Here is a 72,089-nt window from a genome sequence, read left to right as displayed (position 1 = left end):
CCACTCCTGGACCTTGAAATGCTTCTTACAGAGCCACTCCTTAGTTGCCCGGGCTGTATTTTTGGGGTCATTGTCATGCTGGAAGACTCGGCCACGTTCCATCTTCAATGCTCATACCGAGGAAAGGAGGTTTTTGGCCAAAATCTCAAGATACATGGCCCCATTCATCCTCTCTTTAATACGGATCAGTCGTCCTGTCCCCTTTGCAGAAAAGCAGCCCCGAAGCATGATGTTTCCACCCCCATGCTTCACAGTGGGTATGGTGTTCTTGGAATGCCATTAATCATTCTTCTCCTTCCAAACACGGCGAGTGGAGTTTATACCAAAAAGTTAAATTACATTCTCCCAATCCTCCTCTGGATCATCCAGATGGTCACTGGCAAACTTTAGGCAGGCCTGGACATGTGCTGGCTTAAGCAGGGGGACCTTTTGGGTGCTGCAGGATTTCAATCCATGACGACATAGTGTGTTACTAATGGTAACCTTTGTGACTGTGGTCCCAGCTCTCTTGAGGTCATTGGCCAGGTCCCCCTGTGTAGTTCTGGGCGGATTCTTCACCGTTCTCAAGATCATAGATACCCCACGAGGTGAGATCTTCCATGGAGCCTTAGGTTGAGGGAGATTGTCAGTGATCTTGTACTTCTTCCATTTTTTAATAATTGCGCCAACAGTTGATCTCTTCTCACCAAGCTGCATGCCTATTGTCGAGTAGCTCATCCCAGCCTTGTGCAGCTCTACAATATTGTCCCTGGTGTCCTTAGGCAGCTCTCTGTGCTTGGCCATGGTAGAGAGGTAGCAGTCTGACTCTTTGAGGGTGTGAACAGGTGTCTTTTATACAGATAACCAGTTCAAACAGGTGCCATTAATACAGGTAACGAGTGGAGGATAGAAGAGCTTCTGTTACTTCTTCTTTAAGGTCTGTGAGAGCCAGAAATCTTGCTGCTTTGGTAGGTGTCCAAATATTTATTTTCCACAAGAATATACAAGTAAATTGTTTAAAAATCAAACCATGTGAGTTCCAGTTTTTTGTTTTTTTCCCCCAGATTCTATCTCTCACAGTCGAAGTCAGTGACATGCGGTGAGGTCACTGGCTGGGGAGGCACTGGCAGCTAACACTGTGGCCTCACTGACAGGGGCGTGCTTTCATAGGTTGAAAGCACGTCCCTGTATGAAAGCGGCACCTCTAATGGTGCCGCTTTCCCATGTTATTTCAATGGGCTTTTCCTGCCCATTGCTAGGCCCGCCCCCTGCTCCCAAATATTTTCCCATTGACAACGGGAGGCACCACGATCGGTGCCTCCCAACCCCACTTTCAGAGGATTAGGGATTACAATAATATAAAGAGGATTCATATGACACAGAATGTGTGTCATATGCATCTTCTTTGTATTATTTTAATCATTAATGCACGTCCCTGGTTGAAGTGTACCTATTATGGAAATTACAGACCTCTCTCCTCTTTTTAAGTGGGTCAACTTGCACAATCGGTGGTTGTCCAAAATACTTTTATTGCCCCACTATGTATATGTATATGTGTGTGTGTGTGTGTGTGTGTGTGTGTGTGTGTGTGTGTGTATATATGGGGTCTCTTCAAGATCTGCCTCCACCTGCCGCCATATGCAGTTCAGCCAATAAAATTGAACCAACATTGGTTGTACACTGTTTATCGTATATTTATACGAATTGTATTGCCTGAAAATCCAGAAAGAACTGTTTTTATGTGAAGGGTAAAAATCCCCTGTTTTTATGTATTAAACATTTGAATTCCTGAATTATTGTTTATATTTGTACGGTTGTGGATGACAGTTACGGTATGTTCTAGTGCACCCAGAATCCCCCTTTTTTCTTTATATATATATATATATATACCCGACAATGTAGGCGGCACTCGGAGACTTGCACAAAGTTAGTGAAAAACCAGCAAGGTGAATTTATTCAAGTCAACGTTTCGGGGGACGTACCCCCTTCCTCAGGACACAACACACTAAGTGCAACACAGTGATACAAACTTAAATAGCTACTTACCAGGACCCCAGCCGCCCCACAGTGTCAGCGTGATCCCGGCGCACGCGACCCGCACTTCCGGTCGCGGCTCTCACCCAGCGCAGGAAGTGACGTCATCACGCCGCCGAGAGCCGCCTCCACGTGGTTGCGTACACAGAGGGACTGGTAACCATGGGAGCAGAGTGCACAACTCGTATTCGGTGCGCTCACTGCTGCCAGGTGTAAAAATGACATCTTGACATATAAACAACATGTAAACAACCATCTGTGAATAGCCTGCACAAAGAAAAAGGTGACATTATGAACCATGGACTGTATGCTGCGGGTCTGATTTCAATGCCAGACAGACTTCCGCTTTAGTCAAGGCACCACCATCTGTGTTTACAGCTGTTCTCAGGACCACAGCCTATTGCTCACACACGGTGGGGAATTTTTGCATTTTTTTGCACTCTTTTGCACTATTTTGCACAGCAATTGTGCACCAGCACCACTGCACTTTATTGGTCGTTTTTTGCACATCAACAGGGTCGTGCACTCTGCATATACACCGCACCTGACTTAGAACAAGATGTCGACAGTTGAAACGGATCCCGGTGACACATTGTCATATATTCTACAATGTGACACTTATGACACATTAAGTTTTTCTGATGTGGAAGCGGAACAAATCCTTTTGAAAGAACCGGGGTTTGATGAAAGCACGGGCTCCTCTAACGATGACTTATACCGAGAGTTATTTAAACTGCGGAAAAGGGAGATTGACTTCATGTATCATGGCCGGACCCTCTCGGATTACTACCGCAACAAGCAGATCCCTAGGGGGTTCCGAGTCCAGAATACTCCTACGATTGGACGGCACAACATCAATTTTTGTAAGAGGTGGATATCGGTCTTAAATAAATGTGCCATGGACCTCATGCTGTTGGTCATTGAGGAGTCAACTCGGGAGGTCAATGACACCAGGGAGAAACTCAGGACATTTGAGGAAAGTCACCTGAGTGCCCTCACTGCCGACAAATCTGTTAACTGGCTGGACAAACTCAAGACCCAACTCGAATCATATAGAACGGAGCTGGTTAAATACAAAAAAGACAAGCTACGTAAAGTTCAAGCTGATTACGAGCAACATCGGGTATATACCTGGTTGGCCAACAGCACGGGTCCCCCTGCACAGAGAAACTATTCAGGACCTCGCAGACGCAGGACACAGAGGGCACAATACAGCACCTCTGCCAGTGAGACCGATGAGGCATTTGCATCAGACCACACCCCTTCCACCCAGGGAGCCCCTTTAGGGGCACAGACCCGGGCAATCACGTCCGGCAGACGAAAACACCCACCAGACGGGGGGGCCAGTCGAGGCGGAAAACGGGGAGGAAGACCGCCCAGGTCGAAACGGACCTAATTTTCAACTTGTCTTCTGTAAATTTAACCCCTGCTGAAAACGCCGTACTGGCTAAAGGTCTGTCATATGTCCCCACCAAAGTCCCGGATAAATTTAAATGGAAAATTGAGACGTTCAAGTTCAATAGGACATTAAAATTAAAAGAACACTTTGAAAAGAAATTGGACCATACTGCAGTCAAGGATCTTCCATCACAGATACGCAAACTAGGAACTGCATCTAAATTTGATCCGGTGTCTCAAAATGCATCCATCAGAACCTTCACCCGTATGATGGACAATTTACAGAACGCCCCTTCTCCGCAGGTTTACAATAACCTCAACACTGATGAACAGTCCGCCCTCAGGTCCCTGTCAAACAGACAGGACATAATCATCAGGGGAGCGGACAAAGGGGGTGGGATTGTCATCCTAGATACATCAGATTACATTGCTGAATGTAACCGTTTGCTCGCAGACAGCGACACTTATAGTTTACTAGAGAATGACCCCACTGTTGTTTACAAATCTTTATTAGATAACATCTTAGCAGAGGCTCTACTTGAAGGCTTGATCACACAAGAGATTCACAACAAATTAGTGTGTACGCACCCGGTCACCCCAATATTTTACGCCATTCCAAAGATACACAAGGATGCCCAGCACCCCCCCGGTAGACCGATTATTTCGGCCAGGGGGTCGCTGTGCGAATCCATTGCCATCTTTTTGGATGCATACTTGCAACCTTGTGTGCAAGCTACATTCACCCACCTTAAAGATACCAACATGCTATTGAGGAAACTATTGGCCGTGGGGCGAGTACATGAGGGCACCATCTTAGCCACGCTGGATGTAGCCAGCCTGTATACCTGCATTCCGCAACAGGCAGGTATATCAGCAGTTAGGCGGCTGATCACACATAACCCAGCATATACAGGGCCAGATGTTGACCTGTTCATCACACTGTTGGAATTCACTTTAACCCATAATTATTTTCTTTTTAATGGCCAGTTTTTCAAACAAAACACAGGCTGCGCCATGGGGTCGGCAGTGGCCCCGTCTTTAGCCAATGCCTATATGTGGGAGGTCGAGCGGGCGCTGTTTTTTGAAGACCCCTTTGTTTCAGAGCACATAGCACTTTATTATCGCTATATAGACGACCTGTTGTTGTTCTGGACCCATGATGAACCAACTTTGGTCAGATTGATTGAAGACCACAATAGGTCACCTAGCCCCGTTAAGCTAGCTTTAACCGTTCATCCCACGGAAATATGTTTTTTGGACATCAAAATTAAAATCCAACATGGACATATACAGACATCATTATATAGTAAACCCACTGATCGCAACACTCTGTTGCGATACGACAGTTTCCACCCCAGATCGCTGGTAAGAGGTCTACCATACTCACAGTTTCTCCGGGTTCGCAGGATTACCAGCGAACCCGAAGACCTGGAGATCCAGCTAGATGCCATGTCCAATAAATTTGCACAACGAGGCTATCCACCCAGCATTTTGACCCAAGCTCGCACTAAGGTGATGTCCACCAGTAGATTGGAGTTACTCCAACAGGATGGCATAACATCTACAGATGATAGGGTCACCGAATTTAATACTGCCAGCGGGGTCAGAAGTAAACAGATGAAACAAATGTGGCCCATCATAGCCACGGACCCCAGTCTAACTTCTCTTAAACGCAGCAAAATTATGCCATGTTACACCAGAAGTGCGAATATTAAGGACTTAGTAGTCAAAAATGATGTAACGGGTTTTAACAAACCCTTACCCACTGCACATTTTCTTAGTCGCAAAAATGGGTGTTTCAAATGCCTAGGCTGCACTACATGCAGCTACATGCTCACGGGTGATTTCATCACTCACCCGCATACAGGTAAAAAGATATCCATCCGATGGCCCCTTACCTGCAGCTCCATGTATGTAATTTATGTGTTAATCTGCCCTTGCAGCCTATATTATGTCGGCAAAACGCAGTGCCACTTTAAAGAAAGGATGGCCCAACACAGGTCATCCATCAGAGCAGCCCTGCAATCAGGGAAAAGTGACCAACCTGTGGCACGACATTTCGCACAGATGCGACATTCGTTGGCATCAGTGCGTTATAAAATCGTGGACCACATCCCAGCCACAATAAGAGGTGGCGATCGGGCCACCAAATTATTAAAACTCGAGGCAAGATGGATTTATAAACTCGACACCATTCATCCTCGAGGCTTGAACGAATATCTAAGCCTACAGTGCTTCTTATGATATTTTTGGTGATATAATATAATGCATGGCGTTGTATATACATTTTCCACACATCTTGTTCCATGTTTTTTGTCTACCATTTAGAAGAACCTCTATTTAACATATTATCTAATTATTTAATAATTAACTGATACAGACATATCGATAGGTCGATCAAAAACGTTAGGAGACACTTCTTCTAGTCAATTACATAGCGCTTTTAGACACAGTCAGTCATGCTGGTGTACATTATGCACAGACATCTAGGGACTGTTGTACACACCACAAAGGCAGTAAGACTGTCTAGATGTTTAACAATGTATTTTTTTTTATATACCTGTGTTCATAGATCTTTTTATAGCTTTCAAAAAATTTTTTGATGTGTAATTTTTGATGTGTATTTATTCATGAGGCACTTTATACATTATGCACCTTTGATCATCTATCACACACGGAGAGATCCGGAGTGTGTCGTAATTAATCACTGTGTAAGTTTTTATTTTTATTTTTTCATTGTTCATAATGTCACCTTTTGCTTTGTGCAGGCTATTCACAGATGGTTGTTTACATGTTGTTTATATGTCAAGATGTCATTTTTACACCTGGCAGCAGTGAGCGCACCGAATACGAGTTGTGCACTCTGCTCCCATGGTTACCAGTCCCTCTGTGTACGCAACCACGTGGAGGCGGCTCTCGGCGGCGCGATGACGTCACTTCCTGCGCTGGGTGAGAGCCGCGACCGGAAGTGCGGGTCGCGTGCGCCGGGATCACGCTGACACTGTGGGGCGGCTGGGGTCCTGGTAAGTAGCTATTTAAGTTTGTATCACTGTGTTGCACTTAGTGTGTTGTGTCCTGAGGAAGGGGGTACGTCCCCCGAAACGTTGACTTGAATAAATTCACCTTGCTGGTTTTTCACTAACTTTGTGCAAGTCTCCGAGTGCCGCCTACATTGTCGGGTATATATTGGGGCGCACCCCCCTGGGAGGGCACCGGAGCACATACCCCCATGGGGAAGCTGAGTGCCGGACTCATCCATGGACTATATATATATATATATATACACAGGTTGAGTATCCCATATCCAAATATTCCTAAATACGGAATATTCTGAAATACAGACTTTTTTGAGTGAGATAGTGAAACCTTTGTTTTTTGATGGCTCAATGTACACAAACTTTGTTTAATACACAAAGTTATTAAAAATATTGTATTAAATGACCTTCAGGCTGTGTGTATAAGGTGTATATGAAACATATATGAATTGTGTGAATGTAGACACACTTTGTTTAATGCACAAAGTTATAAAAAATATTGGCTAAAATTACCTTCAGGCTACGTGTATAAGGTGTATATGTAATATAAATGCATTCTGTGCTTAGATTTAGGTCCCATCGCCATGATATCTCATTATGGTATGCAATTATTCCAAAATACGGAAAAATCCCATATCCAAAATACCTCTGGTCCCAAGCATTTTGGATAAGGGAGACTCAACCTGTGTATGTGTATATATATATATATATATATATATATATATATATATATATATATATATATATATATATGTAAAGAGCTGTATAGCAAACAGCGGCACTCAGAGACTGACAAAGCCAAATGAAGATAAAGTGCTGGTGCTTTTTATTCCATAATACAGGCTGGGTGTTCCAACGTTTCGGGGCGCGCAAGCCCCTTTGTCTAGGTGAGCCAAAATACTCTGTATTTTGGCTCACCTAGACAAAGGGGCTTGCGCGCCCCGAAACGTTGGAACACCCAGCCTGTATTATGGAATAAAAAGCACCAGCACTTTATCTTCATTTGGCTTTGTCAGTCTCTGAGTGCCGCTGTTTGCTATACAGCTCTTTACCTGCATCAATCTCTCCAGAAGGCACCTGAGCAGTTTGTTCCACATTGTGGAGAGTGCCGATCCGACACTAGCTGCTATATATATATATATATATATATATATATATATATATATATATATATATATATATATATATATATATATATATATATATATATATATACATACACATATATATATATATATATATATATATATATATATATATATACACATATATACACAGAGGTTCTCAAACTCGGTCCTCGGGGGCACACACAGTGCATGTTTTGCAGGTCTCCTCACAGAATCGCAAGTGAAATAATTAGCTCCATCTGCTGACCTTTTAAAATGTGTCAGTGAGTAATTAATACACCTGTGCACCTGCTGGGTTACCTGCAAAACATGCACTGTGTGGGGTCCTGAGGACCGAGTTTGAGAACCTCTGTGTATATATATGTATATATATATATATATATATATGTGTGTGTGTATATATATATATATATATATATATATATACACAGAATAAACAATTTTGTTATTTTTACTGTGTTTTTCAGTCACCTCGTACCGCTTAAATTCTCTGTTCTGTGTCCTGTATTCACTGTCACATTACATAGGGGGTTATTTGCAGGTATTGTGTTTGTCTGGCTATATTGTACTGTTACGCCCTAAGGCTACATTCCTTATAATGTATGCCACACGGGGTGGAAAATCCGTGGATGCTTCTGCAACCTGAAGTACTGGCACCACGGATTTACCTGAGGGAGAAGTTTTAGCTGCTGGTTCAGGCGCTGAGTGCCATACACAGTCAACCTGCAGCACCTGTGGCCAATCAGGACCCACCTTAGGCAGTGTTCTCAAGTATGCTGACTACACTTGTGACACGTCTTGCGTCCCTTCTGGGACCTCCTGTACCATTGCAGCCACATATTGTCCCTGTAGTTAATCCTCCCTGGGTGGATACTCTGTCTACCCAATTACAACAATTAAATCAATCTTTGGTTAGACAAGTCTACCCCACGCCCCTCTGGGGCCAAGGGGTCATCTAAACGGCAATTTCTACCTCACAATCCAATAATATTTTTGATAATTCTTCCGATGAGGATGGGGAATATACTGATCCATCAGACAATGATACAGTTGCTTCTGATGAGGAATTTCCAACCCAGGTTGATGTTCCTGACCGAGTGGAGGCTATTAAGCTAATTCTTCACATAGATGATGACATTGAGCCTACTACTGCGTCTAAGAAACCTGACAAGTTCAAACGTCAGAAGGTTGCTAAAGTAGTCCTACCACATTCTGACCATTTCATTGACATAAACCAGGAACCCTGGTCATCTCCAGGAAATACATTTTCCCTGTCTAAAAAGACGGTAGCTCGTTATCCTATCACTGCGGAGTTGAGGAACAAGTGGGAAACTCGACCGCCGGTGGACTCATGTCGCCCGTCTTGTGGTGTCATCTACTCTGCCTGTCACCGCTGTCACCTCACTGAAGGAACCGACGAATAAACGTGTGGAGGGATGCCTGAAGTCTATTTACTCTCTTACTGGTGCGGTACATAGCCCCACTATGGCAGTCTCCTGGGCTGCGAAAGGAATTGAAGCTTGGGTTCAGGCAATTGAGGATGAGCTGCCTCAGGATTTTTCTGACACTGCCAGACAATATCTGTCTTATATTACCACAGCCTCCCACTATATTCAGGAGGCGGCCTCTGATGCAGGTGTAATGGTGGCCAAGGCATCTACTACATCTATCCTGGCTTGTCGAATTATGTGGTTGAGGTCCTGGAAGGTGGATCTGGACTCCAAAAAGACCTTGGAAGTTCTCCCTTTTAAAGGGAGACATCCTATTTGGGGAGTATCTGAACAAGATTGTAACTGACTTGGCTACAGCCAAGACTGCGTGTCTCCTAAATACTAATCCTTCTGCTATGAAGGCTGAGTACCACCTTTCGTTCCTTTCGACCTTCAGGGAAAGCAAAGGGTCAGGCGTATCCGCGCCAGGCTTGTGCTTCCAAAACCACTAAGCCTAAATCTAAACAATCCTGGGCCCCCGTCAGCCTGCTTCCAAACAAGACAAGACTGCTGCATGACGGAGCGGGCTTCCCCCTGGGGGACCCCAGGGTGGGAGGCCGACTTCTACAGTTCGCCCAGGCCTGGTTAAAGACCACTTCGGACACCTGGGTGCGGGAAGTGGTCTCTTACGGGTATGCAATCTCTTTCAAGAGACGTCCCCCTCGACAGTTTTGCACAATGGTTATCCCTGCGGATCCATTAAAAGCGCATGCTCTACACTTGGTTGTACAATTCCTCCTAGATACAGGAGTGGTAGTGCCGGTACCTCTGTCTCAGTGAGGCAGGGGATACTATTCGACCCGGTTTCTAGTTCCGTAGCCAAATGGGTACTTCCGGCCTATACTCAACCTCAAATCATTGAACAAGTGAGAGTATCGAAATTCCATATAGAAACTGTGCTCTATAGTGCTGGCCATGGAACCAGAAGACTATATGGTTTCCCTGGACATACAGGATGCTTACCTGCACATACCTATTGCCATGTCGCATCAGCAATATCTGCGGTTTGCTATTGGCAACCTACATTATCAATTCCAGGCACTGCCTTTTAGATTGGCCACGGCCCCTCGGATCTTCAACACGGTCATTGCTGTGATGACGGCCCTTATTTGCCGTAAGGGAATCGGGATCCTGCCGTATCTGGACGACTTGCTGATCCTGGCGAACTCCCAAGAGGTTCTCCTCAGTCATCTGGAACTGACGATCCAATTCCTACTAGCCCACGGGTGGCTTATCAACTGGAAAAAGTCCTCGCTGGGCCCTGCTAATATGTTGCACCTGGGGGCACTACTGGACACACACAGCCAACGATTGTTTCTGTCTCCCAGAAAGTACTGAAACTTCAGGACAGGATCAAGAGTGTCGATACACTCGGCGATGCAAGTACTAGGCCTCATGGTGTCGGCTTTCGACATGGTAGAGTACGCTCAATTTCACTCCCCTCTACAGAGGTTAATCCTTTCCAATGGGACAGCCTCATCGAATAGGGTCTCAAATGATCCCCTTGACTCTGGAGGTTCGTCTGTCACTAAATTGGTGGCTACAGGACCAACAGTTGAGCAGGGGTCGTCCCTTCTGGATCTCCAACTGGGTCCTCCTGACAATGGATGCCAGTCTGCAGGGTTGGGGCGCGGTATTGGAGCAACACTCTCTCCAGGGTCGGTGGACCAGGGAGGAATCTCTCCTCCCGATAAACATTCTGGAATTGCGGGCAGTGTTCAATGCGTTGACACTGGTCCTGCCTCTAGTACAGAACAGGCCTGTTCAAGTACAATCACACAACGCCACCACGGTGGCATACATAAATCATCAAGACGGCACTCGAAACCGCATGGCAATGCTGGAAGTATCAAAAATCCTTCGTTGGGCGGAACGCCATCTGCCAGCAATATCGGCAGTATTCATCCCCGGAGTCCTCAACTGGGAAGAGGATTTCCTCAGTCGGCAGGACGTTCATGCCAGAGAGTGGCGTCTTCATCCGGAAGTCTTTCAACTCCTAGTGGACAAGTGGGGCCTACCAGATGTAGACCTGATGGCGTCTCGAGTCACAAGGTTCCGGTCTTCGGATCAAGGAGAAGGGATCCTCAAGCAGCGTTCGTGGACGCACTGGCAATTCCATGGAACTTTCGGCTGCCATACATGTTCCCTCCAGTGTCACTCCTGCCCAGAGTTCTACGGAAGTTTAAGCAAGAAAGGGGACTACTACCTCTAGTCGCTCCAGCGTGGCCCAGACGGCATTGGTTCTCAGACCTGCAGGGTCTGTCAATAAAGTGTCCTCTTCTACTTCCTCAACACCCAGACCTCCTCGTTCAGAGCCCTTGTGTCTATCTGGACCAGGCCAGACTGGCTTCGACGGCGTGGCTCTTGAAGCTTCACTCCTGAGGGCCAAGGGATTCTCCGAGGAGGTTATTCAAACTATGTTGAAGGCCTGCAAACCGTCTTCTACACAGATTTACTACAGGGTCTGGAACTCTTACTTCACATGGTGTGCTGCTAAGAATTATGATGCCTATTCGTTCAGTACTTCTAGGCTTTTGACCTTTCTGCAACAATGCCTAGATTTAGGCCTTCGTCTGGTCTCCCTCAAGGTTCATATATCTGCCTTGTCGGTGTGGTTTCAGAGGAAAATTATATCTATTCTTGACATTCATACTTTTCACTCAGGGAGGCTGAATTCGTAAAACGCCCTATGTCCCTCCTTTGGCTCCATGGGGTCTGTCTGTTGTCTTAAATGCCCTACAAGAGTCTCCATTGGAACATCTTGAGTCTGTGGATCTTAAATGTCTTACACTTAAGGTCGTGTTTTTACTGGCTATTGCCTCTGCTAGGAGGGTGGCGGACTTGGGTGCCTTGTCCTGTCGTCCACCCTTTCTGATTTTTCACCGTGACCGGGCAGTTCTTTGAACTCGCCCTGGTTATATACCTAAGGTGGTATCATCATCATCATGGTAAGTTTGTTTAACTTACAGGAAAAAGCTGTACCTTATTACACTGAAGTTCGGTCCGCTGCGGTCACTGGATGCAATCCGTAACCTCGGTACTGTTTACACACTTTGCGTACACAGGCTCGTACTGTGTACGCACTTTGCGTACTCACGCCGACACGCTATGAGCACAATGCAGCTACATGTGTGGCTGAAATACACTTTAAACCTTTAACAGAAATGGAATGCGACACCAGTAGTTATGTTATGTTGTGGTCTAACGCAGCAACAATTATTTACTTAAAAGGGGTAAACACAGAATATACAACACTATTACAGAGAAGAAGCTACAACCAATGGATACATACGTTTGTTCATCTGCACCACCCAGATCCGGTCCTCAGTCAATCTGGAAAGATGACCTTCAGAGAATACACCGAGGCCGGCCAGGAGGCTTGGTTTTTATACAATAGTCCAAAGCATGAAACAAAGGGAACTGTAAGCTCTTCATCCATAGGTCAAGGGGCCGGTCATTTACAGTATGTGAGGGGTCATAGGTTGGTTTGAACAGGTGGGCGATGCTTGGTCCAGATGTACTTGCTGGTGTATGCCACTGGGTTCCCGCCGAATATCAGGAATGCTGTACATACAGTGAGATATGAATATTGTATTCCTGCGCATAACTATGCGCAGGAGCATGCGATTATCTGCAAACTGTGATCGGAATATTGCCCTTGAATTTCTGTACATTTGGATACCAAACATTATGTTCTGACCTATTTCTGTCCCCTCACATCCTGTAAAGTTGAATCTCTCTATTGTTCCATTTCCAGAGTAAATGTAACTTGCTGGTGTGGTGTGTGTGGGCTATGTTTAAATTATGCACTATGTGGATGAAATATCAGTTATGTCTTTGTGGCTTTTTTCATGCGAATGCGTATGCTACCGTAATTACTCATACCACGTGCTAATATGCAGGGCTTCGCGAGCCAATGTACACAGCGTGCGGGCATGTACACGCACGGAGTCCACTCTGTGTGGTGTTTGTACATGTTGGCTGTAAGTATAATATTTTCGACTTCGACAGGTCTTTTCATCTTAACCAAGAGATTGTGGTTCCGCCCTTTATCTCTTCTGGTTTGTCCTCCAATAGAGCGGTCTTTGGATCTGGTACGGGCTCTCCGTATTTACGTTGAGAGGACTGCCTTCCTCAGGATGTCAGATACCCTTTTTGTACTTTTTTGGTTTTCTGAAACGTGGCTGGCCTGCGAATAAGCAAACCTTGGACAGATGGAGTAGAATGGTGATTGCACAAGCCTATGAACAGGCTGGTCTTCCAGCTCGTGCTGCTATCAAAGCCCATTTTACACGGTCTGTTGGACCTTCTTGGGCAGCCCACTGAGGTGCGTCTGCTGAACAATTGTGCAAGGCGGCTACGTGGTCCTCTGTGAACGCCTTTGATACTTCCACCTCCCAGGATGCTTCCTTTGGACTCCGGGTTCTTGTACCCGCTACAGTGCATCCCCTCCCATGAGGAACTGCTTTAGCACATCCCCAATGTTATTCCCTGTGGAATACCAGTGTACCCCGCTGCAGAAAAGGAGACTTATGGTAGACTTACCATATTTAAATCTTTCTGCGAGGTACACTGGATTCCACAGGGTGCCCACCCTGGCGCACTTAGCTTCTTTGGGTTTGTATGGCAGTAGCAGCTAGTCCCTTCTTCTGTTGTGAGAATGTGGTTCTATGTGACTAACATCTACCGTCTCTTTTACCTGCTACTGCATTGAACTGGTTAACGAAACTGAGCTCCAGTGCCTGGAGGTGGGGTTATAGAGGAGGCAGTGCAATGCATCCTGGGAACAGTCAAAGCTTTAGCCTGTTGGTGCCTCGGATCAAGATCCAACTCTACACCCCGATGTTATTCCCTGTGGAATAAAGTGTACATCGCAGAGAGAGATTTAACTATGGTAAGTCTACCATAAATCTCCTTGTTGACACCTTCAAAATGTCAATGCTGAATGTTGACATCTGAAATGACAACATTGTCATAATGTTCATATTTCTATTAGGGGTAGTGTTACTGTTTGGGATAGAATTAGACTGAAAGTACACCGTCGCCATTCAGTAATATACCACATCTGGTCTCCGAGATTCCCGTAAACGTTATACCACTTTAAGACATGTGACCTGGGAATTTGCCAGGTCTAGCAAGCCGACATATTCCTGGGCCTCAGCTCTGTCACACTGACTGGAGCAGGGCACGGCTATTTATTCTCCCTCCAGGGGTGCCGTGGACCCCACAAGAGGGAGAATAGTTGTAGGTATGCCGGCTGTCGGAATGCCTTCCGTGTGAAAGGGGTATTAGGTATTTATTCTGCAGGATGTATTTTCAGTATCTTTTTGTGACTCTTTTAGGCCTGCAATCAAGGTGTATATTATTTAACAATTTTGTCGAATCTGTTTCTCTCCCACTCAAATCAAATAGGTTTATGGGTATAGTAAAGTCATCTGTAATGCAAGTGAAGTGTTTGTAAACCTAGCCTCTAATCCAGGGGTAGCCAACCCTGGTCCTCAAGAGCTACCAACAGTGCACGTTTTCCAGGTCTCCTCACAGAGTCCACCTGTGGATCTTTTAAAATGTGACATTTTGTAATAACTGCACATGTGCACCTGCCAGGTGAGCTGGAAAATGTGCACTGTTGGTAGCGCTTGAGGACCAGGGTTGGCTACCACTGCTCTAATCCTTTTATTGGCATCACACAGTGCAGGCAGTTGACCATTTAATGTGTTTTTACAGAAATAATACATTGAACTAACAAAATGTAATTTTATGGAGAGCTGCATTTTTCAAATCAATTTGGGCTGAATCCAAATTATTTATGTTGAATAAACTACATTTCCATTCCAGAATAACATTATAAATGCTTGCCATAGTATGAGAGAGCATGGAATAATTTTCACTGATTTCAAAGACGGACATGATTTCTGATAAACCTAAGAAAAAATGTTTTGGGTAGGACAGATGAATTAAAAGGCATGTAAATTCAGTAGAGGCTATTTATTTACATCTGATTTAGGTCCTAATTCAGCATGGATCGCTAATCTGAGAAATTTCAGTTGTCTGCGAGTAGAAAGGTGCTGCCCTGATAGAAAAAAATGCCCCCTGCAAATTTGCGAATGCATCGCAGTTCGCAATTAACTCGTTCATGCATACGCAAATTCTGGAACATCGAAAACTTTTCTGTCTGAACAAATGTGAGTAGGACTGAGGCTGCCCAGAAACACCGGCTTTCTGTCAGTCAAACAGCGGCTGCATTCCGTTTACGATCTGGACGCGTTTTCTGTCACTATTACCCCACGCGCATGTGCAGTTGTTTGATAACCGCTCGATTTGCGAGAGATCCATGCTGAATTAGGCTCTTCATTTGAAATACCCACAATCACTGCAAATTTAATGTCATCCACTTATATTCTGGGACAGTCAATGTCGATTTCCACCCACATTTTCAATGAAAATTACTTATGCTTTTACATTTCAAAGTGTGTTGATGGAAATGTAACAAGTAGATTTCATATTTCATTTGTGGATATTTTTGGGGGGATATTTTGAAAAAGAGCAAACTAAAATAAAAAATAAAAGATGGGAAAATTAAGAAGGAAAGTACAGGGCATTTTCTCAGATTCTCCAATAAAATGTCTGCGTTGTTAATAAATCTAATATTAAGCTATCCTCAGGTAAAAACAAAGGCTCAATGTTATTATAGTTATCTAATTGTTTAGTTCTAGTTCTTCGGCATGCGAATCATAATTCCTGATAAGCAGCACTTAGAGCCAAGATCACACTTGGGTCAGGGACCTTATCCCGGTTCCCGTGTTATCGCCCGAAAACTGCAATTTTTGGGCACAAAACAAAGGGTTTTCGTAAGAGAGCCTGATGCTCACTATTGGGCTAAACTTGTGATGTTAGCCTGTTTTTTTGTTTTGGATTCTCTCCCCCTGGCTGAAATATTAATGGGGCTAATAGGATATGGCCCTGTGTCTGTTCTGCCTTATTTTTGACATATTTAGCCCTACAAATGTCACATATATACATGGTCACTAGGCCATACCTTTATCTGTTGAAAAATTATAACAGTTTCACTCAAGAAGACTGACAGGAGCACTGAAGAAAAAATTGGTTCATAGGAAAAAGTAGCCCAAAAAACTGGTACTGAATGGTTTCTAACAACTAGCAACGCCATAGAAACAAGGCAATGTGCTGTAACATGATCAAGTGGGATTTTGGACCTGTCCTCAAGTTTTCTACATAGGGGTGTAAGTTATAATAAGGGGTGGTTCTTACGAAGGTTGATAACCCCCAAAAATACAAGCATAGTATGCCAAAACAAGTTGCGACCATACTAAAAATATGAAAAAAGGAATTAGTTTAAAAAAAATATACATTAAGGCCCACATTTATCAAGCCTTGGAGAGTGATAAATTGCATGGTGATACAGTACCAACCAATCAGCTCCCAACTATCATTTTTCAAACATGGGTCTATTTACTAAGCCTTGGATGGAGAAAAAGTAGCAGTCTATCGGCTCCTGTCATTTTTCAAACACAGACTGTGACATGGCAGTTAGGAACCGATTGGCTGGTACTTTATCTCCATCCAAGGCTTAGTAAATAGACCCCACAGTCTGTAACATGGCAGTTAGGAGCTGATTGGTTAGTACTTTATCGCCGTGCAATTTATCACGCTCCAAGGCTTGTTAAATCTGGGCCTCAATATTCTTTAAAAATAAAAAAGCAGCCCTGCATCTTCGTTTTCACACAGTCACCAAGCTCCTCAGTGACTTCTAGTATACTTTTTCCTTAGTGGATGAATTAATTTAATATATATTACAGTATATTCTATAACAAGAACTCAATTACAGAAATTTACAGTCCTATTCGGGATTCAGTGGAAACAACCTTTGGAAAATAATATCAATAAACTGTTTTAGCGTATTTTATTAGTGCCCATAGTTGTCATTAACCCAGCAGCGTGATCAGAGGAAGTCATCATCATCACCATCCTCGTCATCATCCCTTGCCAGAGCTTCAATATTGTGGGTAATGTCGGTGATCATGCGGTTGAAACAGTGGGACTGTGATCCCGGCGAGCAGCTATCATAGTTGCGCACAGCAGATGCAGATGTGTTACTCATACTGCGCTTGATCCTTCCAAAACTGTCTGTCAAAATTCCCCCATCCCGAATACCTATGCTCTCCAGAAAACCTTCAAAGAAGCCGATGTCCAGGTCAGGGATGAAAGGCCTCAGTCCTGCCCAACAAATAAAAAAGTTACTTTATTTAAAATGCAAGTGTTTCCTTATACAGTATCGGCAGCCATTTTGTGGCCTGAGCCAATATTCATTTGCAAGCAGCTTATCAGTTCATTAGGGACATCATAGAGAATTATTAGTCGCATTCTAATGAATATTAGTTCAGGCCACAAAGTATCTGCCTCCACTTAGACCAATTTAAAAGCTTCAAATTAATTAGAGAGCAATTGTTGTCCACTGCAATCATGTATTTAGTATAAATCACTTGGTGCTAATATTCTAATGTATCCAGTTAATAAAATGTATTCTGATTTAAATAAAAAAAGCTAAATTCAAGCAACATCTGAAACGGGATAAAAAAAAAAAAGTTGTATAAGAGTAACTGGTAGGTTTAAATTGAAATAGTTATAATTGTAAATACATAAAAATATCATGTATACAGTGTTGGTCTGGAACATGAAGGGCGTGGTAGGGGAATACAGTCCCATGCTTAGGGGTTGTGTCTAGGGGACCAACTCCCTATCTACACCACAGAGTTACTGTCTTGACACCAACTACTGGATGAATTCCCACCTATATCGTCCAAGCAGTTGCACCAGCATGGGGTGGGCTCTTGGTAGTGCTAGCAGTAGTGATCACCTCCACTTGCACTGGGCTGTCAAAATCACCTGCCTGTCCGTCCTCGTTGCTTAGTGGTTTGTTTCATGGCCTGCTGAATTGTGTCACTGGCTGACCTCTCCCCCCAGGACAAGCCCAATGAGCTGTGTTCACTCCCAGATCAACCCCCTCCTCTCTACAGACTACTGCAGTGCTTCCCTTCCGCTGCACAGCTGCCTGCTCTGTCAGTGAAAGAGTGTGTGAGTGGCCCTGGCAGGTGCTGTATATTGTGCTATCTCACTCCTCGCAGTAAATGTTCCCAGTCATCTTCCCTGAGCATGGCTGCAGGTAACACAGGGGAATTAAGAAACGATGTATATGTACACTATATACAGTATAGATATGTATACTATGTTTATATACACTATGTACATGTACACTGTGTATTATTACTGAACTAATAAAAGGGGCACCAATTATTGCTACTGTAATAAAAGGGTCAGTGATCATTGATAATCTAAAAGAACATCAATTATTGAGATAATAATAAAGGGGGCAACAATATTTTAATAAAAGGGCACATCTTAGTGTTATTATAACAGTGGAGGGTGGCCAGGCCCCTCCAATTGATAGCCACACCCACCCAAGGCTGGGCATGCCTCTTCAGCAGGCCCCTGCAATTGCATTCCCCTGTAGGCCCTTTATGTTCAAGTCCGACATGGGAGGTAATTCACATCTGATTGTAGATCTGCTAAATTTAGCTAATCTATGCTAAATTTCTCAGACATGCGCGGGGACGCCCAGTATAGGGCTAGTCCGCCCCACATGTCAGGCCCTCCCCTCCCTCCCGCAAGGGTGCAAAAGCATCGCACACAATGATGCTTTTGCACCCGCTGTGTAGCTCCCTGCCAGCGCAGCCCCTGCACACTGGCAGGCCATTACCGCGTCCTGGGTCGCAGCGGCTGTGTGTGACGTCACGCAGCTGCCGTGGCTGCCACCGCAACGGTCCAGACGCGCCTCTATTGTCCAGACCGTGCCCCAACGGCATTCTAATGCCGTTGGCATGCCCCCTCCCGCCCCCTGACTGACTCTGCCTGTCAATCAGGCAGAGGCAATCGCAGCCCTGCTTTTAGCATCTCACTGGTGTCCGGGGTGTACACGCGCACTCCGCATAGGGATTCAGACTGCGAACGCTGCCGCGATCCAGTCTGAATTAGGCCCATTGTCCTGCTGCACCATGTAACTGACCCTCTCATAGTATCAATGCATACTTTGAACGCACGGTCTGGTACCTGATCCCTAGAAGAAGGGGTGGGGCCTAAATGGAATGTGGATCAATCAAACCCTGCATGTATATGCTCCTCAGTTCAACACACCACTTTACCTACAAAAGTTCCATTTAAAAAATGATCTTCCTTGTATAGGGGTAAAATGAAACAAAGTAAAATAGGTTTGTTGAAATGTATCCAGTAATAATTAAGTAACAATTCATCAGTCACTGTCATAAAATAAATATTCAAGCCTGCAGCCACAAATCTACTGCAGGAGTAAGAATTTGACAACACAGCTATTTTGAACGAGTCTGGTGTTAAATTCTTCTCATAAGAATAAATGTAACATTGTAGCTAATGGGATGTAGTTGGAATCCCGACGGTCAAAATACCGACGCGGGAATCCCAAACGCCAGAATGCCGGTAGCACCGCCACAGCTATTCCCACTCCTGAGAGTGGGAATAGAAACTGTGGCGAGCACGCAAGGGGCTTCGTTTCATTCGCCCCTGCCAGCATTCTGACAGTCAGGATTCCGGCGTCAGTATTTTGACTGCCGGGATTCCAATTGCCAGGATTGTGTACCCAATCCGTAGCTACCATAACTGAATTGCTGGCATTCCCATATTTCAGGATGGTGTAATAAGGATAAATTATCTCTTTTAGCTGTGGGAGTGTCAGCCCTATACTTTGACAACAATAATTAGCATATTGACCAGGGTCCCGACAGCTGCATCCCAACGTTCCCTGTGGATTTTGAACGTTAGGCTGTGGGAGGGGTGGGTTATTCCTAACCCACCCCTCCCACAGCCTAACCTTAAACCCCGCTGCAGCATAACCCTAACTCTGCCCCTAGTGCCTAACCCTTACCCTAGTACTTACCGTCTGGAATCAGGCAGTCGGGATCTTGAGTGTCGGGTTATTAACTACATCCCCAGGATACCACTTTGAGAACCAGTATCTCCTATGCTCTCATTGAACAGAACTCTCTGGCAGCAGGGACTTCATTCATAGTATGATGCAGGGTGATGGCCTGAATATGACTGGACAATTGTCTTTCAATCTCCACCATTCCCAATACCTGGGGCAGTTCTCCCAGGTATTGGGAATGGTGGAGTAAGAGCCTGGGGATTAACATGAATGCCAATAGGGAATTTGGGTAATGTGGAGGAACCCAATCAAACTGATATTTGTGTGTGTGTGTGGGGGGGGGGGGGGGGGGGGAGTGGGAACACATTACTTTTAACCCCATGTCAAGTAAATTACATGTGGTTGTTATATTCCCATTCCCAATCTATTGTATAATTTCAGTTCTGTTTATCATATAACATAACAGTTAAATATGACCTTATACCTAGTAGAAGGAATTTCCTGTTTTCCCCATACAGCTGAAGCAGCTCTCTGCAGTATTCCTTTACATCCATCCCAAGGCGATATTCACGTAGAAGACAAGCAAAGCGGTAAATCTCCACCGGAGCCAGCTTGTTCCTCAACTAGGAAGATAAACTACATCAATGTCATTAAATAATAAAACTCATTTAGTTTTGACTTTATATGCCTGGTGCAGTGATTCCAAAACTGGATGTCGTGGCACCCTGGGGTGATGTGGGGTACGTGTGGGGTGCCACTGGTTGGTTGTTCAGGACTAAATCAAATTATTTATAGTCCATATGATAGACAAATCAGAGCTGGTGGCTGCTAATCATAGAATATTTGGACAAACAGAATCCCAACCTTGTCCACCACCACATAACTGACCCTATGGGTGACAAATAAGCACAATATATTTAATAATTCATACCCTGATACTCTAGGGCGCTGTGATTTGAAAAAAAAAAAAATAGGGAACCCCAGTCCTGGTGCATAGGTCAGAGCACGCCCACATGTCACCTTTTGGAACTACTCCCACTTTTTAAAGTCTGCAGGACCAGATGGAAATGTGCATGAAGATGCCTCAGGATGGGAGGCACTCGATATCCCGGCGCTCGGGATCCTGGCGCCCAGCATACCGACAACTATTCTTCCTCTTGGAGTGTCCACGACACCCCTGGAGGGAGAATAAATAGCGTGCCCGCAAGGGGCTCTTTTGTGCTCGCCCCGTTGCCGGCATTCCGGCGGTCGGGATCCTGGCGCCGGTATGCTGGGTGCCGGGATCTCGTAACATACCCCTCAGGATTGCTTCTGGTGGGATGCATTATGTCGCCACTGACATTGTCGAAAATGTTACTGTCAGCACCACAATGATGACAAGGTTAATGGCTTCTGTCATCCATTTCCACTTTGCCTTTTTCCCCAACTTACTGCTTGTTCCAGCATCATTTCTGTCCTAAGCTATTACGAGTTAGGGGACATTGGGGTCATGTCACTATCATATATTTATATAACTGCGCCTATAAATGCTCAATCCCACATAAACAGCCTGGAAGATGCAGAAGCTATATACTATAATTCAGCGTGTGGTATGTGTGAAAAATAAAACCCTGCTTTGGTACAACGGTCCAGATACAAGGGGCTATTCAGGTCACATCGAAATGTGATGCGACCGAAATATCCCCATGTCTGTTGTCAGTGTGGTACTGTCCTGCGCGTGCACACCTGGCAAATGCAATTGGATTGCATTGGCTGCAAACGCCTCTGCCTGACTGACAGACAGAGGCGCTCGTGGGGAGGGCGGGGGGCGTCGACACTGACCGTTGCGGGGGGGGGGGAGCGTTTTAGGGGTGGCTGTGTGATGACCTACGGAGCCGTTCTGATGGTGGAGATAATGGCGACATGTATATATATATGTATAAAATAAACTGTGCACTAACGGGGCTGCTTTACTAATTAGGACAACAGATGTAGCCATGTTCATCTTATAGCGATGCGGCATGTTGAATAGCGTGCCAGGTTGCGAATTTTTGCAGCTGTCGATCTCTCCATTAATTCCTAATAGTCACAGCCCGGCATGTCATGCAGCATGGTGCGATGTAGCATGCCGCATCTCAGCAAAGATGAACATGGCTACATCTGTACACCGAGAACCGTGGTGCTAATTGTTACCTGTGCTCTGTTTTAGTTTTTCTGTTACTGTAATGTTAAGCTCTGTGTACCCTGTATTGTTCTAATGTCTGCCGTTTGTACGGCGCTGCAGAACACTTGTGGCGCCCTATAAATAAAATATAATAATAATGTGTCTCTCTTACTACTGCTGAACTACAAGACTAAGCATATCTTGACAGCCATGACAGGATTTGTAGTTCTACTACATTTGGAGAGCTATAGGTTGATTATTGCTGAGCTACAATGAACCCGAGCATGTATGATACTAAATAATTCATCACAAAGCGTGATTCAGATTCCGCATCAGACTAGACAAACATGTATGAAGCGGTCACACCCTCACCGTTATCATGTAATCCTGCAGCTGTTCTAGAGGTACTCCACTCTGATCCACGTCGCTGGCTCCTGATGCCAAACTCTGCTCTGACACTGCAAAAGAGGGCGACGATTCTCCACTGTAATGCACTTCAAATGTATCGTGAGAGCCATTGCTGAGACAAAGCAGAGGGTAGCTTGATGAGAGAGGTTAGACTTAATCAAGTTCTAGATTTAGTATGTTCAGGCCAGCATACAGACAAATAGTTTAGCACAGACAGTTCTCTGCATATTTACATTTTTGTTCACATTTAGTGGGGTTGGCAATAGTACTAGCTTGCTGAAAGTGAACCAAAATATAGCCCAGAGACACCAACAAAATACCACTATTGGCCAAATAGTTGTCATTTACAAAAAAATAACTAGCACAAAACAGGCCTCTAATATGGAAGAACCCTTGTACCCACCACAATCTGCTTCTCAAAAAAAGTAATTTTTTAATTCAAAAGGTATAAACTTAGTGAGATGCAATGATTGCGGCTCCCCAGTTGCTTTGGAAATACAAAGTCCCAGCATGCCCTGCCAGAATCGTAGTACCAGAATAGCAGGCAAGAAACCTGTTCTATCATAGTATGATGTGTCTGCATGACACTCTGATGCACAGAAGTATAGTTTAGCCACAGAACTACACTTAAGCCACAGAACTACACTTACTTCTTTTACTTCTGTCTCTGCCTATTCACCCACTGTCAGCCTGACCACTGCACTCACCAGGGGTTAAAGTGAGCCGGAACAGCGTTCAGTCAGTTCCACTTGGAGACGGAACGCAGTGCCGCCTCCGGCTCACCTAACCCACTGTGTGCCGCCGCTGCTGGAAGACGCCGGGCACCCGCAGAGATTGTGTTACCAGCGGCCGCCCGTCTCTCCGCAGCGGCAGCCGGAGGCAGGAGCTCAGTACTGAGCTCCGGCTTCTGGCTCTGTCACTGTGCGCTATGGGAGAGACGTCATGACGTCTCTCTCATAGTGCTGAGGAGCGGGTGCCGGAAGGAAGGACTGCAGCGGTCTGGAAGCGGAAGCGGGGATCGGTGAGTATGGTAATTTATATTTTTTATTTTTCTCTATGTGTAGCGGCGCTTATATTGGGGATTTTACTACTGGGGCAAACTACTGGGGGGGCATTACTACTGTGTGCAAACTACTGGGGGCATTACTACTGTGGGCAAAATACTGGTGGGCATTACTACTGTGGGCATTACTACTGGGGGGGGCATTACTATTGTGGGCAAACTACTGGGGGCATTACTATTGGGGGGCATTACTATTGTGAGCAAACTACAAGGCGGCATTACTAACTAGGGCTAACTGCTGGTGGCAAACTACAGGAGGGCATTACTACTGGGGGTATAACTACAGCGGCTTTACTACTTGGGGCAAACTACAGTGGGGCATTACTACTGGGGGATAAACTACATGGGGGCTATCTATTGAAGGCATTACTAACGGGGGCTTACTACTGGGTGCATTACTGCTGGGGGCATTACTAACGGGGGAAAACTACAGGAGGGCATTACTACTGGGGGCAAACCACAGAAGGGCATTACTACTGGGGGCAAACCACAGAAGGGCATTACTACTGGGGGCAAACCACAGAAGGGCATTACTACTGGGGGCAAACCACAGAAGGGCATTCCTACTTGGGACATTACTACAGGGTGGCTAAACTACTGGGGGCATAACTACAGGGGTTAAACTACTGGGGGCATTACTACTTGGGGGCAAACTACTGGGGGTATAACTACTTGGGGCATTACTACTGGGGACTAAACCAAAAGGGGGCATAACTTCAGGGGCTGAACTACAAGGAGGCAAACTACAGGGGGCATTACTACTGGGTGCTAAACTACAAGTGGGCAAACTACTGGGGGCATTACTAACGGGCAAACTACATGGGGGCTAAACTACTTGGGTCATAACTGCAGGGGCGTAACTACTGGGGCTAAATGACTGGGGGCATTACTACAGGCAACATTACTACTGGGGGCATTACCATTAAGTGCATTACTACTGGGGGCACTAAGTACTAACGAGGGCATTGTAAAGGGGGCACTTCATAAGGGGCATCACTCCTGGGGACATAAGGGGCACTACTATTGCGGGCATTGCATAAGGGGCACCACTACTGTGGGCACTACCAGTACAGTGGACATTGCATAAGGAGCACTACTACTGTGGGCATTGTATAAGGGGGGCTACTGCTGTGGGCATTATGTATATTATGGGGTGCTACTACTGTGGGCATTATTACTATTGTGTGACCACGCCCCTTTTTGTAGGCGCACGCAATAACTTTATTGATTTTTCTCTTTGGGGAGGGGGGTGAGTTCAACCACCTCTCTAGGACCACTTTAAGCACTGGCCATCACAATAGGCAGGGCTGCAGAGAGTGGAGCCGGGACACTATAAGAGCGTTGCCTAAATAGAGGTGGTGTGGTTACACCTCCAACAAAATGCATGGTGGGAGGGGGGGGGGGGGGGAGACTTGCTCCAGGAAGCAAGTCCCTCTTCCTCGACCGGTGCCATCTTCCTAGTGATATTCGGGAAGATGACGTATGTGCACTAGAGCCGTTTCAGGATGAAATATTTCCAAACATGATATTACATGCATATGGGGATCAGTATGTGATCCCGGCAGTCATTATACCAATGCCGGGATCCCGGTCATTAGAATGCTGGCAAAGGGGGAGAGCGCAACTAAGCCCCTTGCGGGCTCGGTGGTGAGCTTTGCTCACCAAAGGTTCTATTCTCCCTCTATGGGTGTTGTGGACACCCACAGAGGGGGAATCACCTACCTCGCCAGTATTCCGGCAGCGGTGTGGTGCCCCTGGCGGGATCCCGGCGTTGGTATTGTGACAGTCAAGATTCCGTCCACGGTATACTGACCGCATACCGTATATGGTAACAGTAATATTTACTGTGTCATCAGATAAACACCCACTTTTAAATCTTTAGCATCAGAAGAGGGAGTAGCAGTAAAACATAAAGACAGTCCTAACAAGAAGTAAAGCTTGCTAGAGAAACCAAAACAAAGAAGTGTTTGAGAAGTAGACTCTTTTTTGGGAGCACTCTAATTCAGAGGATGACGTTATAATATATATGGTACAGGTTGAGTATCCCATATCCAAATATTCCGAAATACGGACTTTTTTGAGTGAGAGTGAGATAGTGAAACCTTTGTTTTTTGATGGCTCAATGTACACAAACTTTGTTTAATACACAAAGTTATTAAAAATATTGTATTAAATGACCTTTAGGCTGTGTGTATAAGGTGTATATGAAACATAAATGAATTGTGTGAATGTAGACACACTTTGTTTAATGCACAAAGTTATAAAAAATATTGTCTATAATTACCTTCAGGCTGTGTGTATAAGGTGTATATGTAATATAAATGCATTCTGTGCTTAGATTTAGGTCCCATCATCATGCTATCTCACTATGGTATGCAATTATTCCAAAATACGGAAAAATCCGATATCCAAAATACCTCTGGTCCCAAGCATTTTGGATAAGGGATACTCAACCTGTACTGATAAAAACATTTTTAATAGATATTAAAAAATGAATTTTTAGGAGTATCTACTGTATGTGTGGGCAAAATGTTTCGCGAAAATATAAAGATCAATAATAAATAATGAGTGATGTCAATATCACAGTCTCAAAGATGCCGGAAATCAATAACTGTAGTACTTTGATTATATCATCATTGCACATTGTCTCTCATGTACTATATGACCATCATTTATTCTGCAAATACCCATTCTGGGTTATTGTGAATGCAGAGAATTAAATCATTGGTCGTGTGGGACCGATTGCCAAATGGTATAAATGTGAGTGACGTTATATTTGGGAGTCAATTTTTTTGCAGTACCAGGGTGTTCAGAGGTGGTCTCCCATCCTATTACTAACCCGGCCTTCCACTGCTTAGCTTCCAAGGTCAGAAGAGATTGGGCATCTCCAGTGAGGTATGACCGCAATTATTGAACTCTCCTTTTTTAGTCACTTCAAAGGTATATAATGTGGTCTTTATATACCTGCAATGCTGCAATTGATAGACACGTATGGTACAATTGCTAGAAACATGAGATTATATGCAATTACCTGACCAAGTCACCACGTGACACGTCAGCCACAAAAAAAAGTGCACAGGTAAATACAGGCCTATTATGTGGGAAATTTTTTAAAACCACAGAGTATTCATAAATGAACTGGCCTGATATTTATAAATATGTCCTAGGAGCACCAGTACGGCCGTGTCAAATTTATACTATATGTAAATATTATTACTCTGCACAGACTGCAGGTAAACCATGAAATACACAATAGTATATAGAGAAAATGGCACCTCTATACTTCTTTAAAGCAGTGTTATATCAATGCACTTGCACCTTCCATCCGTAACTACTCATAACTATGTTATGAAAAAATGAGCTTTTGCTTGCTATTTATCAGCAAATCACGGCTAGAAAAATATATATAAACTTGAACACTTGTTCTTAGAAGCACACCTGTTGAAATAGGAACCTTCAGTACAATAACTAAAACCAATCAGTTTCAAACTGAGATGTGTAACCAATGGTTTTAGTTATTGTACTGAAGGTTCCTATTTCAACAGGTGTGCTTCTAAGAACAAGTGTTCAAGTTTATATATATTTTTCTAGCCGCGATTTGCTGATAAATAGCAAGCAAAAGCTCATTTTTTCATAACATAGTTATGAGTAGTTACGGATGGAAGGTGCAAGTGCATTGATATAACACTGCTTTAAAGAAGTATAGAGGTGCCATTTTCTCTATATACTATTGTGTATTTCATGGTTTACCTGCAGTCTGTGCAGAATAATAATATTTACATATACAGGTTGAGTATCCCTTATCCAAAATGCTCGGGACCAGAGGTATTTTGGATAACGGATTTTTCCGTATTTTGGAATAATTAGATACCATAATGAGATATCATGGTGATGGGACCTAAATCTAAGCACAGAATGCATTTATGTTACATATACACCTTATACACACAGCCTGAAGGTAATTTTTGCCAATATTTTTTATAACTTTGTGCATTAAACAAAGTGTGTGTACATACACACAATTCATTTATGTTTCATATACACCTTGTATACACAGCCTGAAGGTCATTTAATACAATATTATTAATAACTTTGTGTATTAAACAAAGTTTGTGTAAACTGAGCCATCAAAAAACAAAGATTTCACTATCTCACTCTCACTCAAAAAAGTCCGTATTTCGGAATATTCCGTATTTCGGAATATATGGATATGGGATACTCAACCTGTAGTATAAATTTGACACGGCCGTACTGGTGCTCCTAGGACATATTTATAAATATCAGGCCAGTTCATTTATGAATACTCTGTGGTTTTAAAAAATTTCCCACATACAGTAATAGGCCTGTATTTACCTGTGCACTTTGTTTTGTGGCTGACGTGTCACATGGTGACTTGGTCAGGTAATTGCATATAATCTCATGTTTCTAGCAATTGTACCATACGTGTCTATCAATTGCAGCATTGCAGGTATATAAAGACCACATTATATACCTTTGAAGTGACTAAAAAAGGAGAGTTCAATAATTGCGGTCATACCTCACTGGAGATGCCCAATCTCTTCTGACCTTGGAAGCTAAGCAGTGGAAGGCCGGGTTAATAATAGGATGGGAGACCACCTCTGAACACCCTGGTACTGCAATAAATTGACTCCAAAATATAACGTCACTCACATTTATACCATTTGGCAATCGGTCCCACATGACCAATGATTTAATTCTCTGCATTCACAATAACCCAGAATGGGTATTTGCAGAATAAATGATGGTCATATAGTACATGAGAGACAATGTGCAATGATGATATAATCGAAGTACTACAGTTATTAATTTCCGGCATCTTTGAGACTGTGATATTGACATCACTCATTATTTATTATTGATCTTTATATTTTCGCGAAACCTTTTGCCCACACATAGATATAAAAAAATGAATTTTTAGGAGTATCTATTAAAAATGTTTTTATCAGTACCATATAACACGTCATCCTCTGAATTAGAGTGCTCCCAAAAAAGAGTCTACTTCTCAAACACTTCTTTGTTTTGGTTTCTCTAGCTAGATTATTTTCTGACTCTAGGGAGCACCACTGAAAGTAACAATTATATGTACTAGGATAGATTATCCATATACATACGGTTGCTATATTTAGAAGCAATTCAATAATAATTCAGTTTTTCAGAGGCTAAAATCTAGAATCTATTTTGGATTTGGACTTGTGCAGTTCCCATCACCCCTTTTTTTCAAGAAGTAAAGCTTCCCTACCTTCTCATTTACAGAGTACAGTGTCTGCATTGTAAGATTGTTGAAGAAACTAAACTTACAAAGAGCTGCAACAGCTGAAGTCGGCATCATAGGAAAATGTCCCATTGGTGTGCGAGCTGTCACCTGAAATAAAATGGCAAGGGAATAACTAACCTTAAAGTACACCTGGCGTTTACTTTACATGCAGTAATATTGTGGGTTGAATCAATAGTCATAAGAATGTAGCTTATCTATTCCCAAGGAACTAGTGACATCACTTCAAGGGCAATGAGAAGACTAAGCAAATATTAAACAGGGAACAATGCAGAGCCCACAACCCCTATGCCAAGCCCACATCTTACAGTGGGACAGCCATGGTCTCTCAGGAGGTGATGTGTAATGATAACCGGCCCTGTCCACACATTCAATGCTCTGATCTCCATAGATGATCTGGAAAACCTGACAGATGAGAGCACATGATTCCTCTGCGGCGTCCTGAGAGGATACAGAATATGGGTTCAAATTGAAATTTTGAAATACAGCTTATAGAAGTCTATGATACCACTAGACAAGGCACAATGATATTCTAGCCATGCCCTGACATACTGAGTGTGGCTATTGTGGAAATGGGTGTGGATTAAAAGTTTTACATATAGTCAATAGGTCAACACAAGATGGTTCACAGGGTCAAACGGTCAACAGTTAAATGGTCTACAGGGTCAAAAGGTCGACAATGTCAAAAGCTTAACACAGGAAACATTGACACATTGGTTTTGTTACTTTAAATCTAACTCTTCTTCTAGTGCCCAACCCATACCCTCCCCATGGTCACTAACCCTAACTCTCCCACCAGGTGCCTAACCCTAACCGCCCCCTTCCGCAAGCCTAACCCCCCACCAAGTGCCTAACCGTCTATATGGCAGCCTAACCCTTACCCTCCGCCAAGTGCCTAACCCATATCCTTCCTGTGATCCCTAACCATGACTACCCCACCTGGTGCCTAACCCTCCTCTTCCTCAGCCTAACCCTCTGCTAAGTGCCTCCTCTGGTAGTCTAACCCTTACCCTCCCCTGGCCCCTAACCTTAACTCTCCCACCTGGAGCCTAACCATCCCCTTCCGCAGCCTAACCCTCCGCCAAGTGCCTAATCCTAACTGTCCCCTTTCACAGCCTAACCCTCCGCCAAGTGCCTAATCCTAACCGTCCCCTTCCGCAGATTAACCCTCCGCCAAGTGCCTAATCCTAACCGTCCCCTTTCACAGCCTAACCCTCCGCCAAGTGCCTAATCCTAACTGTCCCCTTTCACAGCCTAACCCGCCGCCAAGTGCCTAATCCTAACCGTCCCCTTCCGCAGCCTAACCCTCCACCAAGTGCCTAATCCTAACCGTCCCCTTTCACAGCCTAACCCTCCGCCAAGTGCCTAATCCTAACTGTCCCCTTTCACAGCCTAACCCTCCGCCAAGTGCCTAATCCTAACTGTCCCCTTTCACAGCCTAACCCTCCGCCAAGTGCCTAATCCTAACCGTCCCCTTCCGCAGCCTAACCCTCCACCAAGTGCCTAATCCTAACCGTCCCCTTTCACAGCCTAACCCTCCGCCAAGTGCCTAATCCTAACCGTCCCCTTTCACAGCCTAACCCTCCGCCAAGTGCCTAATCCTAACTGTCCCCTTTCACAGCCTAACCCTCCGCCAAGTGCCTAATCCTAACTGTCCCCTTTCACAGCCTAACCCTCCGCCAAGTGCCTAATCCTAACTGTCCCCTTTCACAGCCTAACCCTCCGCCAAGTGCCTAATCCTAACTGTCCCCTTTCACAGCCTAACCCTCCGCCAAGTGCCTAATCCTAACTGTCCCCTTTCACAGCCTAACCCTCCGCCAAGTGCCTAATCCTAACTGTCCCCTTTCACAGCCTAACCCTCCGCCAAGTGCCTAATCCTAACTGTTCCTTTTCACAGCCTAACCCTCCGCCAAGTGCCTAATCCTAACTGTCCCCTTTCACAGCCTAACCCTCCGCCAAGTGCCTAATCCTAACTGTTCCCTTTCACAGCCTAACCCTCCGCCAAGTGCCTAATCCTAACTGTCCCCTTTCACAGCCTAACCCTCCGCCAAGTGCCTAATCCTAACTGTCCCCTTTCACAGCCTAACCCTCCGCCAAGTGCCTAATCCTAACTGTCCCCTTTCACAGCCTAACCCTCCGCCAAGTGCCTAATCCTAACTGTCCCCTTTCACAGCCTAACCCTCCGCCAAGTGCCTAATCCTAACTGTCCCCTTTCACAGCCTAACCCTCCGCCAAGTGCCTAATCCTAACTGTCCCCTTTCACAGCCTAACCCTCCGCCAAGTGCCTAATCCTAACTGTCCCCTTTCACAGCCTAACCCTCCGCCAAGTGCCTAATCCTAACTGTCCCCTTTCACAGCCTAACCCTCCACCAAGTGCCTAATCCTAACTGTCCCCTTTCACAGCCTAACCCTCCGCCAAGTGCTTAATCCTAACTGTCCCCTTTCACAGCCTAACCCTCCGCCAATTGCCTAATCATGTTTCCTTTCACAGCCTAACCCTCCACCAAGTGCCTAATCCTAACTGTCCCCTTTCACAGCCTAACCCTCCGCCAAGTGCCTAATCCTAACCGTCCCCTTCCGCAGCCTAACCCTCCGCCAAGTGCCTAATCCTAACCGTCCCCTTCCGCAGCCTAACCCTCCGCCAAGTGCCTAATCCTAACCGTCTCCTTTCACAGCCTAACCCTCCGCCAAGTGCCTAATCCTAACTGTCCCCTTTCACAGCCTAACCCTCCGCCAAGTGCCTAATCCTAACTGTCCCCTTTCACAGCCTAACCCTCCGCCAAGTGCCTAATCCTAACTGTCCCCTTTCACAGCCTAACCCTCCGCCAAGTGCCTAATCCTAACTGTTCCTTTTCACAGCCTAACCCTCCGCCAAGTGCCTAATCCTAACTGTCCCCTTTCACAGCCTAACCCTCCGCCAAGTGCCTAATCCTAACTGTTCCCTTTCACAGCCTAACCCTCCGCCAAGTGCCTAATCCTAACTGTCCCCTTTCACAGCCTAACCCTCCGCCAAGTGCCTAATCCTAACTGTCCCCTTTCACAGCCTAACCCTCCGCCAAGTGCCTAATCCTAACTGTCCCCTTTCACAGCCTAACCCTCCGCCAAGTGCCTAATCCTAACTGTCCCCTTTCACAGCCTAACCCTCCGCCAAGTGCCTAATCCTAACTGTCCCCTTTCACAGCCTAACCCTCCGCCAAGTGCCTAATCCTAACTGTCCCCTTTCACAGCCTAACCCTCCGCCAAGTGCCTAATCCTAACTGTCCCCTTTCACAGCCTAACCCTCCGCCAAGTGCCTAATCCTAACTGTCCCCTTTCACAGCCTAACCCTCCGCCAAGTGCCTAATCCTAACTGTCCCCTTTCACAGCCTAACCCTCCGCCAAGTGCCTAATCCTAACTGTCCCCTTTCACATCCTAACCCTCCGCCAAGTGCCTAATCCTAACTGTCCCCTTTCACAGCCTAACCCTCCGCCAAGTGCCTAATCCTAACTGTCCCCTTTCACAGCCTAACCCTCCACCAAGTGCCTAATCCTAACTGTCCCCTTTCACAGCCTAACCCTCCGCCAAGTGCCTAATCCTAACTGTCCCCTTTCACAGCCTAACCCTCCGCCAAGTGCCTAATCCTAACTGTCCCCTTTCACAGCCTAACCCTCCGCCAAGTGCCTAATCCTAACTGTCCCCTTTCACAGCCTAACCCTCCGCCAAGTGCCTAATCCTAACTGTCCCCTTTCACAGCCTAACCCTCCGCCAAGTGCCTAATCCTAACTGTCCCCTTTCACAGCCTAACCCTCCGCCAAGTGCCTAATCCTAACTGTCCCCTTTCACAGCCTCCGCCAAGTGCCTAATCCTAACTGTCCCCTTTCACATCCTAACCCTCCGCCAAGTGCCTAATCCTAACTGTCCCCTTTCACAGCCTAACCCTCCGCCAAGTGCCTAATCCTAACTGTCCCCTTTCACAGCCTAACCCTCCACCAAGTGGCTAATCCTATCAGTCCCCTATGGCAGCCGAACCCTTACCAACCTCCAAGTGCCTAATCCTAACAATCACGAAAAATCACGTGTCAACCTTTTCTGTGCCAACCATTTGCAGGTTAACCTTTTCAAAGTATTGACCTTTGCATTGACCATGTTGACAGTTTAACAGGTGTTCCTTTTGATCCTGTTGACATACTGACTGTCTATGTACTGTCTATATTCCATGCGGATACCTGTGGAACTATGTTCTGATCTGAGTAGGGAAGGATGGTCTTACAAATGTGAATTATGTGCCTGATGATATATAGCCACATCACCTACTTGTATAGCAGAGTAACTTGGACCTACATAAGAAGGACTTGTACAACTCCCCCCCCCCAAATAAATAAATAAATAATCTATGTTTTTCAGACATAACTGCTGCTGTCAGGCAGAGCTGTTCATTTGCAGGGGTTGGGTATGCGTGACCGGCGGTCAGGAGATCGCCAGCCACCATAACAACGCTGGTATCCCGGCAGGGGGTGGGTGTGGGGGCGGGAGCAACAAGCCCCTTGCTGGCTCGCTGCGCTCGCCACAGGTTCTATTCCCACTCTATGGTGGCTGTTGCGGACTCCCACAAGTGGGAATAGTCTCTGCTGATCGGCATGCCGACCATTAGGATTGTGAGCGGGCGGGATTCAGGGGCAGGTATTGTGACCGCCTGTCACATAACTGCAACCCCATTTGCACATCCCTGGGATACCATACAAAGCAGTAAAGTATACATGTATATGGCAAATGTACTGATGGGTATGGGCAAGCAAATAGATTATAGTCATCTGAACATGGGACAGCTCCTTAATAAATTGTAGACAACTAACTCACTCTATTCTCTACAGCCAAGATTATCAAGTTGCAGTAAGCATCTGGACTGGGCTCCTTTGGATCTAATGGGTTCTGCCCTGCAGGTCTCCTCTCCCAGCTGCCCCCACAGGGCTGGCGTCTCTCCCAGCTGCCCCCACAGGGCTGTCGTTTCTCCAAGCTGCCCCCACAGGGTTGGCGTCTTTCCCAGCTGCCACTAAACGTCATTCTCCTTTCCCAGTTATTGCAGGCCTGTCGCCCACATCTCTTTTCCCAGCTGCCACTGTCTTGTTTTGCACCGCTCCTCTCCAAGCTACCTCCACCTTTGGGTCGTCCATCTGAAGACTTGTGTGCCATCTTCCAGTCCAAGCTACATATAGTATGACGCCTCTCCATACCACCCCCTACTGGTTTGGTGCCTGCTCTCTCTCCGCCTTGGCTCCTATCTGCTTTTCCAACTGGTGGTTTTCTCTCCAAGCTGCCTGTGGCTGGCACTGGGTCCAATCCAAGCCCTAAAGAAAAGATCACATAAGTAACACTACTGTTGTAAGCAATAAATCAATGTGTTTAAGGTCAACTCCTCCTAAAGTGTAACTTTCAGCCCAGCTCCACCATATAACAGAACGAAGAAAAGTCATGCAAGTAACCATTCTATATCAACTTGCAAAAAAGAAAAGGTACAATCTCACTTTGCGCTCAATGTCCCAGAAATCCGGCTTTGTCCCAATGGACAGGTGTAATCCAATCAATATGAAAAGAAAAATGAAAAACACAACATAGTGTAATACTGCAATGAAGATGAGTCTTTCACCGCTGTGTGATACGGAGAATGGAGGTGTTGGTATAGTCCCAGATAGAAAGTTCATACATCCACCTCCTTTCCAAAAGCACCCAACGTAACCATTGATCAGAATAATTAACTATGCATCTGCGCCACAATGCTGTGGAAAGGGGGTGCAACAAGGACCAAGTCAGATTGTAACAGAGGTGCTGTATGTGCACAGCTAATGCATTATCCACTAAGTGTTCATATTAGAATTTGATACAGTGCAATTTGAGTGGAAATTGTTCCTGGTCATCTGAGCCAGGATTAAAACTGTTTGTAGTGTTGACAGGGCTGGGTTCTCTATAGTGGATCCGTTCAGGATAGGGGTTTTCTTCATCCCGACAGTAGGAAGATTTACACTGCTTGGAATGCTGAGTCCAGCATCCCAACATGGATCTAAATACCAGCGCCTGGGATCCCGAACGCCGAAATCCTTATTGACCTCCACCGGAAGTCCACATTGGTAAGCCGTGGTGGGGAGGTTAGGTTTAGGCTGCGGGGGGAAGGAAGGGTTAGGGTTCTGCTGTGGGAAAAGAGGGTTAGGTTTAGGCAACCCCAGGGAGGGGGAGGGTTAGGCTGCGGGAAAGGGACAGTAAGGTTTAGGCTGCGGGAAGGGAGGGTTAAGTTTAGGCACCACCGGAGAGGGTTACGGTTAGACTGCGGGGGGGTGAGCATACTTACCCGACCTTTGTAGGGACTCTCTGCTTTGGGATGCCGGAGTCGGTCATATGACCGTTGGCATTCCATCCGCCGGGAAATCGCTTTCCCTCTGTAGAGCAGGGTCCCTATCTCCTTACATAGCAGCTAAGTTCAAAATCTATTATTAGGTGGAGTTAGTCTTTAAAAGCTTGATGTAGGGCCTAATTCAGACCTGATCACTGGGTTTTTCCAGCCCTGCGATCAGATAGTCACCGCCTGCTGGGGGAGTGTATTTTAGCTGTGCAAGTGCGCATGTGCAGCAGAGCTGCACAAACTGATTTTGTGCAGTCTCTGCGCAGCCCAGGACTTACTTAGCCGCTGCGATAACTTCAGCCTGTCCGGGACTGGAACGGACATCAGACACCCTCCCTTCCAACGCTTAGACACGCCTGCGTTTTTCCAGACACTCCCAGAAAACGGTCAGTTGCCACCCACAAACGCCCTCTTCCTGTCAGTCACCTTGCGATCGCCTATGCGATCGCTTTTTTTGCACAATCCCATTGCTGCGGTCCATTGCACCTGCGCATTGCGGTGCATACGCATGCGCATTTTGGACCTGATTGCAGGCTGTGAGAAAACGCAGCTTAGCGATCAGGTCTGAATTACCCCCATAGTCACTTGTGCCTCCAAATGTGAATTGTCAATTTGCTGTTAAGTGCAATACTGCACAGTAAATTGTAATTTTTTTTTTTTTTTTTTTTTAAATAATAATTATTTAATTCTTTAATTTCAAAACTGCTCAGTTTTCATATTTGGAGAAAGTGTAGCAGTCTTAAGCCAAATATTACATACAATCTTTCCATTTTAAAGTAAAGTTAACATAAAATGGGAAAATCCTCAACAAAGCAATAATTATTAATGAACATTATTGTCTAATATCACAAAATACTAGATTTACAAACAAACTATTTTAGTTCACACGGTGGCCAACAATATTAAACAAGCAACATTGATCATTTGGATGGTCACATTTTTTATCTTTGTTCTTTTGTTTGAAGAGCTTTCTACTGTCAATTTGAGCATGATTATTGGAAAATAAACACCTGATCAAGATCTAACATGATAGTTAATTGTAACAAGCGTCTTGGTTTAATAAACATTACTAAGTACAGTATTCTGTGCCTTGTAGCATATATGTATCCTAGTGCAGGATAAAGTGTACAATCTATGTAGGAAACAGACAATTTGCTTCTCACACCTGTTTTGAGGACTAGCAGGTGAAGAGAATCGTCCCTAACATATGAGGCGGCAGCAATCTCATGAGTGGGGATCCGCAGAATCAGCTCCTCGTTGTCTCTCCAGGTAAGTAAGAGACTACGAGCCGACATACTAAGGATACTGTCCTGCTCGGGGGTGCAGTGAAGTGGGAGTTCTTTTAGCTGCTGCAGAACACAGAGAGAAAAGAGAGCGGGAGAGAGAGAGAGATAATATGTAAGCATATTTGTCCAATGGGAAGTTTTACAGTCATTGAGTAATGACTGTAAATGACCTTACTTGAGAAAGTGAGGTACTCAATAATACTAATACTTACAGTGTATTTACAAGACTTATTATTGGAAGTCATTTAATATACTGTAAATGGTCCTAAACATATAGTCTTCACTAATACCAATTATGCTCCCCAGGGACTGGGTTACACTAAGTACAAGTGTTGGTTGCACTTCACACACTACAATGGACATTATTTAGACAGGAATAATGACGCCGGGATCCCGACTTCAACCACAATGCCGGAGCCGGATTACCGACTGTCGGTATCCCAATCGTAAGTATGCCAGGTTGGTTTAGGGTTAGGCTGTGGGGGGTGGATAAGGGGGAGGTTAGGTTTAGGCACTTGAGGGAGGGTTAGTGTTAAGCTGCAGGGGGGATTGGGAAGGTTATGGTGCCCATACACTTGTGCGATGCCCCGCGACTCCTCATCGCGGGGCATCGCACCGGCAGTTCAAGTGCGATGAAATCGCACCTGTACTGCCAAAGTGATTACCATGCGATCATGTGATAAATCGTATGGTAATCATGTGATGTGCATGTCACAGCCGAGTGGGAGCGGCATCTGGCCGCTCCCGGCGGGTGCCCATCGCAGTGCGATATATTGCACGTGTTTTTAAAAACACATGCGATCGCACTGCGGTGTGATAAATGTTAAATGCAGCACATACTATCTTGAGATGCGAAATTCGACCAGCGTGCCTGCGCATCACGTCGCAAGGTACCTAAAATGTGCATAAAATCCTTCGATTTCTCTCACAGATGCGGTCGAAATCGAAGGATTGTACCTGATATCTCACAAGTGTATGGGCACCATTAGAGTTAGGTTGCGGGGAGGGAGGGTAAGATTTAGGCACTAAGGATTGAGGGTTAGGGTTAGGCTGTCGGGAAGGAGGGTTAGGGTTAACCAATAAGCGGGGAGCAGTGTCGGACTGGAGCATGAAGGGCCCACCGTGGGTATGCAGTGATAGGGGCCCATGATTAGAGGTGTGGCCAGCCACCACAGAGGTTTGGCTAACCATTATAGAGTGCCTGGTCTGGACTCCTTGATAATTTATATAGTAATTAATGCTAGTGCATGCATGATAATGTGCCAGATTAATGACAGCAATGTACTGTAGAGAATACATCATAATCCTGTGCAGTATAAGGTAACATATGTATAATATATAATTCAAGTGCATAGGGAGGAGGAGGAGGAGGAGGGGGGAGGAGGAGCCCCCCCCCCAGGCAGTGGAGCCTACCAGTGGTTTCCCCTGTACCCCTGTGGGCCAGTCCGAGCCTGGCGGGGAGGGTTAGCGTTAGGCTGTGGGGAGGGTTAAAATACTTACCTAGCAGTTGTAGGGATTCTGCGCGTCAGTCTTCTGACCGCCGGCATCCCAAGCGCCATCCCAACAAACCCCATTACGAACATTGTGATTAGCGGGGTAAAAAAGCTTTGGCATTGGCTACAGGTTTATGACAATGTTTTGGTCCTCTCTACATGCAGAATGGACAGTAAGCCCAATGACAACAGCACTATTAATATAAAATGTCATGGCTGGGTAGGGGAATATGAGTAGGGTCTCAAAACTAACTGGTAAGTTTACCTACTTCTGGCCAATATGGAGTGATCTCCAGTTTACTTTTCTCATAGGAGTGAGCATTACTTACCCTAGCTGTATCCAGAAGCTGCAAAATTTCATCTCGACTAGATGGGTTCAAAGAGGCAACGACCCAAGTCAGGTGGCCTAAAAACTGTAAGGAAGATTTACTGTGTGGGCTAGCTTTTTGGCTTTAACTTTTCGTGTACAGTTGTTTTTCTGTTAACTCCTTCACTGGCTTGTCCCACTGATATACATGCTGCTGACTGTCCTTACCTACTGAGGGAGGGTACAGTGGACATGGAGACATAGGGGGTTATGTACAAAGCCTTAGAGACTGATATAGTGAAGATAGATAAAGTACCAATCAGCTCCTGTTACAGGATGTTTGAGAAATGACAATTAAGAGCTGATTGGTTGGTAGTTTATCTCTCTCAACTTTATCCAAAGCTTAATTAGTACATCTGCCCCAGACAGTGAAACTGTCACAAGTGGCACAAGTCAGCTGTCTAGTCTGGATCTCAGTGAGACATTATAAGGCAGAAATAACGGAAATAATAAAACAATAGAATTTGCCATAATAATTACTGACTGAGCAATTAAGAAAAAAAAACAACAAATATATCTGTTCAAAATATCATACAGTTGAATTGAAGTAATATTGTTAGAATTTTACAAATAACATTTCTCTTATACAAATGAAGTACAAAGCTCTGAGATGAGGCTCATGTCTCTGGGAACCTACCTTTCAGGTTGCACTTATGATGCGATCTCACATTTTTGTTTCCAAGGGATTTATTTGGGATTCTTGTGTATAAGCTATACTGTACAGTTGTCCTTTGCCTCAATATTATCTTTCCTAATGATCGGATGGAAATATTGTGTCCCTGTACATACTGCACAGATTATCTGCCCATGTAGCTACCTATTGGTAAAGAACTATCGGCAGAAAGTTTGGGGTCTATTCAGACTCGAACGCAGCTGTGCGTCTGTCTGCTGCGGCTGCATTCAGAGGGTATGAGTACTGGCCGCAGTGTGCATGTGCGACCCTGGAAAGATGCGGCTACAAGGTGATTGACAGTGGCGGCGACACAGCGTTGCAGGCAAAAGGGGGGGTGTCGGGAGCATTTTCCGGGAGGCTATGTGACATATCACAAAGCTGCTCTGGAAGAAAAAATTATGCTGGCCCGTCTGCCAGGCAGGGGTCAACCTGAAATTGATGAGTCCAGTCCACAATTAAACTGCAGATGCATCGTGAAGCGGCGCCACACACACGATGGGCGGCCTTGACCTGTGCTTGGCGGCCCCCAGCATGTGAGTGGATGGACGCAGAGCTTGCTGCGGGAAGCAAGATACGCGTCCATCTCTGAATAACCCTCTTTGTCCAAAGCCCCTGACAGGAGTCTAGTACGGAAGACATCAGTGATGGCGTCGCCCAATAGAAACTTCTGTTTGCTTTCCTGAGGGGGATGTCCAGCTTTATTAATGCCCGTATTAGCAAGTAAGTGGCAGGATTGAGTCCTAAATGCGTTAGTATTGCATTCTAAATGCAATGTGTAGTACATCCCGCCCACTGTGTTAGTTCTGAACATTAAATGGAAGGCAAACCCTGCTTATATTCAGGGTGCATAAGTATGGCTAACTGTACTACAGCCAATTCACTATTCTATGTAAAGTGAATTTGGTATAGTGCAGGTATATTAGGACTGGGGTTCTGAGTTTTAGGCAGGATCTTGAACTCCAGTTCTCAAGTTCCCCAACAGAACATGTTACGAGTACTTAATTAATGTTGTACAGGTAAATTAATCTATTTGAGTCAGTAATTATTCTTCTTGCTCACTCAAAAAAAACCAAAGCATGACATGTTGAGGATCCCAAAGCCCAGAGATGCGAAAACAATGCTTTAGGGGATGCAGGGCTACTAACTTCTGGTCACACGTGGCTTTTACAAATGCAAATTGTGGAATTTAGGTATTGAAGAGGGTAGCGTCCTTGTATAGACCACATAAGAGATTAACCGTTATCATTTACAACATACATTACAAAATATTAATCATGGATATATAAATGATCTCCAGTCAGCAAATTATTTTCAACAATCACCCTCTCCATTCAGTCTCACCTTTACTTCCTTCTCCACATAATCATGCAGCAGGATCTGAGGGTCCAGTAGGTAGTCCGGGGCCATCACTGGAACGGAGTGTAGGGGACGACGGTAGCTGCTGGTCCTGACTGCTGAGCGCCGAATAGACTTAAGAGAAACTAATCGTTTAATGGGAGAAACCAAGGCCTGTAAATGGTAAAGGCAGATGAGAACCAGGAATGAATGATAGTTGTGCTAGAAGAGACCAGATGAAGGAAGGAATTAAATATACATGGACACGCAGAAACACTTCGGTACCTTTTTTCCTTTCTTGGACTGTTGGTCCATGTCGTCCTGTGTTTTAGTTTATATCTCCTGCCTCTTTATGCTGGTTTTCAACTCTGTGCCTTTTCTAGTGATCTTTTTATCCAAGACGCTCCTGTTTGTCTCCCGTCTTCCAGCTCCACTTTCTGCCTGATCTCCTGTTCCTAGCTGACTCTGCCTCCTCTTCCTCTCCATACTTCATATCCTTTGTTATTTCCCTACAGAGGAAACTCCACCAGCTAAAGCCCAGAGCGCAGTTCCTGCTTCTGTTCACTGTGATAAGAGCACAGATTGGGTCGGTCAGCAGAGGGGAGAGCTGTACAGCATTACAAATCAATGGACAACTCAGAGTGCGTGCAATGGTCCAGTATGAAATAACAGTGTATAGTGATGGATGTGCAATTGTAAGTACTGTAGGCAATTCTAGGGCTGTGGGACTCTATACGTTATTTTAAAAAAGTTTTATGATTTCACAGCACAGGTTGCAAGAGTATAGCTTCTGCATTTGAAAAAACATCATTGAGGCTTATGACATGTTTAAGTACTTGTGATATTTGCAGCTGTGTATAGAAATCTGTGATGTATGATACTTTGGGGCCTATTTATCATATATTTGTGGGGTATCCCCCAAAAACATACCTAGTCATATCTGCTGTGGTTCCTCCATTTCCACCAGCAGCCTGCATCTAACAGCCTTTAGAGGGGCCCCTGGATATATTTGTAAACAAAAAATAATGTAATTGTGTAATGTTATACTGCATAAAAGCATTGTGAAAGTCAGTCAATAGTAAATTGTATATCTGTATTGAAATAGGCTCCTGTAGGGACAAGCCACATGCATGCGGCCATTTTTTTTTTCTGCCTCTCCATTTCTTCTGTTTTTTGGGGGGGTTTATTGACAGTTGGACGAAGGTGAGACATATAGTCATATAGATATAACCAATCCCTATGGATTAATGGACTGTCTGCATATATGAGCACTTTAATTAATGAGGCATACAGCATACTCCCCTGCACTACCATCCATACATGTGCACGGCCACTTTGTTACAATGCAGAGATCAATTCATCAGCCATTTGCCATAGCATTAAAACCACCTACCTCATATTGTGAGGAACCACTCACCTAATATTATGTAGGTCCCCCTCGTACCACCAAAACAGCTCTGACCTGTAGAGATATCGACTCTACAAGACCTCTAAAAAGGTACCCTGTGGTGTCTTGTACCAAAACGTTACCAGCAGATTCTTTAAGTCCTGTTTTTCCGGCACATTCCACAGATGCTTGGGGACTTTGCAGACCAAGTCAACACCTTGAACTCTTTGTAATGTTCCACAAACCATTCCTGAACAATTTCTGCAGTCTGACAGGGTGCATTTCCCTGCTGAAAGAGGCCACTTCCATCAGGGAATACCATTGCCATGAAGGGATGTACTTTGTCTGCAACAATTTTTATGTAGCTGGTACATGTCAAAGTAGCATCCATATGAATGCCAAGAATCAAGGTTTTCCAGCAGATCATTCCCATTCTGTATCCTGGTGCCATCTCTTACCCAGGAAAATGATGCACACACACCTGGTGGTCTACATGTTGTAAAAGAAAACGTGATTCATCAGACCAGGCCACCTTCCATTGCTCCATGGTCCAGTTCTAGCGCTCACATGTCCATTTTAGGCACTCTCGGTGGTGGATAGTCTGCACGAGCGCTCTGAGCGGTATGCAGCCCCATACGCAGCAAGCTGCAATGTGTGTTCTGACACCTTCTTCTATGGAATCGGACGAGATGGGCTCACCTTCACTCCCTACGCGCCTCAATGAATCATGGGCACCCATGACCCTGTCACCGGTTGTCCTTCCTTGAACTACTTTTGTTAGGTACTAACCACTGCATACCAGGAACACCCCAGAAGACCTGCCATTTTTTAGATGATCTGACCCAGTCGTCCAGCCATCACAATTTGGACATTGGGGGTGATTCCGAGTTGTTCGCTCGCTAGCAGATTTTAGCAGCATTGCACACGCTAAGTCGCCGCCCTCTGGGAGTGTATCTTAGCTTAGCAGAATTGTGAAAGAAAGATTAGCAGAATTGCAAATAGAAATTTCTTAGCAGTTTCTGAGTAGCTCCAGACCTACTCACAGATTGCGATCAGCTCAGGCCGTTTCGTTCCTGGTTTGACGTCACACACACGCCAGCCACTCCCCCGTTTCTCCAGACACTCCCGCGTTTTTCCCTGACACGCCTGCGTTTTTCCGCACACTCCCAGAAAACGGCCAGCTTCCGCCCAGAAACACCCACTTCCTGACAATCACACTCCGATCACTTCAACGATGAAATTTCCTCGTTCGGACGTGAGTAAATCTACTAAGTTTTGCGCTAAAATACTTACCGCATGCGCACTGCGAACCATGCGCATTTTTGCCTTAATCACTCCATTGCGAAAATCGTCAACGAGCGAACAACTCGGACTGACCCCCATTGTCAAATTCACTTAGAATTATGCTTGCCTGTTTTCCTGTGTCCAACACATCAGCTTCAAGAACTGACTGTTCACTTGCTGCCTAATATATCCCACCCCTTGACAGGAGCAATTGTAATGAGATATCAATGTTATTCACTTCACCTGACAAGTATTCGTGTTCGGTATGATATAACAGTGGACGGGATGCTGGGGGTCTGAATACCGGTGCCAGCATCCCAATATCGGAAATCCCGACAGGGGGGGTGGGGGAAGTATATTCCCCCCTCTACCCTAACCCTCCCTCCTCGCAGCCTAACCCTATCCTCCCCCCTTAGTGCCTTAACCTAACATACCCCCGATGGTGCCTAAACCTACCCCCTCCTCTCCGCAGCCTAACCCTAACCTCCCCCCTGCCTTCACAGTCTACCCTAACTCTAATGGCCCCCGGATGGTGCCTAATCCTTTTGCATTTGCTATAGCTTGCTTACAGTACATCACTGCTCTACATACTATGTAGTAAATAAGCAAATATATGTAAAATAGTGTTAACAGTAAAATACATCTAAAGACCTCATGCGAATTGCCAGACCCAGGCTCAACTTGCAGTAAGTTGTTACATATGATCATGCTCAGTATGCTCCATGCAAGTCAAACATATTTTAAAGAAGGGGGTTTGGGGGTGTCCTACTGCTTAATAAGTGTTGGGCACGGCCCAAAGATGGCATAACCATGTCCCAACATTTCATGATAAGTGCCTTTTTGAAAATGCTCCCCTGCAAAGTTGAATTTGCCTCTATTATCCTCAGGACAACGATAGGAGGCATGGATCTGTGTGTGCAACCATGAAAGAGAAAATGGTACTTAGATTGTTGCCCACTGGTTAGAGAGGGACCAAGAAGTGAGGTACTGCCCTGTGGTGTTGTTGTTTTCTTGAAGCCAATGTTGTTCGCAAGTGTGAATTAACCTATGGAAATCCAGGTTTTGCATGTAAACTGATCAAAAACCTAATCCTGTCACAATATTCTCCCTTTACATGTTCATCTCTGCTAAATTTCTAGGATCAGACTTTCTTACCTGATGCAGTGTAAACTTGCATCCAAGCAATCACCTCCTGCTTCCAGTATGTTACCTCCTCCAACTTCACTTGTCGCGCTTCAATCTATCCTGAACACTGCTACTCATCTAATTTTCCTCTCTCGTCACATCTGCTTCACCGTCTCCCCCAGGATCCAGTTTAAACAATCTCCACTCTTCCACTGATTTCCTTCTACCAAATATCTTCTGCCCCCCTCCCCACAGCCCTCACTAAGATTTCACACATTCAGCACCCTCTGGAACTTATTCCCTTGCCCAGACAATTTTCTACCAGTCACACACCTATTCATTATCACAGTTACGCCTCCTCCTTAATCATCACTTACCTCTCTGCTCCTGACCTACACTTCTTCCCATGTCAACCACCAACTGTTCACCCCTTGTCTGAGTTTAGGCTCATTGGGAGTGATTCAGATGTGGTTGGAAATTGCATCACTGCTGCTTACTTTCCCGTTTTGGGAAACAAAGACCATCGCTTTCCCCACCGTGCCCCTAAAGGGCTCTGCAGACTGTCACTCAACTGATATCTGCAGCCGTACTACGTCCAGCAATGCAGGACCCATACTCCACATTCGCTGTACGAGTCCAGTGCATGCTCACTATACATGTAATATGTACATTGGGGGTAATTCTGAGTTGATCGCAGCAGGAAGTTTGTTAGCAATTGGGCAAAACCATGTGCACTGCAGGGGAGGCAGATATAACACGTGCAGAGAGAGTTAGATTTGGGTGGGTTATTTTGTTTCTGTGCAGGGTAAATATTGGCTGCTTTATTCTTACATTGCAATCTAGATTCCAGTTTGAACTCACCACACCCAAATCTAACTCTCTCTGCACATGTTATATCTGCCTCCCCTGCAGTGCACATGGTTTTGCCCAACTTCTAACAAATTTGCTGCTGCGATCAACTCAGAATTAGGCCCACTGTTTCCGACTTTCATTTGTGACCGGACCTGAATTACCACCATTGTGTGCTAAACTACCTTTTCTTTTCCTGTGACTTACCACTGCTTACCCTGCTGGTTACAGTAGGTTGACCTAACTAATCTCATCCCTTGTCCTACTTTGTCTGACGTTCTATGCCTGTGTATTATTCCTAAGATATGTCAATTGTACATATGTCAAGTTGTAAATTCTTTAAGTAGCCCTTTTGTACAAAACAACTTATTGTTTAACGTTATGCAGGTTTAGTAGTATTAAAAACCATGTCTATTGCTTGCAGCCATCAGCATTGTCTTACTAATTCATGTAGAAGGTTAGTGAAAATAAATACCAGTAGACAGTATTGAAATTACGTTTATTATTTGTATATAGCACCAAATGAAAAATATACAAAAAATTGGTGTTTACAAAAAAAAGATTCCTAGAATCCTGATCTTGCCACTCAGAAGGATTTTGTGCACGTTATAGGGCAACAGTGACATATCTGTGACAATCCTGTGAGCAATAGGAACCCAGGCACTGGAATAAACAATAAATATACAATCAGCAGCTTGTAAACCTTTCCTTCCAATCAGAATCTGGGAACGTTAACCAGTCAAACACACCCCGCACAGGTAGATGTATGAGGTCATTGCCTGTAGGCCTAGGTGCAGAATACAGTTTACTATTGCCTAAACATATGGGAGGCAGCCACTTTGTGATTGAACCAAAAGTAGGGAGAATCCAGTCTGTCAATTCACTGGGTACTTGTGACATGACTGAGGCATAAGGCTGTGCCTCGCGTTTCAGTGATGACACCTACTGAATTAGCTGAATGGTGTTACAACATACAAATTGCTACCTGTAATCGATGTGTATGTGATGAGTATTCTTTGAAGGACTACGACATCTAAAATACAAGATGGATGATGTATCAAGCAATGAGAGGAGTGGAGACGTGGCCCAGTGGAAAAGTTGCCCATAGCAACCAATCAGCTTGTACCTATCATTTTATAGAATGTACTTGGAAACTGCTATCTCAAAGTTGATTGATTGCTATTGGCAACTTGACCACTGGTCCACTTCACTCTTTTCACGGCTTCATACAATAACCACGAGGTGTCCTATGTAACCCCCTAATAGCATTCAAAAATATATACGTATCTAACCGTTTCAGGAGATATCAGAAGGAAAGATATTTAAGATAATGTTCTGATGGTGATATTTTCCTACACACAGTTCAAGTTCTGCCAGGGAAGGGGGACTTGGCTATTTCCTTGCATTTTGGAATGAATGACCCTTCAATCTCTATTCATGGTGACCCTGCCCATTAATTAGCCCTGCCCATTAATTAGCTTTGTGCCAAGTGAAAGAATAGGAGTTTGTCATGGCAAAAATTTCTCAGTCATGGGTTTGCGTGTAATTTCTGGTTTCACCCAATCATGTGACGTATCCTATGTTTGCGTGTGTGTGCACACATGTGACCATAGCATCAGAAGACTGAAATAGCAAGCAATAAACTCACAGCAAGCACCTGCAACAGCAAGCACTAAACGGACCCCTAAAATCCAAAAGTTCAGATAATAGACAGAGTTAAGGATGATTACTGTACAGTACATACCCCATTCATAGTACTGTAAATTAGACGTCATTGAGTAGTTCTTTATACATATAGGCTCTTATACTGGTCAGAGAAATGAGAGGTGGCTTTTGATATCGGTCATAATTTAAAGTAGGGAAGAATAATTCCTTTTAATACACATTTTTCTAGTGAACACCAAACATCAGCACTCACCGATTATAAACAATGATTTCAGAACTAATTTATACCAGTTAATAAATATATATTATTTACAGAATACACATCTTCGCATCATCTGTGTATCATATGGGAATTTAAGCATTAATTTTTCATGTTAGAAAAAAACCTAAGCAGAAAATCCATCCAATTAGCAGACCAGACTAATGGAGAAATCAGCTACCGAAATCTAAATGACGCTGACAATCTTACCATCCAAGAGAGACTGTCCAATGAGGAAACAGAGGTAAATGTCCAGTCAGAAAAATGGAAAATTAATCATCCAATTAGGAATACAATTCCTGCAATTAGCAGCGTGGAAATGTAACAGTCAGCGGCTGTAAATATGATCACAATGTATAGTATTGAATCAATTGTTACACTGGTTATTGCTAGTAAGAGGACTGAAGATATTCTTACTTCTCTGTCCCAGAACCTCTAGTAACATGCAGGACACTAGGGCTGCATAGACATCTGACCTGAGGCAAAGCCCCTACTATGTATGTTAGGACATGTTGTCCCACAACCACTGGAAAGCCACCACATTTTTGTGAGATCTTGAAGTTCTTCATTAAAGTAAGTATGAAACTTATCAGAAAATAAAGGACTCTTCTTATGTAAGATTCACTTACCAGTAGTGTTGCCCAACAAGAAATATGCCTGTTGTGGCCCTTCACTGATCACTAATAAGAATTAGTGATCAGTGAAGCCATATACTGTATAAGATCTGAAAAGGTTGGCCACTGCTGCCCTTATGTAGCGCTAAATACAAAGGGTCATGGAGCCGAAGCAGCATGTTCCTTTATGACTGGATAGCTGCAGAGAACATGATACTAGGACATCAGAGTTACTATTGAGGTGGCATAAGGGAGATGTCTCAAAGAGTAGAGAGTCGTAGACAAACTACTTTAAAACCTGATGTGTCATTTAGTTTTCATGCTTTTCAACAGTAGACTGCAGTACGTATCTATAACCAGAGAGTCTGCCAATGGTGCTACCAAAATTCATAGTTGTTTCCAACTATGGATGGCAAACACAGACCTCAGAAGCTTCTAACAAAGAAGGGCTGACAACCAAATCAGAGTATTGTACACTCTGTAATAAACAATTAAGATCTGACCAGATATGTCTCATGACACGCCATCATTGAGAACCTGAAACTCAGTACAGTTCCTTTCTTAACTGCAAAATTTGCAATTTCACATTACCTCTTTATGTTTGTGCGCTATGTAAATTTCAAGATGTATGTACACTCCACCAACTTTGGAAAATTAATTGGCACCTAACATTCTGGTTAAGCAGGTGCTCTAGAAAATGTTCAGGACGGAGATGGTACAAACATCACCTTAAAGTCTAACCTACTACCACCTTATGGCTGCTCACTTTATTCATTTTACCATTTCTAGCTTTCTCATAAAATACTGCTTGGTTTAAGCTTATTTATGTATAGTGATAACTTAAAAAAAAAAAAGACTTATTGTTGGTGAAACTGCGGTCAGGTGGGAGCTTCTTTTCATATATTCTGGTTATGCCCACTCCTCCAGCCGCTTTGGAAAGAGGTTTTTACCTTGACTAGTAAAATCATTGGTGTTACAGTAAGGGCTGACCCTATAATAGCCCTGTTGCATTTCTATCCTGGGAACATACTACTAGGAGATAGAAGCGTTATGGGACATGTTCTGGTAGCTACAAAAGCAGCGATCGCACAAATGTGGAGATCTGCCACTGTCCCCAGTCTGCAAGCTATTGAAAATAGAGTTCAGAAACATTATGTTTTAGAGACTACAGACTGCAAATATACATTGTCTGCATTATCTCCACACATGATGTGGTTCAATTGGTGTGTGTATAGGGAAGGGCAGAGGCGATCGATGGGCAGGAGGGGGCGAAACGGCGGCGTTCGGCTGCTGTCTCGTAGGCGCGGTCCGGCCAACGCAGGCGTGGCTGGACCGAATGGGGGCGGGCCGCAGCAGCTGCGTAACGTCACACGCAGCCGCTGCGGGCCTGGGTGCGACGAGTAGCTCCCGTCCAGCACGCTATAGCTGCGCTGGTCGGGAGCTACTCCTGAAGTGCAAAGGCATTGTCGCTGTGCGATGCCTTTGCACTTCTGCGCGGGGGGGGGGGGCGGCACTGACATGCGGGGTGGGCTGTCAGGGAAGATGATCGTAGCTGGGCTAAATTTAGCACAGCTACGATCAACTCGGAATGACCCCCATGAATCGTTTAAATTGGCCTGGTCAAATTTATGTTTCAACACTATAATAGGTTATAGACTATGTATTCCTGATCCTTTTCTTTCTGTATTCCCTTTTCCTTTCTGTATCCTTATTACTCCATGTGAAAAATTAATAAAAACTATTGTTTTTTAAAAAAAGACTTATTTTGGCACCATGGTAAGCATTGCTGCCTAACAGCGCTGGGGTCATGGGTTGATGTCAGTACTATCTACGCGATCTGTGTGGAATTTGAACTTTCTCCCTGTGTTTAAGGTGGGTTTACTCCTACAGTCCAAAAATATATATTGGTAGTTTCATTGGTTTGAAGCTAAACTGACTCTAGTGTGTGTGATACAATTTTGACTGGAAGCTCCACTGAGGCACGGACTGATATAAATGATAAGTATTCTCTGTAAAGAACTATTTAAAGTTGTGTTTACAATAATAATTTATGTCATAAATTAATCGAGAGATCAGTACTGTCTTCATTACATGTCATTTTTTTTAAGCTTGATGGTTTTCAGTACATCGGTGAAATTGCACTGAGAAATGCAGGCCCAGATTTATCAAGCCTTGGAGAGTGATAAATTGCACAGTGATAAAGTACCAACCAATCAGCTCCTGTCATTTTTCAAACACAGAGCTTGCCGCTGGGATCCCGGCGTGGTCTCCTGACCGCCAGTATTACATATCGGACCCACCGTAACACAGCAGTTTGTAGCTGGTTGGTTGGTACTTTATCATTCTCCAAGGCTTGATAAATCTGGGCTGCGATCTCTTACAGAAGTGCAATAGGAAAATGCTATATGTGCTCCATTATAATTAAAGAGAATAGAGCAAGGAGGTAAGAGAAATGCCTGTGGTGGGAGCCTCATATAAAACAAGTAAATGTGTCCTTGCCACCGCTTTCTCTCTTAAATAATCTCATGCTGCAAAATAAAATACACTTCCATGTAAAAGTACTCGCACTAGTGTGTCTGACTCTGAGCTGTATTTTGCAAGGAATAACCTACATCCGCCTAACTTTTCCATTGTCCAACACAAACTTGTGCACCCCTGCAGTTGCCTGTAAATGCATATACTTCACCATAAGACACACTTGACATCACAAAGCAGCACTTTTGCTGTGAAGAGTATTCAGGATCTTATAATCATTAGTCAGTGGCCAGGAAAAATACAACAGTTCATTCTTATCTGGATATATACTGGGTAGGTAGTTTAGCTGAGACCACAGGACATTTGGATAGAGAGACCTGGGCAGTAAGGACTCAAAATGTGTTTCTTATTGGAAAATAAATTATTATTGACTTCATTTTTAACTGGACACTCATGGATGAACAAGCAATCATTGATCGGTTTGCTACTATACTATGAGATGCAAATAATTCAACTAATTAAACAAATGTTCCTCTAAACATCAGTCATAGATACAGTGGCCGTTCTGTAACAATTACGTGAAGAAACGGGAATTAACCAAATTGAAACAGTTATTTCAATTTGAAGTCAAACATAATATTTTAACAGAATTCAAAAGCATGTGAAAGTTGAAGAGTATGCTAACAAGGAAAATAGAATTGTCATATTCCACAATAAAAGTGGTGGTCACAGTACTAACATTTCAATTTCTTGAATAACAAAACAGGAGAAAAAAAAGTATATTGTGAGTATAATTTGAATATCCACTGAGTAACAACAACAAAAAATGCAGCAGGAAAAACAAACTGTTGTAACTTATAATAAAAATAATTATATATATATATATATATATATATCCAAACTGTTAGTCCCGGCACTCCCTGCTCATGTGGATGACTGGCTGCGGTGCCCTCCCAGGTAAGATAAATGCAATCTCCCAGTATGCAGTAAAAGTAACAATGAGCGGCACTCAGCAGACTTGTAGTAGAGAAAATGCAGTTAGTTTAATCCGACATGTTTCGGGGACAACCCCGTCCTCAGGGCCCTGAGGACGGGGTTGTCCCCGAAACATGTCGGATTAAACTAACTGCATTTTCTCTACTACAAGTCTGCTGAGTGCCGCTCATTGTTACTTTTACTATATATATATATATATATATATATAGATATATATATATAGATATATATATATAGATATATAGATATATATATATAGATATATATATATATATATATATATATATATATATATATAGAGAGAGAGAGAGAGAGAGAGAGAGAGAGAGAGAGAGAGAGAGAGAGAGAGAGAGAGAGAGAGAGAGAGAGAGAGAGAGAGAGAGAGAGAGAGAGAGATATCAATAAGCAGGTGGCACTCACGGGTCTTTTCAATGATCAATAGTCATGTCATCATGATGACATGACTATTGATCATTGAAAAGACCCGTGAGTGCCACCTGCTTATTGATCTCTATTTGTGGTTTGCTTGCCTGGGGGAGCACCGGGGCAATATTTTCTCGACTGGTAGTGCCGACCAAAAAGGAGTGAATATATATATATATATATATATATATATATTATGCAAGTCATCTTAACCTTATCTTTTAGAGTTTGACAAGCTAGAACAGAGATTTTACATAACATTAACAAATAATGCAGATGAACAATATATCGCATAGTGCATCTGTCTGTTGTGTACAGAGGATATGTCTGTAAACGTTGATCACAGACATATCGCATCAGATCTGCAGCACGGCCAATGTAGATATGTAGGTACATCTGGCTGTGTGTATGACTGAACTGCCGAGTTGTTAAGTGGACGCAAGAACCGCCGATAAAGGCATCACAACTTGATGGGCAAATTTAAATGGCCGCCCAGTTATGATGGCCAGACATAGCGTGAAACAAATAGGTAAGTGTCTATAGCTTTAATAATTGGCTGCTCGGTCAAGGTACAAGACGGACAGGTATGTACACAGCATAAAACAGCATAAGTACTCTTTTATAGTATTTGCTTTCTATCTAATGGTCTAGAAGAGTGTGTAATCTGTGTTATTCTTAGTCAAACAAAATATCTTTGTAACTATTATTATATTTGATAAAAATAAAATCTGTCTTATTCATAACACATTTAACCCAAAGGTCATTGATTTAATCCGAAAATCTACAAGATTGATTGAAGTTGTATATAATTAAATGTTAGTAAGCCCAATGTCACAACATGTGCTATAAAGTGGATGTCTTAAAATATAACTGAAAGATAAACCCTATTGTACTTTGTGCGCTGGGATATCTTCTAACAATACTAACTAGCCCCAGTGATTGCGGAAGTGATCTGGTTGCTCGGATCAAGTGTTGAATGATAGGATCTTGTGCAAATTGGCCAACCACTAATACACCAGTGCTTCTGAAATATAGTCCTCAGGACACACCAATACTCCTTTCACACCTAAATCCCAGGTCTGATTCGGGTAAAGGGAACATGGTTTCAAGCCGTGTCACAACTGCTAAACCCCTTTCTCAACTGCATGTTTACCTGGGTTATTCCTGGGTCATCTCCTTTCACAATGCACCAATGTCTGCTCTTGAGTCGCTAAAAGTGTATGTTATATAAGCTGAAGTCATCTCTCTACACTCCTGATCCTCCAATGAGCAGCTTGGTAACATAACACTGATAGAATATCCCAGGTCGCACCTTTCAGATAGCAATGTATCCATATCGGTCCGGGGACCTGAGACACAGAAACCAGGTTGATCCTTTCACACCAAGCCCGGACCCAGGTTGCCCCAGCAATATCCCGGGTCAGAGGCTCAGTGTGAAAGGGGTTTAACAGTATTTGTTTTATGGGTCTCCTCAGAGAATCACAAGTGAGATAATAAGAACCACTGGTAGATCTTTTCAAATGTGTCAGTGAGTAATAAATACACCTGTGCTCCAGCATGGAGACATGCACTGTTAGTAGGACTAGATTTCAGAAGCACTGTAGATAGAGTTTAGTGCCAGCTTTACTCTAGTTTCAAAATGAAAGCCCTGCAAATGGCACCAAATCAGTCTCAAAAGTAAACTGCATTTCTATCAGACCCTCCAATATGACCCCTTCCATCAGGTACAAAAAGCTCTGCTCCTGGACTGACCTCTCAATTTATTATCGTTGTCACATGTGTTGAAACATCTTTCTCATCAATTAATTCTTTTAACACAGGGGCCTGTAATAAAACATTGAGGGGGAAGACCAGCAGCAGAGCACACCATACCTGATGGAAGGGGTCATGTTGGATTGGAGGCTGATAAATAGATGGTAAACTTTCCATTTTGTCAACCTCTTTCTCTCTGCAGGTTCCAGAATAACTTGTACCTTTCATTCACAGTATAATTTTTAAAGGTATTAATTTGCTTGCTTGTTTTCTTGTTGACACCTATATTTAGTGCAGCTCAAAAAGGCCTAAAGATTACACGTTCTACCTCACCTGAGGTTACACCCACCAGATATTGCTTCTCCTTATTGCTGTTCTGTCAACATCCGAAAGTAAAAGATTAATCAGAAGGTCACTGCCCAAAATGTGTGCTGCAGAACATTGCTCTTGACGAGGCATCATACCAGACTTCTCTTGTAAACAGTACAAATATTTAAAAATAAACTTCCAATAAACTGATAAAATATTCCCACTATTATTTCCCACATTTGTTTTGGCGCCCCACAACTCCTATAATTAAGACACCCTGACTGTGACCATAGTGGACCAACGGTACAGTATAAAATTACACTGTAGTATACTATAAATATACCAAATCAATATACATATACCTATATATAAATGAACACTCTACCTTTCTCTATGTACACACTCATTTCAATACATACTTATAGCTTATAGAAAGATTTCATACGTAAAAGGTTAATCTGTAAATTTTTCACAATCACATTTGATCCAAATGTAAACAGAGCAACAGCACATTATGTCATGACTGAAAATGCCTCTACCCAATATTCACAGATCAATACCACATTATGTCATGACTGAAGATGCCTCCACCCAATATTAGCAGATCAACAGCACATGGACATGACTGAAGATACCACCGCCCAATATTAGCAGATCAACAGCATATTATGTCATGACTAAGTATGCCACCACCCCAATATTAGCAAATCAACAGCATATTGTCATGACTGAAGATACCAATGCCTAATATTAGTAGATCAACAGCATATCATGGCATGACTGAAGATGCCAATGCCTAATATTAGCAGATGAACAGCATATTATGGCATGACTAGAGATGCCACCGCCCAATATGAGCAGATCAACAGCACATTGTCATGACTGAAGATGCCAATGCCTAATATTAGCAGATCAACAGCATATTAAGTCATGACTGAAGACGCCAATGCCTAATATTAGCAGTGCAACAGCATATTATGTCATGACTGAAGATGCCACCACCCAATATTAGCTGTGCAACAAGCACATTACAGAAGGACTGAAGATGCCACCACCTAATATCAGCAGATCACCAGTACACTAAATCAGTACTGACAATGCTGAATACATGTGCCCTCCTGATCTACATATAAATGACAGCATAATCTGGAAGTATATAGCAGCCTCCACCCACCATCACTGAACATTTTGGTTTCAGCATTATAAAAAACTGCCTGTCTTCTCTTAGAGAAAACAGCAATTACTCATGCACAAATGATGGAACATGCGGCTGACAAGCTGTTCTTGGCCATGTACACTATAAGTCAGAATAAATTAATTTTACAGATCGACATACAGTATTTATAATGTTACAGCAGTGGTTCTCAACTTCAGTCCTCAAGTACAGGCCATGTTTTGTGGATGTCTCTAATCATGCACAGGTGAGTAGATCTACTTTGCCGGGGTCAGTCATTATTCCACCTCCTTCTACAGACAGAACCCTCAAATATGACCTGCTGGAAAACCTGAGGGTAGAGGGTGAGAAACACTGTGTATCAGGTACAGCCATTTCCCAGCACAGCTGAGGGTATACCGATGGCAAAGTGTTGCATAATCCGGGAGAGTTCACATTTATACCAAATGCAACAGCATTCGTTCATTCATGTCTTTACTCTTTTGTGCATTCTACATGTGTTTGAGACACTAGTGGGATGCATGAAAATGGGAATTACTCATTTCTGGTAACACCACCCGCTCTTTAACATGTACCCAAGAGCATTCCATTTCTGTACCCACTTGCCAACATAAACACATAGGAACATCCCGATGTGTACTACACCCCCAATAATCTGGCACCCTCGGTTCCAGCACTGTGTCGAATTATCGGTTTTGTCGGATTATCGGTGGTATCGATGATGGTGTCGGCGGCATCCTGACTTGCCCCCATGCAGCCTAATTCTATCCAGCGTGTCTCCCACAGCCTAACTCCAGCCAAGCAGCCCGACTCCCTGCCCACAGTGCAACTCCCCTCCATAGCCTGACTACCCGCACGCAGCCAGACTCCCCCACCCACAGCCCAAGCCTCCTGCTGTCTATCTAAGTGCCTCCCACAGCCTAAGTGCCTCCCGCAGCCTATCTAGACACTCCCACATCCTAACTCCCACCCGGAGCCTAACTTCCCCAGGCACCTGATGTGTCCGGTTTAAAAGCGGTGCTGGACCATCAGGTGCCAGATAATCGGTGGTGTACCTGTATATGGAATAATGCACCCAATACTGTGAAATAGAAGGATATTAGAAGTCACGTATTTTTATATAGAGGACAGAGCTCAGACATGGCTTATTATCCTTACTCTTTACATTATAGGTTGCATTATTCTTACAATGCATGCATTATGAGTAATAGTTTATGTCAAAGACACTAAAACAAAATAGTACTTTATAAACCATGTTTTTAAAGAATATTTTACTGTATTTTACATTTTTTTATAATGTACTTTCCCTATTTTTTCCCCCCGGATGAAGCATGTTCCAAAGCGGCCGTGGTAGTATAATATTTCATATGTTTATATGTGATCACCAAGCTCTGTGAATGCTGTTATACATGTATATGCAGTGCTGCTGCACTCAGAGAGGTATTGTCCACATCACCTTAAAAGGCTTCTGCAATCCAATAATATGGCAGTGTGAAAACTTGTTATTCCACCTACGCCAGTCATACCTTTAGACTTCACAAGAAAGCAAAACATTTTATCATGGTGATGAAACCGACTGCTATCGTATCCACCCCAGACATGAAACCCTTGTATTCCTGCATGTTTCAGACACAGAAACTACAAATCCCAGTTTGTCCTGTCAGCCAGTTCACATTGTGACTAGCAAACAGCTGAAATGCAGCAGGTTGCCTAAGCGAAGTCAGCCCTCCTGTTGCATAATGTTCCCACAACAGCTATGAAATGGCTATGTGATATTATAAAGTAAAGGTAGAGGTTTAACTTACAAGTTCTCTGCTCCTGTATGAAAAAGGCCTTTACAATCCCTATCTTCACCTGTCTTCCTTCCTTTTCTCTACTATGTATGACATCTCTTTTCTTTTTGGTGTTTTCTGTCCGCCGTTAATTCTTCTTCTTAGTACCTTTCCTTTCTCTGTAGTCCTGCTACCCCTGTATCCGTATTCCTTCGCCCATCCCCTTTACCTATGTGCTATTCCTTTTTTGATTTCCGTACCGTGTTTCTAGTTGTACTCATTCTATCTATGAAAAATAGTGTTGCTCACTGTGTTTGATTTTCCTTTAATTGTATCTGGGAGCTCCTTAAATAAACAAATAAAAAAGGCCTTTACAAAAAGAACGGTACATCCTGGACTACTAAAGTGACAGTGATGCTCTGATTGAGGTGTGTTCTAGTAGAGGAATACTCTGCACTACCATATGCTTCTGTGTGATGTTCTGCCAAGCTATACTATAATACTACACACTTTCCATATCCATCCAGTAGCGGAAAGGGATATGTAAGCTAAATAAGCTGTAGGACATGGGTATGTTAGGTGGTAGCTCATGTGCTATTTGATATGGTACGGCCAGTGTCTTTTTGCCTTGGTGGCGCACTGAACACAACGTGGCTGCTTTGCTGGAAATGTGACTTCAGAAATTTGTTATTTGCCATACCAAACCGATCCAAATAAATAAGCACCCCCTAATTCCCAATAAATTGGAAGCACTGCTCACAATATTCAATATACAATCAGGTTTTCTGGCAATATGTGAGTGGTGTGGTGCCTACAGACACTCAATAGTAATAAACAGTTACTTGTGTTTCTAGGCTCTAGCTTTGACCATATGAATACACCCATACACACATTCACCACTATGGACACTGAGGACAATTATGTGCACACAGAAGATATGTTACCTTCTCTACAAGAACACACACCTATTCTGTGAGTAGCACCAATCACATCCAGACAGGGTTATCTCCCTGTTCTGGGACTGAGGTCAATTCGCTGTCACTAAACCTTATTAAGCGTCTCCTCCAACTTATGAGGCCACCATTCTTCCAGGTCCAGTCTCCTATACCCATTTCTTCTGCCATGATCACCCATTACCACAGAAAGGCTACTTCCCTGTATAGCTTCACATTCGCTTCTGCCCTCTACAGGTTCCTGCCACTCACTCCACTGTAGAGCAGATTAGGTATCCTGTGGTTTTTCATCTGTTGAACCAATTATCCTGGAATGCCCTGCCAGTTAGCCCATACCTATCCGTCTTTTATGAATGACAAGTTCTGGCACAGCCACAACAGCTGGAGATCCATAGGCTGCCTATGTCTGCTCTGAAGAGTCTCTCCTGTTAAAACACACACATACCAAAGTGTCTGTCTTCAATTTACGTCTCTTAATATTATCTTGTCACATTATCTGTCTGATAGAGCCCATAATTTTAAAGAACTATCATGGTTCTCAATGATCTCCCCAACAGGCCATCTATCCTGCCTCTCTCCCATTCCAGTGTTTCTTCTATCCTTGTCACTCTAGACTTTTGCAGAGCCATCCATCTAGGCTTTGCAGTATAATTCCTCAGTCTCTCCTGCACCCTATTTCTTGAGAAGTGGTCACACAGTGGTTTCATACTCGGTAAGTTCCTGGGAGGTCCCTATAGTGCGGTACTGGACACGGGGTGTGGCTGGGGAGGAATATTCCAGGGCCAAAATAGTCTTCCGCAAGCGACGGTCAATGAAATGAGCATCCCAGGCAGGATATTTCTTGCGTGGAAGATCTATGCGAATCACAGGTCCCTGCGCACGAAGTAGACGTGTCACAGGGGTTGGGGGAACACTAGAACGCACTTGAAAGACTGGAGCACAGCTGTCCCTGTCTCCTGGTACAAAGTCCCTTTCTTGTTCTGTAGTCCGTGGCAGAGTACGGGGAAGGCTCTCTGTGGCTTCTGCTTCAGGGGCCCTGGAAGTGTCAGGACCTTCCGTAAATACACAGCTGCTGCTTGAAGATCCAAACATTGGGCCATTGGGATGCAGGAGACTGTAGTAAATAAGCATGAAGAAGACACCAAGTGCAAAGCTACAGATGACTAAACAAACAATAAGAAGAGCATAGAAGTCACCAAGTTCCGATTCAGGACGATAATAATACCACAAAGCAGTGAGTACGGCATTCTCAGCCAGAACAATGATGTAATATGTGGTCATTCTACAGCGGGTCCGGCCCTCACGTACATTAAACCAGCAGAAAATGTAGATGATACCCAGTACCATGTTATATAGGATCTCCTCCCAGCGGGACATGCAGAAGTCTGTCTCCCCTTGAATGATCCAGAATGTCATGAGACACCAGTGAGTGACAATAAAAATTCCAAAGTAAAGGTGGAAGACAGAGGCAAAGAGGGAGAAAGCCAGAGCTCGGGCGGCAATGGTAAAGAGATGCCATAGGATCTGCACCACCGCTCCCTTGTAAGACATAGGCATCTTATCATCACGGGAATCCCTCAGGACCTTCTGGTAAGAAGCAATCATCCAGGCAAGGGACAGGAGAGATGCAGTGGCAGATAGACCTGAACAAATAAAAGGACAGCAGAGAGTAATGAAAAGAGAAATCATTGCAAATAAAGGAAATCCATGTTCACAGTTTTTAAATTTAGAACACAATACAGTAAAAATTATTTAAGTGACCTGTCGCCAACTCTCCGTGCAGACAGTTATTTTGTGGACAGGAAGAATGTTCAGAAGACTCTAGCTTATCAATTCACAAGGAACTGTTGACATCACTGACACAGGAGGCCCTTTCTGCCTCATGCTTCAGTGATGTGACTAGTTCCTATTAAATGAATAAGCTGAATATTGGTATAGTCCACAAAAAAGAATGCTGCCACAGTGTGTATGTTAGCGACAAGAATACTTTAACTGACCAGAATCTAATGGGTATGAAACATCGTAAAGACACTGCTGTTAAAATTTGTATTTCTATTTATCTATCTAATTTGTTTGATTGGTATCTCCATAGAAACCCTTTGTCTTCTCTTACAGCATTCCTGTTAAATTTAATGAATTATGATAATTCCCTACGATAGGCAAAACTAGACACAGTAATAGTCATAGTGGTCCTAAATTAATGGAGCTCTTAAAATACAGGACCCGCTTCTTATATAAAGCATCTTTTGTTTTATGCCGGAAAGTACCTCCTACAAGTGTTTATAGTTTTGAAATGCAAATTTGAGACAATTTATAAAAAAACATTTATGTATCAAACCATGGGTCAAATTCAGACCTGATCGCAACAGCAAACTTTTTCTCTAATGGGCAACACCATGTGCACTGCTGGAGGGGGGGGGGGGAGGGGGGGGCAGATATAACATGTGCAGAGAAAGTTAGATTTGGGTGGGGTGTGTTCAAACTGAAATCTAAATTGCAGTGTAAAAATAAAGCAGCCAGTATTTACGAAACTAACGCACCCAAATCTAACTCTCTCTGCAAATGTTATATCTACCACACCTGCAGTGCACATGGTTTTGCCCATTAAAAAAGATGTTGCTTTTGCAATCAGGTCTGAATTAGGCCCTATTATGGTAATAGGAGTAAATTGCTAAACAGCCAGTTACTTACATATCAGTGGTGGTCAGACTAATGTACACATCAGTTTATGAAACTTAGGTAATGGGTCAATGTCTTAAGACTGCACCCCATTAATATCATCCATTTATTTTCCATGTGTGCACTGACTGAATAGTCACTGACATAAAATATTTACAGCTCTAATCATTAGTACAAAAATGCATTCACAAACTTTAAAATTGTAGAAACATTTTAATCAGTAAATAAAACCAAAACAAAAAAAAAAGCTAAGGAATATAAACTTCTTTCTACTCCTGACCTCTTTCCCCCCTACATGTTGTTATGGTTTACAAACTCCAAGAGACAAAATCCACATAAATGGTCAGTAAAAATGCTGTCCAACTGTATATCAGTTACAAATATTTGCCAAGGCCCTCTTGGAAAAGTTCCTGCAGACTTCCATAGATGGATTGCCGTGTGAAGAGTATGATACACAGATACCACAACGGGCAGTACAAATGGCGTAGCATTACTGCCTCACCACACAGAGGTCATGGGTTAAATTCGCACGGTGGCCCTAACTGTGTGGAGTTTGTATATATTCTTCGTACTTGCGTGGGTTTCCTCTTGATACTCCAGTTTCCTGGACCAACCCAAAAATATACTGATGGCTAATTGGCACCTGACAAAAATTAACCCTAGTGTGCAAGTGTGTGTATGTACATGTGTTTAGGACAGACTAGATGGGCCAAGTGGTTCCTATCTGCCATCAAATCTATGTTTCTATTTATTTATTTCACGTCACAAGAAGAGTCCGACAATGCCCTTCTGAGAAGGTTGAACCCCAAGACAGGGGAAGCATCTAACAATATAAAATAGTCTACACAAGAGTAATAAAAATAAAAATAAGAAGCTAAAGTTTCTTAAAATGCATTTGTGTCATACCGAGTCAGTAAACATAAACGAAAAATCAGTTATATAAATATATTAGTAATAACAGTCAGCTATAATCAATCTCCTGTTATTTTGACACCTCTACAAGCAAAAGTTCCCGTATCTTTATAGAATTAGAGATATTTGACACTGAATTTATATTTACATTGTAGCCGGGATTAATATATTCCTCTTAATTATCATCAATTATAGACTAAGTAGAGTCTGGCTTGGATAATGAACAGGACGACTACTGTGTGTAGGAATATATATACCCTTCAAAGTAACAACTTTATCTTAAATATGTTCAGAGACATTTATAACTATTTCTGGACATTAGCAGCTATTTTACATATGTAAACTTATGGTGTGTATACAAGGTGAGATATTTTCTTACGATATTGACTATATAGTCAAAATCGTAAGAAAAGTTAGTGCAGATCGCAAGGTGAAAGTCACCTTGCGATCCCGATTCGATGCAGACACGCGGTCCCATGCAGTCGGCATCACAAGAATAGATAGACTGTGCAGGCAAGTCAATTTTGACTCTCTATAGAAGAGATAGTCAATATTGACACTTAGCCAAAATCGCACATAGTCAGTATCGCAAGCATACTCATTATGTGCTTGCGATGCCGACCTAGCCCCTGACGCATAGTGAGAATCGGGCATAGCCCAAATCTCACCGTGTGTATGGGACTTTAGATTTTCATTTTAGTAGTTTTTGACAAGAAAATCACCACCAGATGGTTGCAAATGTGGTCGGTCAGTGACCATATATGTGTAGGAGGCCATCCAGCTGCTCTCCCTGACCCTCATATATATGTGTGACCAAATCGGAGCAAAACGGTTCATTTACGAAGATGCAATTAGGTGAAAAATGGGCACCAATCCAATGGTACCAGACACTTGCAGCTCAATGTGATGCTAACAAATAAACCCTAGAGACCTGACAGCTGCATAAGGCATGTGTATGGGCAATTTAATGTAATTTATTTTTTCCTTGCGGTCTGTTTCCTTCTAGGAAAAACAAAAACACACACAATAGCAGACAAAATGATGGTGCTTAACACAGAGGTAAAAAAATAGGTCACCGCTATAACAACAAGAGGTAGGGGGTAAGTTGACGGTTAGCAACCGCATATCCTTCTATGTCTACATCTACACCTTTTACTTGTGACAGTAAATTATTTATTCAGAGACAATAAAGGTCATTTATGAACCTGCCGAGCTTTTCTACTTGTATGCCCAGCAACCAGCACCCATAGGGGCCCACTCTCATCCTGTTTTAGAGAACCTCCAGCAGAAGGTCAATCTAAACCAACTTTTGCAAGATTATCAGTCTTTCTGGAAATCAACATTGGGCCTTGCATATGCAACCTCTTGTTGCACAAATCCTGCCATATGGAAATTTGTTTATTCACACAAATTGAGCCACATATGGCATATATACTGCCAAAGACAAAAGTCTGCACTTTCAAAAATAACCTTTAAGCCATTTGCACTGTTTTGATCCAACCTGACAAAACATAAAATTAAACTCCAAGAACAAAATCACAAATGTTTATATATTAGGACAAGACTTCAAGCGGAGACAGCTAGTTTGTCAGCTGAGACAGTATTTATGAGACTACATCCTTATCAACAGACTATCAACATAATCCAGACAAACGCTGCATGCTGTTATCAGTGTCCTAAGTAATTGTTACGCTTCTTGTATAGTAGAGTCAAGGCATCATTCATCGGTGCACAATAATACCTTCCTACTCAGTAACAGGCAGAACCACTTTTTGCTTAGCCGTCTGCTTGAACTCTATGTATGTCACCCTTGAGGTGCTACGCTTTCAATTTATGCCCCCCCCCCCCCCCCCCCCCCCAAGATCTTTTTTTTTTTTGTGAGCAGGCTATGTGATGTAATCTATGCTTAGGAGCTAAAGATGCTAAATGCAAGGAGCATATGCACCAGTTTGGAGCCAGATCACTTGCTGCTGTTTGACTCCTGGTGCAAAGTGATGATGATGATGATGATGATCAGCAGCAGCTTCTGATTGCCTGAATGCTTCTGAATAATTCTCACTTATGCTAATACTATAGTAATGTTGGTGCTGCTATTTATTAGCATTGTAGGAATGATAATTGTATTTAGTCCACAGCAACAGTAGCGGATTTACCACAAGGCAACCAAAGCGGCTGCCTAGGGCCCTGTGGGTCTCAACAAGGCTGTATAAAGGGCATTTCCGGTGGACCGCGATCTCCACTGAAATTGTCCGAGAACTGGGCTGGCTGAATACTCCCGGCAGGCTGTCAATAATTAGACAGCTGTTGGGTAACGACTCTAGCACATGTCTGTGTCTCCAGTCCTGCTGTATTGTGGGGGTGACCCGTTAGTATGACGTCAGATGCACAGAGAGGGTAGACAGGATGCGCACAGAGAAAAACATGAGGTCTTCCAGTGTACTTTATTACAGTATTTTTTTTTATTCTGTATAACATCCACCTACTTCAAACTCCAATCAGGCGGGGGTAGGGAGGGGACGGGCATGGGGTTTGGGAGACAGTGTTATGTTAAGTACAGTAACTTCTTGGGGCGCCCAAGATGGCTGCCTCACCTTTTGTATGCTCCTGATCATCTCCATAAAACAGCTTAAATTCACCACAACTGACCTATGAATCATCATAAATATCCAAGGACTTACCTTTAACTTGTACTACTCTACGCGGGCATCTCATCAAAACCAACGGATTGCATTCCTGCGCTGAGATACACACTGGATTGAATCCTGGACTGAATCCTCTGCAAACCTCCACTGAGAAATCCTTCAGTTTAGCAGCTGCTGCACTCTGCATTGGACATTGCCCAGATAAGGTACTGTGGATTACAACCTATCTTTGGCTACATCTAGCCCCTCACTTAGACATCATCCACCTCTGTTCTCTGAGCAAATAATAACTGACTTATTGCATTAATCTACTAATATCAGTATATTCAGGCTCTGAATTGCTGAAGGCTCACTGTTTCAACTCAGGATCCATTTCCCAGGACATGTTATCACTTCCCCCCACACACAAGAAACCTACTTCAAAGGCCTCTCACACTGAGACTTTTCACACCTACACAGTAGGAATTGGCTTCTAACACCTTCCCAAAAGTCTGCCTATGCTAGGATAATTGATTAAATCAGCAGCTATTTTATTTATCACTTGCTTCAAATATACCCAATAGGTTATAGCAATAACTTTGTTCATAAACCCATTAGAATTTTGGATCAAATACCGATTGGGGGAAAACAAAACACAAAAAGGAAGAAAAAAAAACAAAAACAAAAAAACACTGCTTTCTCTCCCTCTCTCATCATCATATGCAGCTCAAACTCATAGTAATCTGTCATTGATGACCAAATGTATACATATTGCTCCAGCTTCATTCTTTCACTCCACCCACCACGTTCTGCAGTTCCTATCACACCATCACAGGCTTCTATTCTCCAATCCCTTGGCATTTTAAAAAGAAAACACAGGCGCATTCGTGGGAAGCAAGCAGGCCGGAAACTTATTTCCCCCGGTAACCATCTACGTCCTTTGCCCACCTGCTCACCCCCATACACAAAGAACAATCAAATAGAAGTAATACCCAAAAGACGGCCCTATGTTTGGAAGGACAGAACTGTCAACTCTCGCTTTGTGACCCCCATACCCAGAGCTCCTGCACTTAACATAAAGAAAACTGAAGGCCCTCTGGTATGCCCAATCAGGTCAGTCCTTTGTAATGCCAGATCTATAAGAAACAAGACTGCAACAATTGCTGACCTTATTGAATCTGCAGATCTAGCCTGTATTACAGAGACCTGGCTAGACGAAAATGCAGCACCTATATTGGAGGCTGCGGTACCAACAAACTACTCTGTCATCCACAACCCAAGACTGGACCGCAGGGGTGGCGGGGTGGCTATCTGCTTCACAAAAGAACTTAAACTTAGGGTCCACCCTATTGAAATTACTCGCTCATTTGAGTGCATTGCTGCCCAGAGTTCGACAGGATTAGGTTTCAGAGTACTTCTCATCTACCGGCCACCTGGAGATGGAAAGATATTTCTACAAGAAATTGCAGACACTGTTGCTGGCCTGGTTCTGGAACATCAAAGATGGCTCATCCTCGGGGATTTCAATGCATGGGTGGATGATGAGCTCTCACGCCTTGGCCAAGACCTCCTGTGCACAATGAATGGTCTGGGCTTCACACAGATAATTCCCTCTGCCACACATAAAAGTGGTCACACTCTTGATCTTGTCTTTCAGATTGGATTAGAAGTCACTGACCTAAAAATAAACCCAGTCATCTGGTCAGACCACTACTCCCTCTGGTTCTCAGTTGCAACCCCTCAAATAAGATCTCTGCCCGTGGAGTTGACCAGGTACCGTCCAAGGAGGGGTATGACTCCCCAGGCTCTTGCAGCAAATATGGATCTCTCTGCTATACTGGGTGCCTGTGAAGATCCCTGTTCCCTAGTCCGTTATTATAATAGGGATGTTAAGGCTGCAATTGATATTATCGCCCCTGTGCGTATAAGACCTCGTAAACCACATCGTCAAGCTCCATTGTACGACAACAGTGTTAGTGAGCTCAAGAAAAGGGGGCGTAGACTGGAAAGACGATGGAGGAAGACTAACCTAGTGGATGACAAAATAAAACTAATAAAGCATAACGAAGAATATCAATCGACAATCACTCGCAAGAAATCACAGTTCCTGTCAAATGAGATCACAGCAGCAAACAATAGGCCAGCTCAACTTTTCCGCACAGTGGAGATGCTTTGCAAGCCAGCATGCCTGCAGACTGATGAGACCCTTTCCCAAGCAAGATGCAACGAGTTTGCAAACTTCTTTGCAGATAAAATATCCACCATCCGGGCTGGAATATCCACAGTGCCATCAAAGGAGAGCCAAACTACAAAGCCTGCCAATATAAGCTACCTGCCTTCATGGACCAGCTTTGACCCAGTGGATGTAAAGGACACTGCTGAAATTGCTCGGATTTTGCGTCCCACCACCTGTGGCCTGGACCCAGCCTCAACCAAGCTTCTAATAGGTTGTACGGATATAATCGGTCCTGTCTTTGCAAAAATTGTTCAATGCTCTTTGCAGACAGGCATTTTTCCTGGACCCCTAAAGGAAGCAATTGTTAGACCACTTCTTAAAAAACCTAATTTAGATCCCGACTGCATGTCCAACTACAGACCGGTATCAAACCTTCCTTTCCTAGGAAAGGTTATTGAGAAAGTGGTTGCAAATCAACTGGAAACTCGCCTGACAACCCATGATATTTATGATCCATTTCAATCAGGATTCAGGAGAAGACATAGCACTGAAACAGCCCTGGTGTGTGTGTTAAATGATCTTCTGATGGCAAAAGACAGAGGTGACTGTTCAATATTAATCCTTCTGGATCTCTCGGCAGCATTTGATACCGTGGACCACGGGCTTCTGATTGAGCGACTGATACACTTCTGTGGTCTGGATGGCACAGTCCTAAACTGGTTCAAATCATTTCTCACAGGCAGGTCACAGAGAGTATCATCTGGATTATACTCATCACCACCAGTGCCATTGCCATGTGGTGTCCCACAAGGTTCTATACTATCCCCCATGCTTTTTGCAGTATACATGCTCCCATTGGGCGAAATAATCAGGCGCCATGGCCTGGTCTACCACTGCTATGCAGATGATACACAACTGTACTTGTCCTTTGCTCCGGGCACTGATAACCCAGTAGCAACCCTGAATGGCTGTCTAGCTGAACTACAGGAGTGGATGAGCGCCAGTTGGCTGCGACTGAACCCGGATAAAACAGAGGTCCTTATAATACGACCGCAACATCAAAGGACAAGACTGCAGCATAGCCAACCAACTGGACTTACACTCGGGGATTCAGAATTACAGACCAGTGATCATGTGCGGAATCTTGGCGTTGTCCTGGATGATGGCTTGACACTTAAACATCAGATATCAGCCACAATCAAATCCTCATTCTTTCACCTGAGGAACATAGCCAGAATCAAGCACCTAATTCCCTCAGATGATATGCCAAAAGTCATACATGCATTTGTATCATCTCGATTAGACTACTGTAATGCCCTCTACCTTGGTCTACCAGCAAAAGAATTGCAACGCTTACAGCTGGTGCAAAACACAGCTGCCAGGCTGTTAACCAACCAGCCCCGTTCCAGCCACATAACACCCATCCTCTACTCCCTTCACTGGCTGCCTGTAAGATGGCGAATCCTCTTCAAGATTGGCTTACTGAGTTTCAAAGCATTACATGACCAAGGCCCAAGGTACCTGAAACAGCTTCTGATCCCATACTGCCCCACTCGATTACTGCGATCTGTAGATGAAGGACTTTTAGCAGTACCTAGAATCTACCGTAATTCATCTGGGGGTCGAGCTTTTAGTCATGCGGCTCCGACTCTATGGAACTCACTTCCCAGCACAGTGCGAGAGGCCCCAACTATAGAATCCTTCAAAAGTAGACTCAAGACTTTCCTGTTTACTCAAGCATTTCCATAGTGTCTCTTTTAGTATCTTCATGCTTCTGTATTTTATGAAAAATGTACTTCATTATTTTTCTGTACTATATTATGCTGTGTATCTGTTAAGCGCCTTGAGTCCTATTGGAGAAAGAGCGCTATATAAATAAAATTATTATTATTATTATTATAACATCTGCCTGCTATAATCATGGCTGGGGGGGGAGGGGAGGCACACACTGACTGGTGATATATCAATATGCTAATATACTCTACCTTATGTAGTACCGTGTATAGGAGATGACTGCTGCAATCAGTGGGGCACTGATATATAATCAATATAGTCACACTGACTAAGGCATGCAATAATGGGTATTATAAGGGATGTGGGACCTGCTAGGCTGCTACAATCAGTAAGGGATGGGGGGGAGAAAGGCAGTCATATAAAATGCAGTCAACACTAATGTGATCAGGTACAATAATAAGTATTATAAGGTATGGGTCCTTGCATTATAATTCTGTGCTCCCCCCCCCCCCCCCCCACACACACACAAACAACACTGATTATAGCAGGTCCCATATCCCTTATAACACCCATTATTGCACCTCTCAGTCAGTGACTGTATTGATTCTATATCAGTGCCTTTAGTGTGATTCTGTTATATCAGTGCCTCCCCCTCCTCACTGATTGTAGCAGGCACTACAATTAGTGAGGGAAGGGGGGGGTGCACTGATATATAATCAATGCAGTCACTGACTGAGGGGTTTAAAAATGGGTATTATAAAATGCTGATATAAAATGTGGTCAGTGAGTGAGATGGATATAATGAGTATATTAGGTGTCGAGGCTTGTTACAATCAGAAAGCTTGGTTCACTCATATACAAAGAGAGTGAGGGTGTAAAAATGGGGTATGAGAACGGGTGGTAGTCATGTGAGTTCGGGTGGTAGTCATGTGACCGCCGGTCGGCTGACCGACAGTCACATGACCTCCTCCGTGAGCCCGACGGCTCACTATCCGGATGGTCGGCATGCCGACCAACAGGGACTATTTCCACTCGTGGGTGTCCACGACACCCATAGAGTGGGAATAGAACCCGTGGCGACCGCAGGTCGCCACCGAGCCCGCAGCGTGGCGAGCGCAGCGTGGCGAGCGCAGCGTGGCGAGCGCAGCGAGCCCGCAAGGGGCTTGCTGCACTCGCCCCTCCCCGCCGGGATCCCGGCGTCGGTATGCTGCCGGGATCCCGGCGTCGGTAAGGTGACCGGCGGTCAGGAGACCGCCGGTCACCCGTACTACACCCATGAGAACCACTGATCTAAAATGCAGTAACTGAGTGGTGTAATATTGGAAATTAGGGGTGAGGGGGCACTGCACAATCAGTGAAGGGGGAAGTAATATACTGTAATAGAATATAAGGGGGAAAATCAATAAATAATGTAAGGGGCATATATTAGGAACATAAATATAGTGCTATGGATTGTCTGGGGGAGGAGGTCCTAAAACAGTATTTTGCTTAGGGCCCCATGGGAAACCTTAATGTCTTTTGTCAAAATAATGGGCACATTAACATTGGTATAAGATGAAAACTACAATAGACATATGGCAACATATCTTGGTACAAACAGTTTGAGAGAGCACTGAGGAACTAAGGATGACATGAGAGGACCTGAATATAAGTAATATGTATTGTTCCTGTACTGATTGCACATTTAAAACAAATAACTGATTTGTAAACACGCTAATGATAAGTAGGATGGGTGCAGTGTAGAGTGTTGTGCAGATTACAATTATGCATTCATCATGTGGAGTTCGCAGCAGTGGGTGCACAGGTAGGTTTTGTGACTTTAGCAATCCAGGCAGATAGATAGGTGTCATGCAAGAGATACTGGGGGATGTTGTTTATTGTTTTAGAGGTGTCAAAAGGATAGGCGTACAGGTAAGGTGTTCTGGCCGTGTTTGAGGCTGCATAATGGTACAGGTACTATGTATTATGCAAGATGTAGCAGATGAGTAGTTCATAAGTAATGACTATAACATAAATAAATAAATGAGACATGGGCTTAGACTCACCTTGCAAAGGTTCCACGTGGCCTTGCTGTACCATGATGCAGAGTTGCAGCACTAGCTGTGGTGCGCTCTTCAGAAAAGTCTCCAGCAGACGCAACATGCTGATATCTGCACTTTCAAACATCATGCGCCAGTAGAAATGGCGGCTCTGCTGCTCAGTATGCCAGCGGCTCTGTAGGCCAAGATAAAGGGCTCGCAGGTACCTGGTAAAATGAGGAACACAGTGACCTGCATATTTCACATAACACACATTAATATTACTAATGATATGTACTGTTGTAGGACAATGCAATACCAGTGTTATTAACCCAAATATTATGTAACACATAGCAACCTGACATAGGCCTTCATTTGTTTAACCTGTACTATGCAAACATATCATTGGCTACTATTAGTACATAGGAGGCAGCAAGTTATTACATATACCCAACATTTTGTATTATTACCAAATTACATTTTTTTTGGCGTAAATCTGGTACCTATCTGTAACTACAAAGTTTGCCTATTTTATTTCTTATAATTTTATTTTCTTTTTTCGACATTTGTATGCTTCTGCAGCATTATTTTTTCACTTAGAAATTGAATATAAAAGAAATCCTTCCGGGCTTTTCGTTTTTAGGAAGGAATAAATGTACCTGGTAAAATTGAAATATTCCTAGCAGATACAAACGTGTCCATCTTCCAGTGATACAACATGAAAGGAAGAAGACTGGGAATGAATAGAAGCATGCAGTACTGTACTGGGAAGGTTCCCAGATCCCCAGAAAGGCACTTCAGCAGATGTTATGGAGATTTATACAAACACTCTGTCTCCATTTCCTCCTCCATACGTTTATACAACTCCAAAAATCTGTTCTGCAATATTAATCCCACCACATCTGCTCCACTGAGCATCACTAATCTAACCTACAGCTCACAGGCTGCCCCAGCCAGGGGATGCATATGCTGCCTACTGGTCCAGCCAATTGTCCTTCCCAGTGCCCCTGCCAGCAGCAGCGGCGGCGGCGCCCCCTCCTCCTCACCTCCACACCTGTCCCAGCTGCAGCAGGTGCACGGAGCCCTGCATGATCCAGGCGCACAGGCGGCAGGAGGTGCGGGTGGTGGCCGGCGAGGAGCCCCGGTCAGTGACCACCCAGCTGAAGCTCAGGCTCTGGGTGAGCAGGGAGGGCAGCAGCACCAGCAGGACGGTGGGCCAAAAGCATCGCAGCCGGTGCTGCTGCAGGTAATCCACCGCCAGCCACAGGTCCGACGCCCCGTCCGAGAAGAACACCAGAAGCGCCATCACCACCCAGATGCCGTCCCGGAGGGAGTACCGGGGGGACCGGGGAGCCACCCGGGTACCGTCTGACTCCGCGGCCATGTTGGGAGGAGCCGACTTCCGGGGCCACACCCGAGTCTGGTTACACCTCTACCGGAGGGTGAGAGACCGTCCTCCTAGAGCTTGTGTCGCTGCTGGTGTGCCGGGAGTGTGGGGCACCAGCTACCGGGGAGACCCCCAGCGGGGCAGGAGGAGATGCATGCGATATGGGAGGAGTACGATGAGCAGCACACCCGAGCCCGCCCCATGGGCCCCCATCCAGTCTCAGATAGCGGTAATCGCCCCAGTGTAACGCGCCGGTATATGCCCGAGCCGCGGCTGCTGTCCGAGGTGCTGAAGCCGCCTGCCTGAGTGCTGCTGCTGTACAGGGTGACTTCTCCTCACTATAGTTTTTGTTCCCAGTACAACACGCCTGACACTGCCACACACCACAATAGCGCAAATAAAATGGTAATTATAGTAATTCCCTCAAAAAAGTCATGCATTGAGATACAATGAATAGAGGAGAGCACACATACATATAATTAGAACATTAGCTCTCATTTTCCCTGTATTACAATTATTTCACTATTTTCCACGATAACTCCATACCTCTGGCTATAGCAGTTTGGGAGCAGAAACTAACCGTGTGTACACATAAAGACGGTACATTGGAGGAGAAGGGTTGGGGAGACCTGACAGACTGGTATTCTTAGGGTTTATTTACTAATGGTGGGTACACACGTGACGATTGAACATCGTCCGCGACGGGACCCGGCGGCGGGGTCAGCATTTGCAAGTGCATACACAGCATTTTCGCACAGCAGGCGATCAGATCAGGTCTGAACTACGCATGCGTATGCACAGTGCAATGCGCAGGCGTGATGGTCCACAGCGACGGGGAGTGCCAGTCAGTGACGGGATGGTGCGAGAAATCTGATCGCACCGGCGAATGCACGGAGATTGACAGAAATAGAACGTTTGTGGGTGGCAACTGACCATTTCTAGGGAGTGTCCGGAAAAACGCAGGAGTTTTGTGGGAGGATTCCTGACGTCAGCTCCGGCCCCAATCATCGCAGTGGGTAAGTCCTGGGCTGTGCAGAGACTGAACAAACTGCTGTTTG

At 44.1% G+C, this 72,089-nt stretch overlaps 2 protein-coding genes and 2 pseudogenes across 2 annotated transcripts; 1 reads left to right on the top strand and 3 right to left on the bottom strand.

Moving 5' to 3' along the window:
• Window positions 1-16,969: 16,969 nt before the first annotated feature.
• Window positions 16,970-40,875, bottom strand: CCM2L (CCM2 like scaffold protein). Its single transcript, XM_063959109.1, has 10 exons — window positions 40,753-40,875; window positions 40,474-40,641; window positions 38,422-38,505; window positions 36,479-36,662; window positions 33,780-34,267; window positions 29,251-29,383; window positions 28,969-29,032; window positions 22,551-22,698; window positions 20,520-20,658; window positions 16,970-17,298 (listed from the first exon to the last, which is right to left on the bottom strand). Exons 1-10 carry the CDS (start codon window positions 40,780-40,782, stop codon window positions 17,024-17,026), a joined length of 1,713 nt encoding a protein of 570 aa, XP_063815179.1. The 5' UTR covers window positions 40,783-40,875; the 3' UTR covers window positions 16,970-17,023.
• LOC134897673 (5S ribosomal RNA) lies at window positions 26,439-26,558 on the bottom strand (annotated as a pseudogene).
• LOC134897987 (5S ribosomal RNA) lies at window positions 28,173-28,292 on the top strand (annotated as a pseudogene).
• A 10,760-nt stretch (window positions 40,876-51,635) lies between the features above and the next one.
• XKR7 (XK related 7) lies at window positions 51,636-71,353 on the bottom strand. Its single transcript, XM_063959110.1, has 3 exons — window positions 70,691-71,353; window positions 69,672-69,871; window positions 51,636-59,147 (listed from the first exon to the last, which is right to left on the bottom strand). Exons 1-3 carry the CDS (start codon window positions 71,026-71,028, stop codon window positions 58,195-58,197), a joined length of 1,491 nt encoding a protein of 496 aa, XP_063815180.1. The 5' UTR covers window positions 71,029-71,353; the 3' UTR covers window positions 51,636-58,194.
• Window positions 71,354-72,089: the final 736 nt, after the last annotated feature.

This window comes from Pseudophryne corroboree, chromosome 3 (assembly GCF_028390025.1).
Source record: "Pseudophryne corroboree isolate aPseCor3 chromosome 3, aPseCor3.hap2, whole genome shotgun sequence".
Taxonomy (NCBI): Eukaryota; Metazoa; Chordata; class Amphibia; order Anura; family Myobatrachidae; genus Pseudophryne; species Pseudophryne corroboree.
This window is presented reverse-complemented; position numbering and strand designations above follow the sequence as displayed.

Excerpts from the sequence above, each read along its gene's own strand:
- CCM2L (XM_063959109.1), bottom strand. The coding sequence starts at position 40,782 with ATGGACCAACAGTCCAAGAAAGGAAAAAAG. Across the intron at positions 22,699-28,968 it reads TTCAGCTGTTGCAGCTCTTT|CAATGGCTCTCACGATACAT; the intron begins GTAAGTTTAGTT and ends GCTTTGTCTCAG. Across the intron at positions 17,299-20,519 it reads CAGGAAATTCCTTCTACTAG|GACTGAGGCCTTTCATCCCT; the intron begins GTATAAGGTCAT and ends TTTGTTGGGCAG.
- XKR7 (XM_063959110.1), bottom strand. The coding sequence starts at position 71,028 with ATGGCCGCGGAGTCAGACGGTACCCGGGTGGCTCCCCGGTCCCCCCGG. Across the intron at positions 69,872-70,690 it reads CAGCTGGGACAGGTGTGGAG|GTACCTGCGAGCCCTTTATC; the intron begins GTGAGGAGGAGG and ends TCATTTTACCAG. Across the intron at positions 59,148-69,671 it reads CCACGTGGAACCTTTGCAAG|GTCTATCTGCCACTGCATCT; the intron begins GTGAGTCTAAGC and ends TTATTTGTTCAG.